Genomic DNA, 60,948 nt, shown 5'->3' with positions numbered 1-60,948 from the left:
GATACCCTAGGAAGGAGATGGACTGCTAGAAAAACAGACATTTCTCAGCCTTGACGTACAGGTCATGCTCCAACAGGTGACCAAGCACCCTGCGCACCAGGGACACATGCTCGGCGCGTGTAGCGGAGTATATCAGGCTATCATCATCAATATACACCACTACACCCTGCTCGTGCAGGTCCCTGAAAATCTTGTCTACAAAGGATTGGAAGACTGATGGAAAATGAAAAGTGGATCGGCGATGGCTAGAAGGTCGGTGACGTTGACCGCCGAACGTCGCCCGAACAAGGAGAGGGACCAACTTTGGCAGAAGTTGTGACATAAACATTAAGTGAGTAAGATACTGTAGAATAGTATAGAATACAGTATATACATATGAGATGAGTAATGCCAGATATGTAACATTATTAAAGTGACTAGTGTTCTATTCCTTAAAGTGGTCAGTGATTTCTAGTCTATGCCTATAGGCATCCGCCTCTAATGTGCTAGTGATGGCTGTTTAGGAGGCTGATGGCCTTGAGATAGAAGCTGTTTTTCAGGCTCTCGGTCCCAGCTTTGATGCACCTGTACTGACCTCACCTTCTGGATGATAGCGGGGTGAACAGGCAGTGGTTTGGGTGGTTGATGTCCTTGATGATCTTTTTGGCCTTCCTGTGACATTGGGTGCTGTAGATGTCCTGGAGGGTGGGTAGCTTGCCCCCGATAATGTGTTGGGCAGACCGCACCACCCTCTGCAGTTGCCGTACCAGGCGGGGATGCAGCCCGACAGGATGCTTTCAATTGTGCATCTGTAATAGTTTGTGAGGGTTTTAGGTGACAAGCCAAATCTCTTTAGCCTCCTGAGGTTGAAGAGGCTCTGTTGTACCTTCTTCTCCACACTGTCTGTGTGGGTGGTCCATTTCAGTTTGTCAGTGATGTGTACGCTGAGGAACTTAAAGCTTCCACCTTCTCCACTGCTGTCCCGTCGATGAGGATAGAGGGGTGCACCATCTGCTGTTTCCTGAAGTCCACGATCATCTCTTTTGTTTTGTGGACGTTGAGTGAGAGGTACCACACTCCCAGAGCCCTCACCTCCTCCCTGTAGGCTGTCTCGTCATCGTTAGTAATCAAGCCTACTACTGTTGTGTTGTCTGCAAACTTGATGATTCAGTTGGAGGCGTGCTTGGCCACGCAGTCATGGGTGAACAGTGAGTACAGGAAGGGACTGAGCACACACCCTTGTGTGTTGAGGATCAGCGGAGTGGAGGTGATGTTTCCTACCTTCACCACCTGGGGGCAGCCCGTCAGGAAGTCCAAGACCCAGTTGCACAGGGCGGTGTTCAGACCCAGGGCCTCGCGCTTAATGATGAGCTTGGAGGGTACTATGGTGTTGTCCAGATCATCATGGCCCTGGTGCGTGACGTGAAGCTTGTGACAGGCATTTGTAGTTCTGTATGATAGCCATATTAGCAGCTATTTAGCATTTCATTTTTGGGAAGTAAATACAGGCAAATACATCATGCCAGGGTAAGTCTACATGAAACACAGACCGTATTTTAAGTGTTGCTAAAATCCCCTATGGAAAGAAATTAATGCTAGAAAAATGATTGCAACCATTTCCGTGTTTGGCTAGGTTTTATGGGTATTATGACTCATACTGTGGTACCACAGCGTTTCTAACCCGTACTGTAATGCCTTTGGTGATACTCTATAATGATTCACAGACAGTGCTGACATGATCTTGCGTGGACTTACCGTTTGTTGTGATCTTGCTGCAAGTCTCTCTTTCAGGACATCCGCCTCTCTGCAAACTTTTCTTAAGGTCTTGGACCTCTGGTCAGATCATCCATTCTTTTGTTAGTTTAGTCCACCAGTATTTGAACAAAGCTCTTGAAGTTATTTTCCTGTTTCTGTAACAATTGCTTTTAGACATATTTTTGTTGATTTAAAAGATCATGCACCTGTGACAGCAACCACTGTCCTCTCCATTATTCCAACCCTCTTTAGCTTTAGTATAGTATCAAAGTAGGCTAACGCTGGTACTCCACAAAATTCCAGCCAGCACAACTCACAGGGCTGATGGAAACAACAAACAAACAATCCTGCAAGAGTTACATTTCAAAAAAGGAGAAATTGAATATTTAAAGAGGACTTGGGTTAGCGAGGCCTATGCTGGCACCTACTGTAGTAACAGCAGAGGTGTAGGCATCCTGATAAATAAGAATACACCCCTTTCCCTTATATCCCAGCACACTGTGTTACTCCCTGACCTTAGTTATCTTTGTTTTCTTTATTATTTTGGTTAGGTCAGGGTGTGACGAGGGTGATATATGTGTTTTTTACCTGTCTTGGGTTTTTGTATGTTTATGGGGTTGTTCCTAGTCTAGGTGTTTTTATGTCTATGGTTGCCTAGATTGGTTCTCAATCAGAGGCAGCTGTTTATCGTTGTCTCTGATTGGGGACCATATTTAGGTAGCTATATTCCTTGGGTATTTTGTGGGTTATTGTCTATGTATAGTTGCCTGTGTCTGCACTCGGTTTATTATACCTTCACGGTTGTTTTTGTAAGTTTGTTAAGTGTTCTTCACGCTGCGTTCTTCACTCTGCGCTTTGGTCTCCTTACGACGAACATGACACACTGACCAAGAAGGCAGTTTTCTAATGTTGAATTGTACCTTACATGGTGAACAATGTACATTGATTTCATTGTATATCCCACCAGGGGCACATCTGGTGTTTTTAGACAGAATTCAAGCTATATTAGATCAAATCCAGAAAGGTACAATTATTTTAGCAGGTGACCTAAATCATACATTCGATAAGATTGACAGATTCAAGGAACCTCCAAAGAAGCTGAAAAATGCCATGTCTACAAATAATTTACAGGACACCTGGAGACTACTACTCCCAACTACAAAAGACTACTCATTTTTTCTCAATTCAGAAAACCTATTCAAGAATTCACTACATTTTTAAAATTTTAAATGCCCAACAATTTACTGGGTTAAAAAATCCATGACATAGTGATCTCGGATCATTCTCCGGTATCATGCTTAATTACGCTAACAGAAAATACACTTAGCGACAGAATATGGAGAATGAACAGAGCGTATCTTCAAGACCCGACATGTATTAAATAAATGATAATATTAAAACCTTTACCATTACAAATGTAGACATAGAGAAAAGCCGACACCCAATATAATTTTGGATACATTTAAGTTATACATTAGGGGAATGATCATACTCAGCAAAGGTTAAATCTGATTTAGAAATTAAAATTAAAGAAAAATGAAATAATTCACTATTTTAGAAAAAAAGGCAATGAAAAATCTTTACCAAGTAAAGAATACCATTTAATTGCTGAATTTGAGCAGGAATATGATATTTTACTTTTGAAGAGAGCCAACAGGTTAAACTCAATTAAAGCATAGGCTACTATTAAGCATACTACTTATTGGCAAATAAACCTGGTAAACATCTTGCAGCCCTCACAAAACCAATACATCAAACTACATCAATTCATTTTAAAAGGAAAAGTTACAAATGTGTTAATTAGAATTAGACAACAGTGGGACTGATCCTACAGTCTTTTTAGACTCAACAAACAACAACACTTTCAGTAGACTGAGTATAGCAGCCTTGGAAAGTGCTCCAACTCACGACATTCACAACAGTGGAACAACAGCTGCATGAGGCGCGCGGTGTCTTTAAGGTAATCCGGGCATTTTCTTATGGTCTGTGCTGAATGACATCATTGATATTGTCAATGGTGTAACTGAGACGAGAGATAGAGGAATAGCTGGATTTCTGAGTTTACACCTAAATATCTGTCATTCGCAGTGCAGACTAGACCAGAGTATACCGCGGGACGCTTACATCAGGATCAGCAAGGCGGTGAGGAATGGTTCGTCAAGCGCATCGGCCGTATATCGCTGTCCATGGTGCTGTTTGAATGACAACGACCTGATCAGCACCTCGGTGGAAGGAAGGCAGCAGTCCCTGAAGAGCTTGATCAAAAACGGTGAGCAACGGAGGGGAGGAAAGGCACGGGTCCATTGGTAAATAAGGGGGAATTGTGTTTGTCTGTTTGGGGTTTGTACAGGGACCCAAGCAAAAGAGTTAGAATCCGAAGGTAGGGACGTAGGGTTTTTCTCGACCGAGAAGGTTTTCCCAAGCCAAGGGTGCGGCTTTGTGCAAATATTGACAATAAACACTGAACGTGAATTCGAATGTGTCTAATATAGGCCTAATTATATTGATTAGACTTTTGGATAGGTTTAATCTAGCTTCCCAGCTCTGTCGACTGGATGATTTACTATTTTAGATCTGCAGCAAATGACGTGGCCCCTGGCATCTTGCTATGGAGCAGCGCTTCAACCTTGCTACAAGAATAGGGCTCAATTTTGTAATAGGCTTATAGGGTAGGCTACTTACCTAACACAAACGTGAGCTGTTTCGTATATGCATTCATTAACAAGAGTTTGACCTTAACTGAGACGGGTTTACAGTGTAAAATGATCATGATAAGATTGCATGTAGTTCCTGTCATTTATCATTACGTTGTTTCAAAATGTTCTATCTCTGTTGGGATTTATCCCATCTCATCCACCATCATTATGTACGACTGTAGAATTTGTATTTTTTAATAGAATATAATTATATAATATGTTATAACTTTATTAGTTCATTTTTAATAATCTGTTTAGTGTTCGTCTGTTACACATTCTATTTTGCTCTGCTCCCAACCTTTACAGACAAGACACCAGCAGGGCATCCTGAGTGCACTGCCCTTACAGAGCATGAATATAAATGCAAATTAAAAATATTTACCATCTTTATAATCAGTCTCTCTTTTCTATGTATGTATTTCAACACAGCCATTTTCACATCACAGCCATTTTCCAAAGTAAACCTCTTCCTGTATTGTGATGGGAAAAAGCATGCACGCTGCATGCTGGAAGAAAATGTGTTTCGCTTAATTTAATTTGGGACTGATGAGGTTATTCTAAATATTTGTTTATGTGCTGGTTTCCTTTGAAGTGAGATGGAGTGTATGAGATGCCAGCTGGTTCAAAGTGCTGGATTTATTAAGTCAGATTCACACTGAGTTTTCCCCTGCACATGCCCTCTCAGAGGGGCATAGTACACAGCTTTTTCAAATCCATAGTTAAATCATCCAACTTTCTTATAAGAAGTTAAAAAAACATATTTTTTTAAATCAACATTTTAACCACACATTTTAACCACACTTCCATTCCAATTATTTTGGCTTAAATAATGTTTTCTTCTTTCTCCATCCCTGACTTGGTCTTCATTTAGTCTTCTCTTGTCCCGTTTCTTATTTTGTAACCAAATTTATCTTATTTGAGTTGGATCCCCATGAGATTGAGATAGAACTGGGTTGCGTCACAACGTCATTCAGCTATATCGATCTACAGTTTGATTGAGGACAGGGGGCAGCAGGTAGCCTAGCAGTTAAGAGCGTAAGGCCAGTAACCCGAAAGGTCGCTGGTTTGCATCCCTGAGCCAACTAGGTGATAAATTAGTTGATGTGCCCTTGAGCAAGGCACTTAACCCTAATTGCTCCTGTAAGTCACTCTGGATAAGAATGACTAAAATGTAAATGTATGTCCTCCCGTATGTTTGCTCCCTCAGTGAGTTGGGAAGGACAGCAGGAACCATGGAACTGAGAGTGGGGAACAAGTACCGCCTCGGCAGGAAGATAGGGAGCGGCTCTTTTGGAGACATTTACCTGGGTAAGACCTTTGTTTTAATGTAGTTATTCTCACAAACCTCAAAATAAACATATTCCAGAGTAGACTGCCTTGCATACTAACTTTAAAGGGATACTTCAGGATTTTGTCTGCTTTTATTTACTTCTTCACAGTCAGATGAACTTGTGGATACAATTTTTATGTATCTCCGAGCAGTTTGAAGGAAGTTGCTAACAAGTGTTAGAACAATGACTGGAAGTCTATGGTAACTGCTAGCATGTTAGTAGATACCATAGACATCCAGTCATTGCGCTAACGCTTGTTAGCATTCGGCTGCGAAACTACCTATAACTTCTTTCATACTAGAAGTTAGAGATAGATAAAGGGTTTCATTGCCAAAATCCCGAAATATCCTTTTAAATTCTGTCTGAACACATTTCATCATTGAACACATCAAAGCTGGCCATAAAAAGAAAAGACTGTGTCAGAGTAGACCATGGTGATTGCATCATCCAAAAGGTGGTCATGGTATGTGTCCCTTCCTGTGTCTCTGTCAGGCATTAACATCGCCACGGGTGAGGAGGTGGCCATTAAGCTGGAATGTGTGAAGACCAAACACCCACAACTCCACATCGAGAGCAAGTTCTACAAGATGATGCAAGGAGGAGGTGAGAGAGGAGTGGGACAAGAGGGTGTGGTCAGGGGTGGGAGTAGTGGGCGACTATGTTGGGAAACCCTAACCTGAAACCTGAAGTTTTGCATGTTTTCCAAGCTAATGCCTAGGCTTTAACTTAGAAGGCTTACTCTGGACCTGGGTTCGAACCACAGTAAGTGACACTAGCTTATAAATCACACTCTCCCTTCCCTATAGTGGGCATCCCATCCATAAAGTGGTGTGGAGCAGAGGGAGACTACAACGTGATGGTGATGGAGCTGCTAGGCCCCAGTCTGGAGGATCTGTTCAACTTCTGCTCCCGCAAGTTCAGCCTCAAGACTGTCCTGCTGCTGGCTGACCAGATGGTACAGCACGCCTCCTCCTCCTCCTCCAAAACCTCTGTTCATCTTTTTATCATATCATATGCTTCTCTATATGCTTTATTGTGCTGGCATTTTCAAAGAATACCCCTTGATTATATATAACGTTATTGGCTTTAACCAAGAACTGGAACTGATAATGATAGTCTACCATTCCCTCTCTCCTTTCCCCCTCTTCCTCCACTCACTTTCTCCTCTCCAGATCAGCCGTATTGAGTATATCCACTCTAAGAACTTCATCCACAGAGATGTGAAGCCTGACAACTTCCTGATGGGCCTGGGCAAGAAGGGCAACCTGGTGTACATCATTGACTTTGGCCTGGCCAAGAAGTACCGCGACGCCCGCACACACCAGCACATCCCCTACCGCGAGAACAAGAACCTGACCGGCACGGCACGCTACGCATCCATCAACACACATCTGGGGATAGGTACAGTACTAATTGTAATATTAACCGTGTGTGTTCACGTTTGTTTGACCCTTCATCGGCTGTGTGTGTAGTGAGAGTCGATAGATTTTACGTGATTGTGTCGGTATTGATCAGGGGTTGATTCACAGAACTACTGCAGTAGGAGTATTGACCCTTCTCCATCTCCTCTCTCTTCCTCCCTCCCTCACTCCCCTGTCTCTCCTTTCCCTTACTCTCTGCTCCTGTTCTCTCCTTTCCTTTACTCTATGCTCATGTTCTCTCCTTTCCTTTACTCTATGCTCCTTTTCTCTCATTTCCTTTACTCTATGCTCCTGTTCTCTACTTTAATTTACTCTATGCTCCTGTTCTCTCTTTTCCTTTACTCTATGCTCATCTTCTTTCATTTCCTTTACTCTATGCTCCTGTTCCCTCCTTTCCTTTACTCTATGCTCCTCTTCTCTCATTTCCTTTACTCTATACTCCTCTTCTCTCCTCTTTCTCCTCTAAAGGTATACACGTTATTGTTTTGTTTTATGTGTCTAAATAAGATCAGTATAGTGTCTCCTCTCTCCCCCCACAACCCCCCACTCTTCTCCCCCTCCCTCTCTCTACAGAGCAGTCTCGTCGTGATGACCTGGAGTCTCTTGGTTACGTCCTGATGTACTTCAACCTGGGCTCTCTGCCCTGGCAGGGCCTCAAGGCCGCCACCAAGAGGCAGAAGTACGAACGCATCAGTGAGAAGAAGATGTCCACCCCTATCGAGGTGCTCTGCAAGGGATACCCATGTAAGTAGCTAAAGTCTGTTTCTTTATCCTGGGTTTACAACACTAACCATGAGTGTGTTTGTGTTAGTGTTGTTAGAAACACACTTCAAGTAGTCTTTCAATACCAAGCTAAATGAATGTGCATTTGACCCAAGTCTTTGGTGACACTTTGGTTACCCTCTGTCACCCACTCTATCCACAGCTGAGTCTCTCTGTCACCCACTCTATCCACAGCTGAGTCTCTCTGTCACCCACTCTATCCACAGCTGAGTCTCTCTGTCACCCACTCTATCCACAGCTGAGTCTTTCTGTCACCCACTCTATCCACAGCTGAGTCTTTCTGTCATCCACTCTATCCACAGCTGAGTCTCTCTGTCACCCACTCTATCCACAGCTGAGTCTTTCTGTCACCCACTCTATCCATAGCTGAGTCTCTCTGTCACCCACTCTATCCACAGCTGAGTCTCTCTGTCACCCACTCTATCCACAGCTGAGTTCTCCACCTACCTGAACTTCTGTCGCTCTCTGCGGTTCGATGACAAGCCGGACTACTCGTACCTGAGACAGCTGTTCAGAAACCTGTTCCACAGACAGGGCTTCTCCTACGACTATGTCTTTGACTGGAACATGCTCAAGTTTGTGAGTACTGCATCCCTATTAACCATTATTATTACACTATTAATAATTTATTAACAATATATCTATTTGTTGACCTTATTTATCATTACATTTTCATTTTAAATGCAATTATACATTAGTGGATTACATGTGTATTATAAATGTATAATATATGACGTTTACATAGTTGATTATGGAAACGTGGTTCCCTATGAGTTTATTTTGAATCCCTGGCACCTTCCTAACCTGAACATACATCTTTCTGCTTCAGGGGGCCAGCAGGACAGCCGAGGATGGGGAGAGGGAGAGGGAGAGGGAGAGGAGAGAGGGAAAAGAGGGGGATGAGAGGATCGGCGGGGGACCTAGGGTACCTCGTGCCCTACCCCCAGGCGGCAACCCCCCAGGCGGTGTAGACAGGATCAGAAATGGCCCCAATGCAGCAGCCTCTAACCCTGCTTCCAGAGGAGTCGCACAGTCAGGTGAGTCATGAGGCATACAGTAACCCTGCTTCCAGAGGAGTCACACAGTCAGGTGAGTCAAGAGGCAGACAGTAACCCTGCTTCCAGAGGAGTCGCACCGTCAGGTGAGTCATGAGGCAGACAGTAACCCTGCTTCCAGAGGAGTCGCACAGTCAGGTGAGTCATGAGGCAGAGAGTAATCCTGCTTCCAGAGGAGTCGCACCGTCAGGTGAGTCATGAGGCAGACAGTAACCCTGCTTCCAGAAGAGTCGCACCGTCAGGTGAGTCATGAGGCAAACAGTAGTTGAAAAGGTCTGCATTCTTAGAATGAAAGTGAAATATCAAACAAAATGTTTATTCCATTTGGACTAAAACAAATCTAAGAGTCCAGACCTTCTCTTTTTCTACTACTGACTATTTCAGATCTATGCACCAACTATTTAGGTTTTTACTTACTTCACTACTTACTTACTTCATTAAGTCGACAAGATATTACTGCATAAACACGAGGGTGGGTGTGTAAACTAAACCACTTGCTCAATTCATGACTCCAGTTTGTAGCCCTCTAGTCTCTTAAAGAATCTGTTGTGTTTGGACTTGGCTGAGGAAACTTTGAGGAAAGTCCAACCAAGGTGTGTAGTCATTTGTTCCAGCCCAGCACTAGATTCCATTTGACCAATAATGTGTGTGTGTGTAGGGAACCGGTCCCCACAGGCCGTGTCCCGTGCGGAGCGAGAGAGAAAGGTGGCCATGAGGCTCCACCGTGGCGCCCCCGCCAACATCTCCTCCTCTGACCTCACTGCACAGATGGGCCAGTCACGCATCGCCACATCACAGGTCATTTACCTACCATTGTATCTCTCTCTATTTGGCTCTCTCTTTCTGCTATCGTGAACCCCACTGCTCCCCCACTCTTCCTCTTCTGAAAGGGATTGAAGTTTGTCTGCCTGTGTATGTGAATGTATAATATGTCTGTTGAATGCACAGCACCTTATACTAAGCCTATGCTTTCTGTTAACCCCCTCTCCTCTCCACCAGGTCAGTGTGCCATTTGAACACCTGGGGAAGTGAGCTGCTCCTCTCTGGCCCTCTGGACTGGCAGGTAAGGACACGTCAGAGGGACAACACTATGTGAACTATGGACCAACCCTAACCTGTAACATCATTGCATGATTTACTCATGCTAGTGAGTTGCATGCACAGATCTCAAGTTCGAATTTGGCCCTAAGTATGTTTATGCTTTCTTGAATGACATTTTTTGCAAATGTGTGTAAAAAGTGAAGTAAATATATTAATATTTTTTTGCAGCCATGGCATTGTATCAAATACCTACTCAAGTACTTTTGAAATTGTTGGATAAAAAAGAAAGGAGTGTGTCAACAACACTGAAGAGGGATGAAAGATGGAAGAAAAAAATGAAAGGAACGAAGGATTGAAAGAAAGTGTGAGAAGTGAACTCCTGTCCACTATGACTGTAGTTAACTAGAAGAAATTGTGAAAAGATGAAATATTGACAACTTAAAGACACTCTCATGGTCTAGGCTTGCTTCCCGGGCTTGTAAGACCTTTGCCTCGGCTGGTGAATGAGACTTCGTTACTACTGTCCTGGTTCACTCTCATTACTCCGGCTATATGATCAGTGGGACCATACACGTCTCTCAGAAGCTCAATGTGCATAAAAACATGCACATGTCAGTGCAAAATGGACAAGCTCTGATTGTTCTAGATGTTTTCACCGCTGAGGTGGTTGTGTGGGCTCATGTGTAGCTTAAAAAACACTGTCGAAACCATTTGTCTCACATTGAATGTCCAATTTATGACAGCTGCATTTACTGCTAATGGTGTATGTTTATAATCAACAACAACAAGAACAAAATCAGAGGTTTCCTGTGGTCAAGCAAAAAGGATTTATTCACTAGTAGGCAAGGTGATCTCAGTTGAGAGGAATTGGGTGCAAATGAAAGGAAGAGAGATAGGAAGAGATGTGGTAAAACGTTGTTCAGGAAAAGGGAAAAGATGAATGTGAATGAATGTGAAAGTGTTTGCGAGTTGCTTAGAGAAGTGGAAGTGTTTGCATCAGAATTGCTTCGAGAAGTGGGTTTGCATATAGTCAGTGTATGTCAATGTCTTATTGTCTTACTGTTTGTTTTTTGTACTTTTGGTTTTAGCAAGCCAAGGACCGACCAAGAGTCAAAGGAGGAAGGGGATGGTAGGAGACTTAGAGAGATGGACTGTCACCCATTTTCTCTTTACGTCTTCGCTGTTTAGGAATTCCAGGATAAGAATAATTATGTGTAGATTTTAACCTAGCGTTAAATGAGGAAATTTTGGTTCTGTAACACTTACTGTTAAGATTATTGACACATTTCCATTGAGGTTCCACTCCCCTCTGCGGTGTATGTGAACACAGTATTGTATTACATTTGTCAACAACAAAGAGCTAAAAATGCCCCTTCAAATGATGGTGGACCATATAATAAAGGACCGGTACTTCTTATCATTATGTGGAGGAAATTAGTTATTTAATCAATTGGTTGTTTTTGTTCTGGTGTTTTTGTTAACTGGTAAGTCAAGGCAAGACACTAACCTCTCATGCCAGGCTTCGCAAAAGGGAGAATAATGTTGAACAATACCTGCGTTCTTGGTTATTATGATAATAAGAAAACAAGCCGGATTATCCTGGCGATGCGAGGAGGAGCATGGGAGAAATGAAGAGGATGGATTTCAAAGTTATATGCTCAATAACTTTTTTTAAAATATTTTTTTATATCTTTAAATATGTTTTTGTGTAAAGCAAAAATGTGCTTGGTTGTTTGTTTGAAGACGTCAATGTAGTAACAGAGATTTATTGACCTGCAGGAGGGCTTGGTTCGGTGCAAAGGGAGTCAAATGTAAGGTAGGCCTACACCTGAGCAGGCAGATAACAATAAAGATGGAATATATGGTTGTGTGGGTGCACTGATATCTTGTACATTTCTTTACCATGCTTAGATTTTATTACAACAATATTGTGTATAATAATAATAATAATTGTATTGTGACCCTTTCCATAAAGTTGTCTTGTTGCATCTCAAACTCAACAGCACAGCATCACCACATATAGTGCATAAATACATAGATTACATACAACGATGTAAATTACGTGCAATAATGCAACAAAAAACGACAGATGTGGATAAAGTTTACGGAATAGGCCTGCGCTAGTTCATACCGTTTTGATTCATGGGAGGGGGGCTATATTTTATGAGTCAATAAAGATATGCACAACTTATTATATTGTCTGTTGTGTGTTGTGTGTGGATAATTTATTTTAGAAGTCATTTTGATAGTTCTTAGATACATTTTCAATTCTTACCTTCGCTGTTAGGATGGAAAATAATGTAAAACTAAACTGACCCAGGATCAGCCCGTAAATGCGATTTGACTCAAATTAGACATGCGCTTTGCCACAAATCACAACCAGAGAGAAAGAAACAAAACGAGAGATTTCGCTCGCCAAAATTGTCCAATATAAACCCAAAGCTTTTCTATGGGTTTATTCTGGACCTACAGTAAACGTGTCGCCTGCCTTCGAGCCTTTTGGACAACGACTCCCATTGTTAGGGTGGAGACATGAGCATCTCGTCATTATAAACTCATCTCTGTCACGACTCTGTCCACTTCCTGGTACTCGGTGTTCATTGGCTGTGATTGGTGGAAACAGCAGGCAACATATCATTCGAGGGAACCTACGGAGAGTACCGAACGGAGTTGATCGAATGTAGCTAATCCTAGAAGATAGGGTCTGTTACAAACGCCGAGGTAGGAAAAAGGAGAGAATTGAATGACGGAGTTTATAGAGCAGGACAAAACTGATATTTTACCTGTATTGTTCATAACGGAATGAAGAAAGGACCAAGGCACACTAAAATGAGATTAAAACCTTAAAAACTGAGATTTTTAAAAACGGATTTAACTCTTGGTTAGAATTGAAAGATTTCCAATCGAGCAGGACTGGAAAATAAACATGGATGTCGAAGTAACGATCGCAGTTTTGTGGAATTAAATACATTTTTCTCTCATTTCTTGCTTTAAAACTGCACTCGCTGACTAAAGTTTGTTCAGAAACCATCAATTGATGAAAGGTAAAATTATTTTACTTGCTCGTTTGAATGCAAATAAATCTGATTAAAGTTATGTCTAAAATAACAATCGTTTCTAGTTATCTACCCTTTGAAATATAATTAGAATAAACGTATGTTTCAGTTTTTTTTCTCCAAATCCATTCTTCAGACAGACGTCATCTTGATTCAAGTTTACATATCGACAATCAACTGCAAAGGTGAGAGTGACGGTCTATATACAGTATGCGCCTGTTTACCACCCTGTCATTCATACATTCAGTGTCGAGTTCTGCTTACATTTAGTGGCTACTATGTTTCTCTACTGCAAACAATGTTTTTCTGCAAGTTTGCTTGAATGTTTGCTGCTGTTTGCTGGTAATCACTCTATCTTCCTAATCTCATTTCATCGTTTTACCTTTAAAAAAATGTTTTTTAACTGACAAGTAATTGAAGTTAGTAGCATTTGGATTATGTATTGAAAGCGTTTAACCTTTTTTGATCGTTTTTAATATTATTACCTTCCTCACAAACCCCAACACACATATTCCAGTCATGTGTCTCTCTCCCTGTCTGTCCTACTGTCTGCCGTTGATGCTTTCAACCCAGCCCTATTCTACATGTTAATTTGCTGATTCTTTGCAAACCAATACACATGACCCCCATCACACACAGAGAGAAACATGCACATTCATAGACATTCATGTGACTCAAGCTCCAATGCCCACACAGTCAGAGACACAAGTCTCATAATCAATGTAATTGGATTCATTTCATTTCATTAGTGGAGTGAGACCCAGGATTACACCTGTGTTTGCACGCCTGTGTGTGTGGAAGCAACATAATACTGCCTCAGTCTGTCATGCTGCTGTTAATATGACTTGCTATGCGGTTTGGCAGCCAAGCCGTGATATGATAGGTCAGTTTAGACATGTCCTTTAACATGCTGTCCACTGTTGCTGTCTCTGATTTTGCTTGAGAAAGGCTTTGAGTCACAGCGGGCTATTTTTAGTCTCACTGTGTGTGTTATTGTGTGTGGCCTTTGAAGTGGACAGTATTATTTATTTTTTTCTATGATGATGTCAATGACAGCAGCAACTGGCATTGAGGTTATCGCGTGGCAGATACAAACATGCCAGCAGGATATCTGATACTAAATTCTGTTTAAAATAGGAATTCATAATGACTAAATAGAAATGTTTACAGATGCCATTTTTGGCTTTTCCTTGTGTTTGGTCCCTCTTCCATAGATAAATACTGTAGTTAACCAAACCGTACAACTCTATGCACAAGAACAACTTTAAAAAATATCAGATTTCTTTTTACAAAAACACATTTACTTCAAGGACAGTGCAGATGCAAAGTTTGGTAACAGCGTGACTGTTTGCGCAGTTTGTGCCGTCATTCTGTTACCACACTTTGGGTCTGCACTGTTCTTCAAGTAAGTGTTTTTGGAGAGAGAAATAAATCTGTGGAAATGATTCAAAGTAGGCCTTGTGTATAGAGTTGAATGGTTTGTTTACTTTGCAATCATTGACGTACAAAAAGCATGAGTCTCAGCAGCACTCTTTTATCGTGAAATTGCCCATATAATACATGCTTTCAGATCAACCTGTTTAACACAAAACTGTCAAAAGAAACTAAATTATTTTAGGCAGGAGGGAATGCCCTGTCTATCAGTAGCTGTGCGTGGGTAAAATCACCAGGGAAACCAATCACTATTCCAGCACAATTTCAACATAATCAAATCACCTCTGCTTAATCTAATATAGTGACAACTAAAAGATGCACAAAAATGATTTAGTCTAATCAACGTAAGCTAAATACAGTTGAAGTCGGAAGTTTACATACACCTTAACCAAGTACATTTAAACTCCGTTTATCACAATTCCTAATATTTAATCCAAGTAAAAATTCATTGTCTGAGGTCAGTTAGTATCACCACTTTATTTTAAGAATGTGAAATGTCTGAATAATAGTAGAGAGAATGATTGATTTATTTCTGATTTTATTTATTTATTCACATTCCCAGTGGGTCAGAAGTTTACATACACTCAATTAGTATTTGGTAGCATTGCCTTTAAATTGTTTAACTTGGGTCAAATGTTTCAGGTAGCCTTCCACAAGCTTCCCGCAATAAGTTGGGTGAATTTTGGCCCATTTCTCCTGACAGAGCTGTTGTAACTGACTCAGGTTTGTAGGCCTCCTTGCTCGCACACGCATTTTCAGTTCTGCCCACAAATTTTCTTTGTGATGGCCACTCCAATACCTTGACTTTATTATCTTTAAGCCATTTTGCAACAACTTTGGAAGTATGCTTGGGGTCATTGTCCATTTTGGAAGACCCATTTGCGACCAAGGTTTTACTTCCTGACTGATGTCTTGAGATGTTGCTTCAATATATCCACATACTTTTCTTTCCTCATGATGCCATCTATTTTGTGAAGTGCACCAGTCCCTCCTGCAGCAAAGCACCCCCACAACATGATGCTGCCATCCCTGTGCTTGATGATTGGGATGATGTTCTTCGGCTTGCAAGCCTCCCCTTCTTCCTCCAAACATAATAATGGTCATTATGGCCAAACAGTTCTATTTTTGTTTCATCAGACCAGAGGACATTTCTCCAAAAAGTATGATATTTGTCCCCATGTGCAGTTGCAAACTGTAGTCTTTTTTTTATGGTGGTTTTAGAGCAATGGCTTCTTCCTTGCTGAGTGGCCTTTCATGTTATGTCGATAGACTAATTTTACTGTGGGTATATATATATACTTTTGTACCTGTTTCCTCCAGCATTTTCACAAGGTCCTTTGCTGCTGTTCTGTGATTGATTTGCATTTTCGTACTGAAATACATGAATCTCTAGGAGACATAACGCGTCTCCTTCCTGAGCGGTAGAACGGCCGGGTGGTCCCATGGTGTTTATACTTGTGTATTATTGTTTGTACAGATGAACGTGGTACCTTCAGGCGTTTGGAAATTGCTCTCAAGGATGAACCAGACTTGTGGAGGTCTACAATTGTTTTTCTGAGGTCTTTGCTGATTTCTTTTGATTTTCCCATGATGTCAAATAAAGAGGCACTGAGTTTGAAGGTGGGCCTTGAAATACATCCACAGGTACACCTCCAATTGACTCAAATGATGTCAATTAGCCTATCAGAAGCTTCTAAAGCCATGACATTTTCTGGAATTTCTGGAAGCTGTTTAAAGGCACAGTCAACTTAGTGTATGTAAACTTCTGACCCACTGGAATTGTGATACTGTGAATTATAAGTGAAATAATCTGTCTGTAAACAATTGTTGGAAAAATGACTTGTGTCACGCACAAAGTAGATGTCCTAACCGACTTGCCAAAACTATAGTTTGTCAACAAAAAATGTGCGGAGTGGTTAAATTTTTTTTTTTTAATGACTCCAACCTAAGTGTATGTAAACTTCCCACTTCAATTTATGTGGTTGTCCATGGTTCTGATTTGGAGTGTGTGCGTTCTGTGTGTGTGTGCGTTCATGCAAGTAGAAAAACATGTTGACTCACCATACGTGTAGAGAAATGCCAATGCCATCCTCTGTTTCATGTTGACAAAATGGTTTATCACTGTCATATAGTACACACTGTATAACAGTGTTGTCCTAGGCTACCTGGCTAAAATGCTTGCAAGCTAGCTTAACTTGCATTCATGGGCAACGTTACCTAGTTAACATTAGCCTTCATTTATCTACATATTGAACTTCCATCCTCTCAGGCCAGGGGCACAACAATGTATGACATAGTTGGATCAGAATTGTTATTGGTCAGTACGGAGAATTAAGTAAAACCCCAAGTCCAAATTCCTATCTCCATTCATGGCTAATTTAGGAAAGGACCAATTTTAGCTAGCTGGCTAGCTTGCCGCCAGAGGACAACAACACAACGAGATGAAACAATTACATTTTTCTATCAATGACGTATGCTCCTAATGGGATTTGATAGGAGTGACGCCAAATCCAAGCTGGCCTCCCTTGAGACTTTTTTTTTTTTTTTTTGGTGCACCAGGACCATTCATAGTTGAGCTCACTCAGTTTAGCTCAACACCGATTGGCAAAAAATGTTCTACTTTTTTTGTCAAGGGAGGTCAGATGCTTGCTGGCTTCCCTTGCTTTTAATGGTACAGGCGGCAACAATGTCATACTCGTTAGGACCAGACCGCATCAGATAGATGGGCTACACGTAGAGAGACAGAGGGGCACTGTTTCACTTGCTTGGATGCTTTGTCCTGTGAGAAACATTCATTCTCTTGCAAATTGAAGGAAAATAATTAAACAGAGAGACAAAATAATGTATTCTTTATTTTTTGGGGAGTCAATATTTTTGTGAAGCCTGGCTTTCCTTGGCATCCATGAACACATGCCACTGCTGTCTATACAGTTAGTAGCCTAGGAGGGGGAAACATTGGTTTGACTATAAGAGATTATACAGTTATCTCCCCCTCCCACTCTGGAATCTATTGATTCCCTCACTCTATTCAGTAAACAGTACAACACACCTGACTCATTGTCTCTGCTCTTCCTTTATCAGATGCTCTCATCAACATAAATTACATTATCGATAGCTGTGGTTGATGGTTCCAGTATCTCCAATAATCTCTGGAAAGTATCAGACTGAATGTCTGCACTGTTTATGCACGGTATCATTAATGTGGACATAAAGGAAATGTTTTCTCTCTGTACCCTTTTCTCCAGATGAGTCGTCTGTGGAGGCGTGACGTGCCCCTGTCTGAACGACTAGGTGTTGGTGTTGGAGAGGAATACCCCCTGCGTGGGGCCCCTGGTCCCCCTCCCACCATGGACTTCCCGGGCCCCAACATCTCCTGGTTCCCAGAGACCCCCCTGCTGACCCTGGACCAGCCCACCTTCCTGATGACCCCCGCTGCACAGGCCGTGTCGGGCTTCTTCGTCTGGACTGCCCTGCTCTTCACCTGTCACCAGGTAATAAAATACACATTACACACACAGATGCACACTTCCCCACATCTCAAAACACACTCATTCCACTAAAACTGAACACCATTTAGAGTTTCTATTGAATCTCCAAATGGTATGCCCAGGCTCGGGGGTCTAGGTGTTGTCTTCCCCTGTCGGCCCTACAGTGTGAGGAGCTTGGGGTGATTCTGGAGGAATAGATGCATCTGCTCAGTGCTCAGTCAGAGAGCATAGGTTGCCTAGCAACAACACACAATCCCTGTTTGTTTAACTGAAAAACCCAACACACAACTTCACCCACCTTATGCAAGGTAATCCCTGTCCTACTGTCTGAAATGAGAATGTCTGGTGGCTTCTTTGTTTGGGTAGAGAAAAGGGGGCTAAACTGAAAAGATGCCAAGGATGGTGTGTCGACCATATAATTAGGAATTTGAATGCTAGAATGAACATGAACCTTTTTTTATGGCGGTCCAAAGATCAGCCATGTTGGTCAGGGAGTTGGCCAACCATGGTCTGCCAGTGTTGTGATAAGATATTGTGGAAAACAATGAATGCGAAGAATTTAGCTGCACTATATGTCTGTTAGCTAGCCAGACTGTTTTAGAGGAATGATTCCATATATTTTTTTAATGAACTGCCAATATGCCAACATTCCATTCAAACAATCCTGTCAATCCACAGCCATAGCCTGGCTCAAAAAAGTATTGACATTGTATCATACACTGCTCAAAAAAATAAAGGAAACACTAAAATAACGCATCCTAGATCTGAATGAATGAAATATTCTTATTAAATACTTTTTTCTTTACATAGTTGAATGTGCTGACAACAAAATCACATAAAAATGATCAATAGTCACACTCAAAATTGAAGTGGAAAACCACACTACAGACTGATCCAACTTTGATGTAATGTCCTTAAAACAAGTCAAAATGAGGCTCAGTAGTGTGTGTGGCCTCCACGTGCCTGTATGACCTCCCTATAACACTTGGGCATGCTCCTGATGAGGTGGCGGATGGTCTCCTAAAGGATCTCTTCCCAGACCTGGACTAAAGCACCCGCCAACTCCTGGACAGTCTGTGGTGCAACGTGGCGTTGCTGGATGGAGCGAGACATGATGTCCCATATGTGCTCAATTGGATTCAGGTCTGGAGACCGGGCGGGTCAGTCCATAGCATCAATGCCTTCCTCTTGCAGGAACTGCTGTCACACTCCAGCCACATGAGGTCTAGCATTGTCTTGCATTAGGAGGAACCCAGGGCCAACCGCACCAGCATATGGTCTCACAAGGGGTCTGAGAATCTCATCTCGGTACCTAATGGCAGTCAGGCTACCTCTGGCTGTGTGGCCCCCCAAAGAAATGCCACCCCACACCATGACTGACCCATCGCCAAACCGGTCATGCTGGAGGATGTTGCAGGCAGCAGAACGTTCTCCACTGCGTCTCCAGACTCTGTCACATCTGTCATGTGCTCAGTGTGAACCTGCTTTCATCTGTGAAGAGCACAGGGTGCCAGTGGCGAATTTGCCAATCTTGGTGATCTCTGTCAAATGGCAAACGTCCTGCACGGTGTTGGGCTGTAAGCACAACCCCCACCTGTGGACGTCGGGCCCTCATACCATCCTCATGGAGTCTGTTTCTGACCGTTTGAGCAGACACATGCACATTTGTGGCAACAACATTTGAGACATTTACGGTCTGTTTACATATATTTTAGAGGCTATTTATACAGAAAATATGTATAAAACCTGTATTTATAATTTTACACTTAGTGTACAAAACATTAGGGACACCTTCCTAATATTGAGTTGCACTCCCTTTTGCCCTCAGAACAGTCGGGGCATGGACTCAACAAGGTGTTGAAAGCGTTCCACAGGGATGCTGGCCCATGTTGACTCCAATGCTTCCCACAGTTGTCAAGTTGGCTGGATGTCCTTTGGGTGGTGGACCATTCTTGATACACACGGGAAACTGTTGAGCGTGAAAAACCCAGCAGCATTGCAGTTCTTGACACACTCAAACTTGTGCGCCTGGCAACTACTGCCATAATCCGTTCAGAGGCACTTAAATGTTGTCTTACCCATTCATCCTCTGACTGGCACACATACACAATGTGAACGCCTTCTTTAACCTGTCTTCTCCCCTTCATCTCGACTGTGGATTTAACAAGTGACATTCATAAGGGATCATAGCTTTCACCTGGATTCACTTGTGTCATGGAAAGAGCAGGAGTTTCTAGTGTTTTCTACACTCAGTGTATGATAATATTTTAGGTTGAATATAATTCCATTACACATTTTCAGATGCATCACATACTTTAGTTTTCCTGCATAAGTAAAAGCAGGAAAAGCATCACCTATGCCACTACTGTCATTCATTCCAATTAGACTCATTTTGAATTTCTCCCTGACCAAGATGGTTGCCATTTTGCCCCATTTTGGAACGTTGGAGGGTTTATGACCTAGTCCCTCTAATTGAATAGGATCTCTGTGGTGTAGGCATCACTGTGTTCTTCTATGAATTCCCACTGCTCTCACTCCCATTTCTGTCTCCCTCAGAGGCAGGATGTTAATTAGTAACAGGTTTAGAAAGTATGCAATGCTGCTTTTGTGTCTTGTAAAATGGGACAATAGAAATTTATGTAAACATTAAACTCTATCCCCCTCTATTTGTTTCTCTCTCTCATTTAAATATATAATCTCCTTTCCATCCATCTTTGCTTTTCTCTCGCCCTCTCAGATCTACATGCACCTGCGGTACTACAGTTCTCCTAATGAGCAGAGACACATCGTGCGGATTCTCTTCATCGTGCCCATCTATGCTTTTGACTCCTGGCTCAGCCTCCTCTTCTTCACTAACGAGGAGTACTACGTCTACTTTGACACTGTCCGGGACTGCTACGAGGGTAAGAGACTACACATGAGTTGAACAGAAATGAATGGCTTTACCATGCCGATCAGCTTTGTTGTGATACTTCCTCACCCAGTGAGCCATACTGGTTGAAAAGATGTCTTTTCAATCAGTTTTGCTCCCTGGGCAGGCTGTCTTTGGCCTCCAATGTCCACATGTGGCTGTTTATCTAATCCACAAGGGTGTGTGTGCGTGTGTGTGTGCGTGCATGTTGTTTACCAGTGTGTGGGAGTCATGGTGCGGCTCCATGGACAGATGGCTAACTGCTGATCTGCCTCTGTGCTGCCTCTTGTTGTTCTGGGGCCTGCCCAGATTTCTGGGTAGGAAGAACCTGTTGCATAGCAACCGTGTTCACTGCACAAGGCATCCCTAATGATGAGGTCTCACCCCAACATGCTGGTACACACACAGAGAACAGAAGACAGAGTCAGCTGTTTATCTGATATGGCTTATGCAACATTCATAGTCACAAGGGATACAATGATGAATATCACACATTTTATAAAGGCCTAATGTACTTGTAAAATACCTTTCAACTTCTAGATACTGGTACTCTGTTATCTATGAATTTGGTCTGGCGGTCTGTGGGCTAGTCTGGTCTAGTGTGTTTGATGTGGTGTCACCCCAGGTCGGTTCTGTTCCTTAATGTCTATGTTTCTGTCTGTCTGTGCATGTGTTAGTAGAGCTGTGCTGCAGAGACAAACAGAGAGTGAGGGTGATGATGAGAGTGAGACAGCAGGTGAGAGACAGGGTGCGAGGGATGGAGAGAGATGACAGAATAGCTGATGCCAGTGCTTCTGCTGCAGAGAAGAAGGTGTGTTTGGCAAATGGGATCTCACAGCAGCTCTGTTCCCCTGGGTGTACAGGCTAAATATAGAGCTGTACACTGTAACACACACTCCCACACATTCTCATGCAAGTACCATCACTCACTACACAGTCACACACACCCTCACTTAACGTTACAAGTCACCAACATCCACTCTGGCAAATACCCTCCCATATGTTATACACCAACACACTCGCTTACTGGTTCAATACACACACGACACACACTCTCACAGAACTGCTGAGCAGGGAATGAGAACTTTAGAATCCCCCTTCAGGGGTTAATAGAGAGTATAATTGTGTATTAGTCATACAGTGAGTGCCTCAGGGTTGGACCTTTCTTCATCTCAGTCATACTAGTCACATTGATGCAATACAGACAGACACATACAGTAGCAGTCAAACGTCTGGACACCTACTCATTCCAGGGTTTTTCTTTATTTTTACTATATTCTACATTGTAGAATAATAGTGAAGACAACAAAACTATGATATAACATGTATGAAATCAAAGTTTTAAACAAATCAAAATATATTTTATATTTGAGATTCCTCAAAGTAGCCACCCTTTGCCTTGATGACAGCTTTGCACTCTCTTGGCATTCTCTCAGCCAGCTTCATGAGGTAGTCAATTGGAATGCATTTCGATTAACAGGTGTGCCTTGTTAAAAGTTAATTTATGGAATTTCTTTCCACCTTAAATCATTTCAGCCAATCAGTTGTGTTGTGACAAGGTAGGGGGTATACAGAAGATAGCCCTATTTGGTAAAATACCAAGTCGATATTATGGCAAGAACAACTCAAATAAGCAAAGAGAAATGACGGGCCATCATTACTTTAAGACATGAAGGTCAGACAATACGGATCATTTCAAGAACTTTGAAAGTTTCTTCAAGTGCAGTCTCAAAAACCATCAAGCGCTATGATGAAACTGTCTCTCATGAAGACAGCCACAGGAAAGGAAGACTCAGAGTTACCTCTGCTGCAGAGGATAAGTTCATTTAGAGTTACCAGCCTCAGAAATTGTGGCCCAAATAAATGCTTCAGAGTTCAAGTAACAGACACATCTCAACATCAACTGTTCAGAGGAGACTGCTTGAATCAGGCCTTCATGGTCATATTGCTGCAAAGAAACCACTACTAAAGGACCGCAATAAGAAGAGACTTGCTTAGCAATGGACATTAGACTGGTAGAAATATGTCCTTTGGTCTGATTCCAAATGAGAGATGTTTCGTTTCCAACTGCCATGTCTTTGTGAGATGCAGAGTAGGTGAACGGATGATCTCTGCATTTGTGGTTCCCAGAGTGAAGCATGAAGGAGGTGGTGTGGGGGTGCTTTGCTGGTGACACTGTCTGTGATTTATTTAGAATTCAAGGCACACTTAACCAGCATGGCTACCACAGCATTCTGCAGCGATATGCCATCCCATCTGGTTTGGGACATCTAGTGGGACATCATTTTTTTTTTTTCAACAGGACAATGACCCAGCACACCTCCAGGCTGTGTAAGGGCTATTTGACCAAGAAGGAGAGTGATGGAGTGCTGGTCTCCACAATCACCCGACCTCAACCCAATTGAGGTGGTTTGGGATGAGTTGGACCGCAAAGTGAAGGAAAAGCAGCCAACAAGTGCTCAGCACATGTGGGAACTCCTTCAAGGCTGTTGGGAAAGCATTCCAGGTGACGCTGGTTGAGAGAATACCAAGAGTGTGCAAAGCTGTCATCAAGGCAAAGGGTGGCTACTTTTTGAAGAATCTCAAATATGAAATATATCTTGATTTGTTTAACATTTTTATTTTTTTTGGTTACTACATGATTCCATAGGTGTTATTTTATAGTTTTGATGTCATCACTATTATTCTACAATGTAGAAAAAAGTACAAATAAAGGAAAAACCCTGGAATAATGAGTTGGTGTGTCCAAACCTTTGCCTGGTACTGTAGGCCACAGACATGCTATTGGATGCATACTGTAGGATGTCTGTCAAAGGTGAGAATAAAGCACATCCATATGTGTTTACTTTTATTGTTGTTCCTTAAGAATAAAGCGAGTTGGTGAAGGGGGTGTGCGTGCATGCGAATACACTGTGTGACTTTACAGTTTCATAGAGCCCCTGGTGTAGTGAGAGTTGGTAATCCCTTCCTGCTTTATTGACCTGACACAGCCCATCAGTCACACTGCAGACACACACACACACTGCGTAGAACAGAACGTGCACATCCGGAACACAGACTGCAAAGTCACTGCCACCTGCTCCAGTATGACTGGTCTAAAGACATGACATTTATCACTCCCCAAGGAGGGCAGACACTGCTTCTCAGTCACTGGTTATATCATATGGATGGGTCAATGCCATTGCTAGTAGTGCTGGCAGGCCACTCAGAGGATTTATAGCTCAGTGGGTCTGTGCAGTATGCACAGAGATCCTATAAGCTTTAGTATCTTGATTATACTGAACAAAAATATAAACTTAACATGTAAAGTGTTGGTCCCATTTTTCATGAGCTGAAATAAAAGATCCCAGAAATTTCCCATATGCACAAAAAGCTTATTTCTCTCAAATTTTGAGGACCAATGTGTTTACATCCCTGTTAGTGAGCAACTTTCCTTTTCCATGACAATCCATCCACCTGACAGGTGTGGCATATCAAGAAGCTGAATAAACAGCATGTTTATTACACAGGTGCTGGGGACAATAAAAGGCCACTTTAAAAAATGTGCAGTTGTCACACAACACAATGCCACAGATGTCTCAAGTTTTGAGGGAGCGTGCAATTGGCGTGCTGACTGTAGGAATGTCCACCAGGGCTGTTGCCAGAAAATGTAATGTTCATTTCTCTACCATAAGCCACGTCCAACTGGCCTCACGCCCCTGCACAGTCATGTGAAATCCATAGATTCGGGCCTAATGAATTTATTTTAATTGACTGATTTCCTTATATGATCTGTAACTCAGTCAAATTGTTGAAATTGTTGCATGTTTTTATAATTTTTTGTTTAGTGTAATTCTATGAGTGTCTGGTCTGATCAACCAGTTAGAACAACACCTCCTGTGGGCAGGAAGTAGAGGCCTCCCTTGGGTCTGTGACAACTCAGCACAGGAAGTCAACGAGTGGCTGGGTGGTCTGGTGTTTGTTGCCTTTTTTTCCCATTGCCTTTGATATGACAGTCATTGGCTTATCTTGTCTCTTGGGGTAATGGAAGAGTGCTGGGTTTTAGATCTTTTTCCATGTCCATATTAGGTGGTTAATATACTGTACACAATATTTAGATGTAAAACATATGTCTGAAAAGTTGACTTCTTAAACGGTCCTTTATTGACTCTGTGTGTGTCTCTCCTGTGCAGCGTTTGTCATCTATAACTTCCTGAGCCTGTGTTATGAGTACCTGGGAGGAGAGAGCGCCATCATGGCTGAGATCAGAGGAAAACCTATCGAGTGAGTCTCTTCTTCCACTCTGTGTGTGTGTGTTCAACATGTATTTAACGAGCGTTTTCCTGCGTCCCCAGGTCCAGTTGTATGTATGGTACGTGCTGTCTCTGGGGGAGGAGTTACTCCATTGGGTTCCTGCGGTTCTGTAAGCAGGCCACACTACAGTTCTGTGTGATCAAACCCCTCATGGCCGTGGTCACAGTCATCCTGCAGGCCTTTGGAAAGTACCGTGATGGAGACTTCAAGTAAGCCACTGCTTCTTGTTATGCAATCGTTGAATATCTCATACAATTTTTATAAGATGTATACATCTATTTTTTTATTAAAAGACTTTGATTACCAAAAAGATGTGGTGCTTCTGTGTAGATGGTCGCAAATCCAGTGATACAGATTTGTCCTAATGTTGGTTTACTCTCAAATCTAATCAACAGTCTTGTCCCTGTCTGTCCTCCTAGTGTGAACAGTGGGTACTTGTATGTGTCCATCGTCTACAACATCTCAGTCAGCCTGTCTCTCTACGCCCTCTTCCTCTTCTATTTCTCCACCCGGGATCTGCTCAGCCCTTACAGACCCTTGCTCAAATTTTTCATGGTCAAATCTGTCATATTCCTCTCTTTCTGGCAGGGTGAGAAGCACAAATAAACACACACACACACACACTAAACATCTAAATACAGATATACATTTTTAGGTTATTGAAGCACTGTAGGCAATTTGAATATGAGTAATGTCATTCATATCATATTACATGCCAAGTCAATATCATTATACTATAGTACTGTAGTCATTCTCCACATATGTTTATTTACCATCAGGCATGTTGCTGGCCATCCTAGAGAAGTGTGGGGCCATCCCCAAAATCAACTCACCCGAGGTGTCTGTGGGAGAGGGAACGGTTGCCGCCGGTTACCAGAACTTCATCGTCTGCATCGAAATGTTCTTTGCCTCCCTGGCCCTGCGTCATGCCTTCACATACAAGGTCTACATGGACAAGAGGCTGGACTCTCTCTCTCAGGGTAAGGAGACTGAGTTTTAGCTGTATTATATACTGTGGTGACAAATTAATAAAAATATTTAATTGAACCTTTATTTAACTGGACCTACTCGACATTGGTCCAGCTCATGGTACTCATATGGTATACAATCTTTGTAGAACTTCTCTAGATAATATGATCACGTCTTCTCTTTTCACTGACTCACACTCCCTTTCTCTCTATTCCCTTGTCAACATACATTTCCCACTTTGTCCTCGTCCTCGCCGTACCCCTGTACTTCCTATGTTGTGGCACTTTTTCAAATCTTTATTTCCTTTATCTCCTCCCATTCATCTTTGGTTTTGGAATACCTCCTTTTCCTCGTTCTTTAAAAAAAACTCATTGGTCATCCCTCTTCGTATTCTCTGGGTCATTTTGTTTGTCTTATTCTTCCTTCCATATCCTTGTCCCTTTTGTCTTTCTCTTTCCCCATGCTGCGTTATCAAGGCCCAGTTCCTATATATGGAGAGTATGGTAGGTCTACCACTGATTTTGTTTCTTCACCATCTTTATGGTTCTTTCTACTTTTTACAATCTTATGTTCAATGCTGTGCTCCTTTTTTGTCTTACTTTGAATGAAATGTTGCTTTCTGTGAAATCAGTGGTTGTTATTGTTGCTGTTTTTACATCCACTATAGCAAGCTTACAAAAGTGATTTTCCACTGTTTAGGTTTCACATTATTCACAATTACTACACAACTCTTACTTTACCTTTTTAAAATATTTTATATATTGTCCTTTCCTCCATCCCCCTTCTCCCAGGTCGCTGTGCCCCCATGAAGAGCATCTCCAGCAGCCTGAAGGAGACAATGAACCCTGGAGACATGGTCCAGGATGCTATCCATAACTTCTCCCCAGCCTACCAGCAGTACACCCAGCAGTCCACCCTGGAACAGGGTCCCTCTGCCCCGCCTGTGTCCCGCACACACAGCACCATCAGCACCCGCGACAATGAGAAGACTCTGCTGCTCAGCTCGGACGATGAGTTCTAAGTTAACACACACCAGTCCCAGCCAATCACCTCTTTACTGACTGTTGCGGTAAGGTGCAACCCCCTGGTCTTCCTCATGTAGTACATGTCCTATGGAGGATTGGCAGGGGATGTAAGGTGTGTTAGGGGTTGGTAGGTCAATACAGGACCATGTGACTTAGCCTGGTCCATTTTAATATGCTCTACTACACACATACTATTTGCACAAAATCAGGACTATACAGGAACTATTGATAGAGCACACACTTAGTGGGAACATGCTGAGGTACATTTTGGTTGAAACCATTGTCTAGAAAAAAAATTTTTATGGGAATTTGAGGATTTTCTGAGACAGAATTGTACACTTATTAGAGATTTTATTTGGGGTTTGGATAAAATGGATTGTATGGTTAAAAAATGTGTGTGCTTATTAGCTAACATCCCCTGAAGAAGACAGCCCATACCAGATTGATATTAGAGTACTCTAGCTATGTGTGGCATTTGATTTGGCTTATTTGGTTTTTAGTTTTAAGACCAGGCCATTCTCAGATCTCTGTGGTGGCCATGTTTACAGTGGGTTTTAAATGGGCGGTGTGAGGGGGTGGTTTAGGGCAGAAGCAGCTCTGTGGACTGGAGAATGGTGGTGTTGTCATTGATTCACTAGGGACATGGGATGGCTGGGGGATGTGAGGGGAGGGCAGGGATAGTGGTTGGTTGGACAGCACTTGAACAGATTACAGATGAAGAGAGACCTGCTCCAGTGTGTAGCAGACAGGCAGGGTGAGGGCAATCGAGCAGTGTGATAGTCTGGATTATACTGTTGTAATTGGGGCATTATTCGTATGGTGAGGATTAGGCCATGCTCTAATCCAGCAAGGCTCATTCTGCCAACCGACCTCTCCTGGCCTCTAATGTATGTTAGGAAAAACGCCTTTGGTGATATCTGTGCGATCAGAGTACGTAGACACTGCAGGAATATAGGTAAATGCTATTTTTAAATACTTACAATTCCAGTTACACTTTTTTTTTGCCTGAGATTGTCTAACTGGATGCAAAAAAAACAACAAAGATTCAGCTTTGTAATGAAGTGTGGGTCAATTTTAGACTCACTTTTAGTGTCGTATAGACGTTTCCATTACACAGAAGTGGACGTTAAGTGCTTACAGAGAGAAGGTATTGCGTTATACATAGTTTAGCTTTGAGGTTATTGTAGTGAGTCATACGGACAGGCTGCCATTATACAGTAAAGTCATAGTGAGTCACTGCTGCTCCATGCTCAATCCTGCCACCAGAGAGCAGCAAGGAGTCTATTATATTTGGTCAATTTATAGACGCACACACCCTTATCTATCAAACACAGACCGATCATGGTCACACATTATGTTTGTAGCCTACACATTCTGTCTGCTAGAGAAAGGAATGCTTTATCTTAGTAGAGTCCCAGCCTCAGTCTATGCTGACCCCTCCCTCAACTTATACTGTGTGTGAGAGAGCTCGGCCCTATTCATGTAGGCAAGACATTATCCAGAGAGGCGAGTAACTATTCGGGATGTCAATATTTCCCATTAAAGTATAGTCAGAATGTCTGCTTTATTTATATTTTTGAGGCCAGTATGTACCGTGTTATGGAACTACACTTATTATGGTTTGTCTACTGTAGCATTCTGTTGAATCCTTTGCCATGTTGAATAAATTATGAGGGTTTGGCCTCATCCCCAAACATTTCCAGTTTCTGGTACAAAGAGAAAGTCCCCACAAGACCATTTCATTCTCCAGTTCTTCTTTTTCTGATATCTTCTCTCTGCGCTCTCTTTATCTAGGCCTAGGGTGTATCTTGAGATGTATAAGACTATTATTGCTAGACATAAGATGATGTGCATACAGTTTGAAATAATATACTGGAGAAATATTTAGTGATGTTGATGTAATAATGACAGTGATGTAAAACTCTGATTAAAAAGGCTTAGTTTTGTTACTGTCATTCCAGTCATTCCATAAACCATTTAGAAAATGTTTTTGATGACTGCTTTATTTTGTCTAGTTCTTTTGTATTTTGTCAAAGCTGCTGATATGCTCCTATTTTTAGTCTAAATGAAATTCAGACAAAATAAAGATATTTCGTCTTGTCATATTATTCTATTTCATATTAAATGTTGACTTTTAGATGTCATGATTATCTTAAATATAGTTCCAAATCACACGTGTGAAAGGGTAGGATACCTCTCATTGGGAAGATTTACTCATGTCTGCAAAGTTTTGCATGTTTGCTATTCTTCTCTTTTTTGCAAGTACATTTTACATAAGTTTACTGTACAGTACATATTGCTTATTTTAACCTCTCTACTCATCAGTATTTCTAGTTCCCTAAAGAAAAAACCTATCCCTGCTAATGTACACACACACTTCTCCTTTCTGCTTCCCTCTCATACATTGTAGCCTGACAGTTCGGAAGAACTGGCCAAAACAACATAATCAAAAACTACAGTGCATTCGGAAAGTATTCAGACCCCTTGACCTTTTCCACATTTTGTTACGTTACGACCTTAATCTAAAAGGAATCAAATTGATGTCCTCATCAATCGGCACACAATACCCCATAATGACAAAGCAAAAACAGGTTTTTCAGGAATGTTTGTTAATTTATTTCAAATATTACATTTACATAAGTATTCAGACCCTTTAATCAGTACTTGAAGTAATGAAGCACCTTTGGCAGCGATTACAGCCTCTAGTCTTCTTGGGTATGACGCTACAAGCTTGGCACCTGTATTTGGGGAGTTGCTCCCATTCTTCTCTGCAGATCGTCTGAGGCTCTGTCAGGCTGGATAGGGAGCATCGCTGCACAGCTATTTTGAGGTCTCTCCAGAGATGTTCTATCGGGCTCTGGCTGGGCCAATCAAAGACATTCAGAGACTTGTCCTGAAGCCACTTCTGCGTTGTCTTGGTTGTGTGCTTAGGGTCGTTGTTCTGTTGGAAGGTGAACCTTCGCCCCAGTCTGAGGTCCTGAGCACTCTGGAGCAGGTTTTTATCAAGGATCTCTCTGTACTTAGCTCCGCTCATCTTTCCCTCAATCCTGGATAGTCTCCCAGTCCCTGATGCTGAAAAACAGCCCAATAGCATGATGCTACCACCACCATGCTTCACCTAAAATGGCGTAGCAGTGCAGATGTTGTTTGTCGTTCTCCCGTGTACATTTTTTTCCCCCGTCTTTCTTTGTGAAATATATCATCTCTTTTTCCATGTTTTAAATTAAATATACCTTCCGGCAACCTGCCTCACCCAATGTGATACACCATTTGCACACACTGTATATAGACTTTTTCTATTGTGTTATTGACTGTAAATTTGCTTATTCCATGTGTAACTCTGTGTTGTTTGTGTAGCACTGCTTTGCTTGATCTTGGCAAGGTCGCAGTTGTAAATGAGAACTTGTTCTCAACTGGCCTACCTGGTTAAATAAAGGCGTATTTAAAAAAAATAGTGATGGTGCCAGGTTTCCTCCAGACATGACGCTTGGAATTCAGGCCAGTTAAATCTTGGTTTCATCAGACCAGATAATCCTGTTTCTCATGGTCAGAGTCCTTTTTAGATGCTTTTTGTCAAACCCCAAGCGGGCTGTCATGTGCTTTTCACTATGTGGCTTCTGTCAGGCAACTCTACCATATAGGACTGATTGGTGGTGTTGCGGAGATGGTTGTCTTTCTGGAAGGTTCTCCCATCTCCACAGAGGAGCCTTGGAGCCCCAGAGTAGGCACTTATGAAACTCCGTGACCCCCAGCCCCAGAGTGACTACCAGGCCCTTCTCTCAGGCCTGTCTCCCCCATTTGCTCAGTTTGGCTGGGCGGCCAGCTCTAGGAAGAGTTGGTGGTTCCAAACTTCCATTTAAGAAGGATCGAGGTCACTGTGTTCTTGGGGACCTTCAATGCTGCAGAAATGTTTTGGTATCTTTCCCCAGATCTGTGCCTCGACACAATCCTATCTCAGAGCTCTACGGACAATTCCTTCAACCTCATGGCTTGGTTTTTGCTGACATGCACTGTCAACTGTGTGACCTTATATACAGGTGTGTGCCTTTCCAAATGTCCAGTCAATTGAATTTACAACAGGTGGACTCCAATCAAGTTGCAGAAACATCAAGGATGATCAATGGAAACGGGATGCACCTGAGCTCTTTTTGCACTTTGATTATTGGGTATTGTGTGTAGATTAAGGAGGACAAAAAATATTTAATCCATTTTAGAAGGCTGTAACATAAGTAGGAAAAATCAAGGGGTCTGAATAATTTCCAAATGCACTGTATACAGTATAAATGATAAATCACACCATTTTATGTACAATATATACAACATTTATTTCAATTATTAATATATAAAATAGACAATGTACTTAATTTTCACCATAGAAAAAATACATGTAATAAATACAAAGACCATTTTTGTTTTGCAGTATAACAAAACATCCAGCACAATTTGACAATAATTTTAGATGAGACATTAGATATTACTGAGGATAAATGCTATGCGACATTGATATTGAGCAGATAGCTAAATATATCTTACAGAAGTAATCAACACAATGTCACTATTGACAATTTAAATCATATTTCTATTACTTTCCGAACATTAAGTCAACCCCAGTCTAATAAGAGTCAGCAGGGGTTTATTGATAAATCATGGATGTTACAAGGTTTTCAATTGAATTAAGCACCACCTCATATCGGTCCTCTTCTCCTTCCTCATTCACCTCCCAAATCCTCTTCTACCACCACATCTTTCCTTCATATCTTGTTATCCCTTTCTTTTTCCATCTCTGCCTCATTCTTTTATTCCTTTATCATTCTTTTCCTTCATTCTTTCTCCTTACAGTGTTACTCTCCCTCTCGAGCCATTTCAGAAAACAAACGTGAAATAAAATGTATCATAAATAACAATACGTATCATCACCTTGGTACTTGATAGAAAAATAATATCCCTACAACAAGCCACTCGACTCACTATGAAATTAGTACAAATATGGTGTACACGCATACTAAAATCATCTTACAGCAACACGACCATCGGCTTTTAGCATATCTAAACAGCTCATTACGACAGTTAAACATTACACAAATAATCGTCACACACTCAGTACAACAATTAGACGTGAGAATTTCCCCAAACTAGTCATACGCAGGTATTTGAAACATACATTACACCACAGCACTCATTAGCTTTTGTAATATCTATTCTTTAAATACAAATAAAATAGAATACCTCTGAATAAATGTTCGCTCAAACATTTGTCTCTTGTATAAACATTACAAAATAATATAAAGGAATGTATCAATAGATTTTTGCATTGACATAGTATTCTACGAGATGTGGATTTTTCAACTGTTTCCAGCAATGACCAACTACAACCAAAGCCGTTTATAACAAACCAAAATGTGCACTGTGCAGTTGAAATACACCCATGTAGCCACTACAAACGGCAACACAGTGAAGCACAATAGTATCGACACACAAGAGTACAGATGAACAACACTCCAAGACATGTACAGATGTCAATTGTGATGCCGTTTAAAACGTAAAGCTTGCATTGGAAGAAGCTGCGGAAGAGTCTGATTAACCCAGACATTGTGTAGCGGGGCTAGATGCCATGCTAGAAGGCAGAGCGCTAGCCGGCTCAGCCTGTTGAGTAGCAGTATCAGAGAGCACCAGCAGCAAGACTGGCTTTGTCGAGGGGTGTTGTCTTATGTCCCTGTTTTGCACGCCTGTCGTGCCTCAGCCGGACTCGTCAGCAGTCATGTTTCCTCAACTGCACATCTGTTTGAGTCTGTATGTGTGATGACTGGGTTTAGAGTGAGTATTTGTCACTGACTGAACACCTTACTTGTGTGTGTGTGTGTGTTTGTGACAGGGTTTCCGTTAGCCGGTAATAGCCGGCTTTTGGCCGATAACTAAAATTGCCACCGGTCTATTGTCCTGGAGAAGGAAAATCGCATTGTGAAAATGCATTTTAGCCTATTTATTGATTGAAATACCAGTCGATGTAGCGCTTGTTTGTTGCTGCTGGAGTGAAACGTGCTACTATAAGCCCAATCACTGCACAACAATTCTATATGCAATCTTGCGTTACAAACAGTTTTGATGGTCATGATTAAAAAGAGCTACTATTTTTATTTATCAACTGTTAATTGAAGCGCACTTCCCATTCGCCATTCAAGTGCATAGGCAGGCTTCAGCTAGTCAACACACCAATTTGCAATGAGCAGGAGGCAGTATGTATTTTGAAAACATATACTTAATTGTTTGAAACCAGAACATTTAACTACAAATTATGAGGCATGTCTTACCTTGCTTCAAAGTAGCCTAGCCAAAATCCAACCAAACGTGCAGGCAATTATTTTCTAAAGACTTCCATATTCTATTGAAACCAGTAGCCTATTTCTCATGTTCTACTGGTTTTCAGATCAACCTTCTTTCATTGTCCAGTAGCCGAAAGGCACAATCCTAGTCATATAAGCAGCCCATGCTAGTTGTTGCACCTTTAGAGGTCCACTCTTTCTAAATTTCTAACAGATATTTTCAACTCTGTCTCATGAAACCGCTCGCATGTGTAGTGTGCTTTTGACAACTATTTTTTCCTAACAATTGTATTATGGAACGAACATTCGCACATAGCCTACTGCCTTGTGTGGAATTTCTGTGCTTATGTGAAGAAATTTGTTTATGAACATTTTAAGCTAAACTTTCAGATCTGTTGCATGAGCCTCATTGCTTTAAAAATTGGGATGTAAACTAGGCCTACTGGTTATATGAATTTGGCATCTATCGTCCCACAACTGTCCCAGTCTGTTTGGAATAGGCTATGCTGGAATAGGCTAGATTGACATAGGCTATGTTCATTACTCATCTTGTTGGCTGAGTAAAAGTAAATGTGGACGGTTATTCTAACATCTTCAAATTGCGCATCGGAATTCGATAACAAGTATTCACATCGTTGCACCCTCGAGTTCAATCTTCCCGTTAAGAAGAATAACCATAATCAAAATGTGATTTGTCATTCTGAGCACCGTGGGTGGACGCCCTAATCAGGTTACACACCCAATACATATGAGTCCGGTAAACATCTTAAATGTCCGGTAAATTAAAACACTGCCGTTCAAAGGTCTGGCGTCACATTTTCCTAACGGAAACCCTGGTGTGCGAGTGTATGTGTATCATCCTAAGCGTGTGAGTTTCATAAGTGCCTATTTGTCTGTGTTCCTCCAATCCTCCCGCGCTCTCCATGTGTCTGCCTGTGTGTCTATGTGAGAGTATGTGCGTGCATGAGTCCCTCCCCAGCCCGATCGGTTCCTCCTAGGAGCCCCCCTGCTCTCTTTGGACGTGGGCCTGTGGCGGGGTCTTCACTATGGTAATGACCGAGGCTGTGTTCAGGCGTGGGGCCGTAGCCAGGATGTTACCTCCTCCAGACTCTAACCCACGGGCGAACCTCTGCAGGGCAGCCAGCCTGGCCCCCAGGCCCTCCAGCTCTCTCCTCATCCCAGCGTTCTCCACACCCAGCCTCTCCACCTCCCTCTGGAGCTCCTTTTTCTGCTGCTCCAGGGCCTCACGCTGGGACACGCGCTTCACCCGGCAGCTGGCCGCGTAGCCACGGTTCTTCAGGGTGCGCCGGCGCTGCTTGAGCTTCTGGACCTCCTCGCGGGATAGACCCCGTAGGTGGAGGTTGAGCTCCCGTACAGACAAGGACATGAGCTCGCTGTCCGACAACACCGGAACATTCTCACCACACTCCCGCTTCACCTGGAGAGGGATGGAGAGTTTGACCATTTTCTTTGCAAAGTATGTGTAAAATTTAAAATTGAATAAACTCCCAACTTAAATGTTTTGTAATTCTACCTTCAGGGCTTTGCTGCTTCTTTCTGACGTCATGGTCTGGCTTTATCCTCTGTCTCCGACACCAGTAAACACTGATTTTACAGACGATCTACAAGAAAGGGAGTGAGAGAAAGGCCATTCAATTAAGTTGAAGCACTTGAGAAATATTATTTCCCCTATATACTGCTTGGTATAGTAGGATATAAAGATATTCAATCTTGGACTGAAGATTTTCTTTTGGAAAAAAATAAATTACAAAAAAAAACATGCCACACTTTTTGAAAGTTGAAGATTTCTCCCAGCTGGAATCGTGAAGGGAAGTTAGGCCTATCATGTGCCCATCCCACATTGCTCAAAGCAGGCGTTCCCCTCAAACACTAATAACCACTTCTTCCTAACACTCATAGCAGAACTGGCCTCGCCAAAACATTGGTAATAATACAGTAATAACCTAATGGATTGGACATAGTGCTTTTCCAAATGCTCAAAGCAAGGTTCATTTGAGGCTGGCTTGGTTGTACTCTTGCATGTGAAACTCGGATTTCTGAGGATATTTTTTAAACATTCTAATATCTTATCTATTCATGACAAATGGCATCCGTGTTTTGAGTGTTACTTTATCAGTTATTCTTGTCTTTGATGTAAGCTATCCTCACCATGTTGTCATAATCACTCACAACCTTACATTGTCTAGTCTAAACCTGATAATAATGATTGTTCTAAACCTAAAGAAAGACTGAGTTTGCTTTCGGTGGATCCTTGACCTTACCGTTTTCTGAAATGCGTGGGAAGTGACTGTATACTCAACGACTGTCCTACCACGAGGCGCCGTTGTAAACCGATATGACCATTTCATAAAGTCATAGTGATTCAGCAATAAGCTGCGCACCGCTAGTGTCTTACGCGCGACTACAATCACTCTCTTACATGCCGTTTGTAAAAATAAAAAAAACTCCATTAAATATTTAACATACATGTTTCCTCAAATTCTCAATTTAAAGCAGTATTTTGTGCCTAATAATAGTGTTGTAACACAATACAGTGCTGACGTTAGATGTCGACCAAATGACGTTTCAATACATAATTAAAAACTAGCTGAGAAGCAGAAACACAAAGCTATATTTACCGTTCAAAATATATTGTTGTTTCATAAACCGACTTTCGTTATTACCGGAATTAAAGATGCCTGCCTACCTAAACATTTAATTCTCAATAACAATCCACCCATTTCCTTATACGGAAGGGAGCTGGCGAGCTAGGTGCGCCATGCTACGCTAACTCGATGCGATAGTAAACACACGGCCATTGCAAGTGCGCAGGTGGCCACCCATTTCTTTTAGCAACGTTGAAAACGTTAATTTTATGAGAACCTACACAATTTTAAACAGAACACCAAATATCTAGTATAATACTTGACACACATCTAAGATATGTAAATAGTGAATGTGGTCGTTTCTTTGTTGCCAAATTGTAACAATTTCGCAAGGCTAACTAAACAACATGCTAACGTTAGCTAGCACATTAGCCAGCAACATGGATTAGCCAATGCTAGTTGGCTAACCAGAAAAGCAAACAGCTGCCTACTTACTTGTCCTTGGCTATGTCGTTGGAGAGTACCAGCTGCCAGTCCTTCAGTTGTCAACACAATTGTATAAACAAATGTTTTTAAAACACGGAGAAACGTCAAATACTGTGTTCAAGTCGAAGCGAGTCAAGCGACAAAATGTCAGTTCGCCTTTTCCCGGAATTACTCTGTTCTGTGGGGTTGGATTCTTTCATTCACAAAAAACACCGTTACAATGACGTGAACTCTAAAGAATGAGGGTGGATCCGCCCGCCCCCAGCGTACGAGATGGAAGGATGTAAACAATAAGGATTCCCTGCGTCCCAAACTTTTCCATGATGAAGACCTGCCTCTCCTTTCCTATCCTTATTGATTTTGAAAGGCACTGCATGGAAAAGGAAAATAGATTAGGGAAGAATGACATTCCAAAGGAATAGTCAGCTGCATTTGCTTCTTGCTCACTCAGTGAATGTTAGTGAAAATGACTTTCATGTTTATAAAAGTGAAATAAAAAGCAACAACCTGAAATTCCAATAATGCTTATAGAAAGGGAAGATGCTGACTCCTTACGAATAGATTGCATTTGGAAATCAAAAATGTTGAGGCTGTTCTTATAGTGGATTACTAGCCCAACGACCACAATTTCTAATACAGAAATACTATAAACTATCTTCATAACATATATATATATATTTTTTTTAATCGTTTTTTGTTCAATCCCAAAACACACTGGTTAGACCTCTCGTACAACAGAGGGCGCAATTTATTTTAGCGAGCCAGGCAAGTTAACATTTTTGCCGTCATCCAACGCACATGTAGCTTTTAACCGAGTGACCTCAAGATTGTCGCAGGACCCATGCTCACCTTTTGGGTCCAATACTTATGCAAGCTGGGGCCAATGCAATAATTCCACGATAAAACATTAAAATACTGATTTGCCCTTCCACCAATTGAGGTACATTTTAAATTAGCTTAACCCACCGGCTGGTAAGCGGCGCGAGGACAGTTTTCCATGGCTGGAATCGAAGAGCTATCACCGGCTGCAGGCCCAGTCGAGAACCGTCCCCCAGAAGGCGAGATTGACGAAGATGAAGATGAAGAGGTAAAGATGAATGGAAACTTGACACATGTCACCCCATAACAGTCATGCACGATCATACGTACAGTTTCACTTGAGTGGTATGCCTATTTGTCTAGATAGCTAGCTGTAACTACTCAGGGTCATTCGTTATGCGAGTAATTGCTAGCTTGTTTGCTAACGTTAGCGTGGTAGCTAGCTAGCTAACTTTCACATGTACAGCTACAATATATGTTTTACATGTATCTGTACTGTAATTGACTGTACTGTAAATGTAATAAAATAGAAGAATGTCTCATTGTGTGGGTACCTTGTAGGAATTGTCTAAACGGTCATGTGTCATTCAGTAATCAGTAGTTTACAGTACTAACTAGTACCCCAACAGAACTGGTTACTTTTGAGACATTAAAATACTTAATTCATGTAGTTACTATACACTATATATACAAAAGTATGTGGATACCCCTTCAAATGAGTTGATTCGGATATTTCAGCCACATCCAGCTCACCGCCATTGGACTCTGGAACAGTGGAAAAACATTCTCTGGAGAAATGGATCACGTTATATTATCTGGCAGTCCGACGGACAAATCTGGGTTTGGCCCGAATGCATAGTGCCAACTGTTAAGTTTGGTGGTTGGAGGAATACTGGTCTGGGGCCGTTTTCCATGGTTTGGGCTGGGCCCCTTAGTCCAGTAAAGGGACATGTTAATGCTACAGCCTATAATGACATTCTAGACGATTCTGTGCATTCAACTTTGTGGCAACAGTTTGGGAAGGCCCTTTCCCGTTTCAGCATGACAATGCCCAGGTGCGCAAAGCAAGGTCCATACAGAAATGGTTTGTCGAGATCGTTGTGGAAGACCTTGACTAGCCTGCACAAAGCCCTTACCTCAACCCCATCGAACACCTTTGGGATGAATTGGAACGGCGACTGCGAGCTAGGCCTAATCGCCCAACATCATTGCCCGACCTCACTAATGCTCTTGTGGCTGTCTACCTAGTTTGGTGGCAGAATTTGGGATGAGCTGTTGTAACAAATTTTCCATAACACTAGTGTACCTAGTGGAAAGCCTTCCCGGAAGAGTGGAGGTTGTTATAGCAGCAAAGGAGCGGACCAACTCCATATTAATGCCCATGATTTTGGATTGAGATGTTCGACGAGCAGGTATCCTCATACTTTTGGTCATTTAGTGTACCTCCATTCTTTTATTGGGTCTAAAATAACCATGTTATCTGTGTTGTAGTAACTTCCTTGTGTCTCCCTTGCCTCAGCTGGATGAGACTATTATGGAGAGGCTGTGGGGTTTGACTGAGATGTTCCCTGATACACTGCGCTCTGCAGCTGAGGTGACCGCATCGGGCTCAGTCACTGTGGCCAAGAAGCTGTACAGGTAAATGTTCTCCTAAAAACTGCTGTTGCTGCTCTGGGTGTATCAGCAGCCTTAGAGTAGACCTCTCGTTTTAGATCTTCATCTACCCCATTCATAGACGCTAACTACCTTTAGTGCCTATTGACGATAGTGTCTTGGGTAGTTTTGTAAAGTGTGCCGACGCTTGCCCTAAATGTTAACACGCATCGCTTGCGGTATGGTTGAGAAACATAAGAAAAGTATTTTTCATATCAGCAAGAAATAATAATAGGAATAAAAGGTGAAATTACTACACCTTTATGGGGTTAGTGGTCCAACATGGCCAAATTTCCATGTTACAGCACTTGTTTACGGAAAACAGACGGAAGACAGTCCAAATACCTGTGCTAATGAGCTATTTGCATATCCAAACACCTGTGTGTAAACAGAAGACGGACGCCACAAACGTGCAAAATACTGTCAGCTCCAACTGTGTTATAACAGTAAGTGTATATTTTGCATTTGTGAAATTATTTTGATGTGATATGATAGCAATTGAAAATCGATTCACGTTTAGGGGGATTAGATAATTTGCCTCTAAACAGAAAATGTAAGGTCCTTGGACTATAACGAGTAACGTTAGCCTCCTTTAGTCCATTATTGGGCTAATCTTCACAATACACACAGACAATGAGGACGGAGCTGTGTGTGGATGGAGCACTATATTGCATTCCCAGTTCTGAACAGCTCCTCTGTATTCCAAGGACTGTTTTCCCTGCCTGCCCCTGATCTTGCCAAGGACAATCAGTTAGGCCATCTCTGTGTTTATTATCTACTCCAGTTCTCTCTCCACGTCTGTTTTGTTATTTTACACCCACCTTTCCATCTCCCCTCCTGCCTCTGTGTTTCTTAGTTTCTCCCGCGCTGCCCTGTGGGTGGGCACGACCTCGTTCATGATCCTGGTCCTTCCGGTGGTGTTTGAGACTGAGAGACTACAGCTGGAGCAGCAGCAGCTACAGCAGCAGAGACAGGTACTGTACTATCCCACTGACAGATGCTGTTCAGTTCCAAATACACAACCTAGGCCCTACTATTATGGTCTTGGCTCTTGTTTATGTCTGAAGAAAAAAATGCAATATGGCCAAAAGTACACACATTGTCTAGCATATCAGACAGCAAGGTGGAGATATAATCATATAGCTACAGTGAACTCCAAAAGTAATGGGACCGTGACACAGCACCATGATTATGGATAGTGAGTGAATCGAAGAATAATAATGAGTGAGAAAGTTAGACACACAAGTATCATACCCCCAAAACATGCTAACCTCTCACCATTACAATAATGGGTGGTTAGCATGTTTGGGCTGGTTATGGTATTTATGCCTCTAACGTTCTCACTCATCATTATTCACAATTCATTCAAGATTATTCGTAATACTGGTAGCATCTACATGAATGTAGTTTTGTTTAGAAACATATTCTATTCTTATTTACAATAAAAGTGACTCATGACACTACTTTATTTACCATGCATTTCTAATGGGCACAAAATAATCTTAAACAAAACCAAAACAAACAGCAAAAACATCCAACAAGTTTGTAGGGTCACAAGCTTGGGTCACATTGCAGGCTAGGAATATGGGACCAAATACTAAACTTTTGACTACTTTAATGCACCTAAGTGAATTTGTCCCAATACATTTGGTCCCCTAAAATGGGGGGGGGGGGGGCTATGTACAAAAAGTGCAGTAATTTGTCAAACGTTCACCCAATGTGGATGTAAATACCCTCAAATTAAAGGTGACAGTATGCACTTCAACCTCATAGTCATTGTATAATTTCAAATCCAAAGTGCGGAGGTACAGAGCCAAAACATCAACAAAATTGTCACTGTCCCAATATTATTGGGCAAATCACTCTTTCATTGGGAGTCATTAGGATCTGCAATGTTGTCAATGAACAAATGTTTTTGTAATGCCCCTTCCTTGTGTAGATCTTGTTGGGCCCCAATGCAGGGATGTCAGGTGGGATGCCAGGGCTGATGCCTCCCGCTCCAGTGAAAATGTGACCAATGTCCCTCCGACAGCCTTAGCGCTTCAACCAATGAGGGAGAGTGGAGACTTGGAAGGAGAGAGAGAGAGAGACACAGAGACAAAGAAGAGGATACAAAGCTGCATCTGGTCAGCACATGTGCTCCTTCCAACATCCAGGATTGTCCATTTAAGGAGATTAGAGGAGGGTGATGTCACTTCATGGGTGTTGCAATAACGAATGTCCCTTTCGCTGTCTCTCTTACTCAACATCCTGCAGAGACTTCTGCACACTGTCTTCTGAGCACTGTTTTTACTTAATTTCTTTTTTTTATACATAGCGATATAAATATGTATGTGTTCCAGGGGATTTGGATCAGGTGGATAATTGAAGAAATTGGGATATTATTGTGGTTATAAGAGGTTACCAATAGTGGTGTGTGGTCTGAATAATTTTTTTTTTCATGTGGGTCTGTAGCTACATATGGCCTTGAAACTGTTGTAACCTGTGTTTGGTTTGGGAATGTGTTCATTCCACTTGTATGTGGGAAAATCATGGTAGAGCTATGATGTCTGTCATATTCACAATCACAGCTAGTCCTTGAGATCTATAGTGTGCTGGTTTTGCAAAAGCATTGGTGATAAGAGTATGTATGTCACGTGTCGCTTGAGACATTGTTTCATTTGCGGGCATTAAAGCCATAAAAAAAGCATCACAAAAAGTATATTTTGATAAGATTCAAACAGCACTTTCCCTGCATACGGTATAACTCTAAAGATATTATGTCAATGTACACATAGTCCTGTCAAGCCTGAGAGAATGTCAGTAACTTTTTTCTATTGTCACTTTGGAATGTATGTTCTTTTAACTTTGCAACGAGCAAATTCTGTCTTGTGTGTTCAACCTGAATGCAGGAATAAAAACACCAATGAAATGGACATTACAAAAAAAGTTGTATTATCATATATGCTAGATGGGTGCAGGGAAATAACGTGACGTGCTGCTTTGCCCTCTTTACGGTTAACTTGTTTGATTATTTACATGTAGGTTACTTTCCTTCTCTATCAGATACATTCCATTTGTATACTGTAGTAAAGTACAGTTATCTTACAGATAAATGCTACAAATTGACTGTGGCTTTTGTGCATCAATATCAGTCACTACCAAAGATTGTTGCTGAGGAGAGCGTGAGAGCATCTCGCGTGTACAGTTTGACATTTCACTTGATTGTTGCTGAGGAGAGCCTCTCCTGAGTAACTTTTATGATTGACAGCTCTCAACTTTCAGCACGAGCGTCAAACATTCCCGCCACCTCAAGAAGAAATCAGGTGGCAAGTAATTTTTCATCTTGATAAGGTCATCATTAGCTTTGCAACATTTTACAGGGTTGTGAAGTTGGTGAAAGAAGCAACCTCATTCTGTAGATGTTGATAACATATTTCAGGAGCTATAGCTGACGTTGGGTAGCTAACAGATTGATTGCTGACATCGCAAGAAATGTTATTTCCTCTGTCCCATTTATTAACTGGTAGCTTATAACTTTAGTTAGCAGCTAGCTCGCTGAAACAAAACAAAAAACATCTAGTTCAAGAGCTAACGTTACTAGTAGCTAACTACATTGCGCTAATCAAGATGAAAGCCGCCGAGGATCAAGTTGTGGAGGATGAGGCCGGATATCAAGATGATGAGGTAACCTGTCTAAACTAGCTAATGTTATCTTGCTTGCTAGCCTGGCTGTGGTTGTCAGTTTGGTTTGCCACTAGCATTCTCGTAGCTACTACTAGCTAGATACAGTACATGTTATTTTATCCCCAGGTAGAATGGATTGTTGTAGCTAGTAAGTTAGCTGTCACTCATTGTTAATCATTCATAACATAGCTAGCTAATATATTGTTTGGTTGTGGTAACTCAATTTCTACACTACTTTCATCTTGCCCAAGTCAGTGGCAGAATATTTTACTTCTCAACATAGTTTCAAACACGTTTTGTCATGTTCTTTACCAACAGGAGTCATTTTTCCAAGACATAGACACCCTACAGAAGCATGGAATTGTGAGTATATCTGAAACCAAGGTCTAGGAAAGTAGTCTGCCCTGACCCTTGAGTTTTTAAAGAAACTTCGTCATGGGTCAGTTGATAGATAAACTCAAGTTTACACCTCAAAGCTAATAAGTAATAAAAAATAATAATAATAAAAAAAACACTTTCTCTATTCTCTCCCACCAACACCCCTTTCTTTCCCCCCTTCCATCCCACCCTCCATCCATTCAGAACATGGCAGATTTAAAGAAGCTGAAGTCTGTGGGTATCTGCACAGTAAAGGGGATCCAGATGACCACACGCAGAGCCCTGTGTAACATCAAGGGCCTTTCAGAAGCAAAGGTGGACAAGATCAAAGAGGCTGCTGGGAAGATTCTGGTGAGAGACTCAGCTGAGACACCTTCAGCATAGAGGACTTTGGTGTCTCATGATTAGTTTAATTATCAAGTCCCTAAAGATTCGGTTTGGGCATGAGGTATGGAAGACATGAATCAAGTTAACTTCAGTTGACATGTTTTCATTTGCTCTTGTGTTCATTGTAGACCAATGGTTTCCTGACAGCATTTGAATATAGTGCGAAGAGGAAACAAGTGTTCCACGTCATGACTGGAAGCCTGGAGTTTGAGTTAAGATTCGCCCCAACATGCTCAACCTTTCATATTAATACATTTTCCTGAGTCATGTTACGGTATAATAGAGCACTCCTATTTTTCCTCTTCATCCGTCGGTCTGCTCTACAGTAAACTACTTGGGGGAGGTATGGAGAGCATGGCAATCACTGAGGCATTTGGAGGTGAGCTCTGTTTCTGACTGTGTTCCTCAGTCAAATATATGATTAATCTCATGCTCATGATGTATAAGACCTGACCTGGGTCAAGTATAAAACATGTTTTTATCACACTTTAACAGTACAGTTTTTATCCCTCAGAGTTTCGGACAGGCAAGACTCAGCTCTCTCATACACTATGTGGTAAGTGAATGGCTGAGGGTCTTTTCGGTAGTCCCAGATTTTCCAGTCCTGGAAGTCAGTTTTCAGAAACTTACAGATATTCTTCCATGGTTGGTTCTTGTCATTTAGTCCTTGTCTCTTGTTCTCCAGTCACAGCCCAACTTCCTGGAGAGGATGGCTACACAGGAGGAAAAGTCATCTTCATCGACACAGAGAACACCTTGTATCCAAATTTATCTGAGCTCTAATCTATAAAGCCAGATTTGCATCAATATTAACCCAGCTAATAATTCAGGGAGAGAGAATGTTTTTGTAATGTTACCCGTATATATTCTGTGTTAGGTGAACATTCAGTTAAAGTTGAGCAGAATTTATCTAGAACGTGGTTACAATGTTCTCAGAATATTAATATTGTAGACTCGTTTTATGGGAAGGTTCAAGAACATTCATGGGCCTATAATATATGATTTCGAACAGATGAATAACTAGGTAGCCAGATGAAGAATATATTGTACCCTTTAGTTAACAGTTGAGCTATTATTAGCAAGTATTATTTTAGTCATGTCCCCAAAAAGTTTCCACCGACACTTGCGAATAAGGCCATACAAAGTTGCAAAACTTTTTGGGAGCGATTTATATGATTAATTGAAACAATTATTTTTGTGACGAAACGAACAACTCACTTAACCATTGTATAAATTGGGATTGGGTTCAACCACGGTGAATCAAATAATTTGAATCAAAATAATAATTTGTGAAATGTGAACATTAACTTGAGGAAAAAATAATAGGCTTCAAAACTTGTTTTGTAGATTCTTCCAGTTGATTTTGGCATCTGAGCTATTGCAACTCAATAGGTGCTAGTCAACGTGCAAAGTTAACACTAAGGTAGCTAAGATACAGTGCATTCGGAAGGTATTCAAAAACAATCTACACAATACCCTATAGTGACAAAGCAAATTTATTACAAAAAAAAACCTTTAAATATCACATTTACATAAGTATTCAGACCCATTACTCAGTTGTTGAAGCACCTTTGGCAGCGTTTACAGCCTTGAGTCTTCTTGGGTATGACACTACAAGCTCGGCACACCTGTATTTGAGGAGTTTCTTACATTCTTGTCTGAAGATCATTTCAAACTGTCGGGCTGAATGGGGAGCGTCAATGCAAAGCTATTTTCAGGTCTCTAGAGATGTTCGGGTTCAAGTCCGGGCTCTGGCTGGGCCACTCAAGGACATTCAGAGACTTGTCCTGAAGCCACTCCTGCGTTGTCTTGGCTGTGTGCTTATGGTCGTTGTCCTGTTGGAAGGTGAATCTTTGCCCCAATCTGAGGTCCTGAGCACTCTGGAGCAGGTTTTCATCAAGGATCTCTCTGTACTTTGCTCCGTTCATCTTTCCCTCGAATCTGACTAGTCTCCTCGTCTCTGCCGCTGAAAAACATCCCCACAGCATGATGCTGTCACCACCATGCTTCACCGTAGGGATGGTGCCAGGTTTCCTCCACATGTGACACTTGGCATTCAGGACAAATAGTTCAATATTGGTTTCATTAGACCAGAGAATCTTGTTTTCTCATGGTCTCATTGAAAACTCCAAGCTGGCTGTCGTGCTTTTTACTGAGAGAGTCGCTTCCATCTCCCCACTCTCCCTAAAGGACATATTGGTGGAGTGCTGTAGAGATGGGTGTCCTTTTGGAAGGTTCACCCATCTCCACAGAGGAACTCTGGAGTGACCATCGGATTCTTGGTCACCTCCCTGACCAAAGCCCTTCTCCGATTTCTCAGTTTGGCCGGGTGGCCAGCTCTAGAGTCTTGGTGGTTCCAAACTTATTTTATTTATGAATGATGGAGGCCACTGTTTTCTTGGGGACCTTCAATGCTGCAGACATTTTTTGTACCCTTCCCCAGATCTGTGCCTCAACACAATCCTGTCTCTTGAGTTCTACGGACAATTCCTCCGACCTTGTGTCTTGGTTTTTGCTCTGACATGCACTGACAACTAAGAGACGTTTTATCGACAGGTGTGTGCCTTTCCAAATCATGTCCAATCAATTGAATTTACCACAGGTGGACTCCAATCCATTTTTTAAATTTGCCATAAAATTCTCAAAACCTGTTTACGCTTTGTCATTATTGGTTATTGTGTGCAAAGCAGTTATCAAGGCAAAGGGTGGCTACTTTGAAGAATCTCAAATATAAAATATATTTAGATTTGTTTAACACTTTTTTGGTTACTACATCATTCCATGTGTGTTATTTCATAGTTTTGATGTCCACTATTATTCTACAATGTAGAGAATAGTCCAAATATTTTTTTTGTAGGTGTGTCAACTTTTTACTGGTACTGTATATTCTGAGAACATGGCAACCTTGTTCTGTGTATGTTTGGTGGGACGTTGATGGAATTTTATTTTAACCTACAGAAACTGGACACATGAATGTTCTTGCAACGTTCCCATGAATTGTGTCTAGAACATTAGTATCTTAAGTTCTGAGAACATGGTAACCACGTTCTGGGTAAGTTCTATTCAACATTAAGGGAATGGTTTCTTGGAAACATTCCCTGCACGTCACAGAAACATTCCCATGAAAACGTTAGTTAATGAGCCTCTTAAGGGAACATTCTCTAAAGTTGTGGGAACGTTTGTTGTTAACTGGGAAATCAACGGTACCTTTGCAAGTAGGATATAGGGTTATGAGGATCAGTGTTTTTATTCACGACTCAGCCATTAGTCTCTTACGAAATCCTATGTTTTCCTTAACCTAATGTGACCCTCTAGTCGTCCAGACAGACTGAAGGACATAGCAGACAGGTTCAATGTTGACCATGATGCTGTGCTGGACAATGTGTTATACGCCCGAGCCTACACCAGTAAGACGTCTAACTAAGTCATTAAACAGTACCTCTCTCATCATTACTGCCTAAACCTGAGAACATATTGTCTGAGGACAGCGGTTTCACAATCTTAGATATACATTTTATTTTTTTAATTTCACCTTTATTTAACCAGGCAGGCCAGTTGAGAACAAGTTCTAATTTAAAACTGCGACCTAGCCAAGATAAAGCAAAGCAGTGCGACACAATCAGAGTTACACATGAAATAGACAGACGTGTATAAAACACAATATAAAAATCTATATACAGTGTGCGCAAATGTAGTAAGATTAGGGAGGTAAGGCAATAAATAGGCCATAGTGGCGAAATAATTCAAATTTAGCAATTAAACACTGGAGTGATAGATGTGCAGAAGATGAATGTGCAAGTAGAGATACTGGGGTGCAAAGGAGCAAAAAAAATAATATGTTGATGAGGTAGTTGGGTGGGCTATTTACAGATGGGCTGTATACAGGTGCAATGATCGGTAAGCTGCTCTGACAGCTGATGCTTAAAGTTAATGAGGGAAATATAAGACTCCAGCTTCAGTGATTCTTGCAATTCGTTCCAGTCATTGGCAACAGAGAATTGGAAGGAAAGGCAGCCAAAGGAGGAGTTGGCTTTGGGGATGAACAGTGAAATATACCTGCTGGAGTGCGTCCCACTGGTGGGTGCTGCTATGGTGACCAGTGAACTGAGACAAGGCGAGGCTTTACCTAGCAAAGACTTAGATGACCTGGAGCCAGTGGGTTTGGCGATGAATATGAGGCGAGGGCCAGCCAACGAGAGCATACAGGTCGCAGTGGTGGGTAGTATATGGGGCTTTGGTGACGGAACGAATGGCACTGTGATAGACTACATCCAAATGAATAGAGTGTTGGAGGCTATCTTGTAAATTACATCACCAAAGTCAAGCATCGGTAGGATAGTCAGTTTTACGAGGGTATGTTTAGCAGCATGAGTGAAGGATGCTTTGTTGCGAAATAGGAAGCCGTTTCAAGATTTAATTTTGGATTGGAGATGCTTAATGTGAGTCTGGAAGGAGAGTTTACAGTCTAACCAGACACCTAGGTACATTTGAAGTACACCTTAGCAAAATACCTTTAGACTCAGTTTTTCACAATTTCTGACATTTAATCCAAGTAAAAATTCACTGTCTTAGGTCAGTTAGGATCACCACTTTATTTTAAGAATGTGAAATGTCAGAATAATAGTAGAGAGATTTGATTTATTTAATCTTTTATTTCTTTCATCTTATTCCCAGTGGTTCAGAAGTTCACATACACTCAATTAGTATTTGGTAGCATTGCCTTTAAATTGTTTAACTTGGGTCAAATGTTTTGGGTAGCCTTCAACAAGCTTCCCACAATAGGTTGGGTGGTTTTTAGCCCATTCTCCCTGACAGAGCTGGTGTAACTGAGTCAGGTTTCTAGACCTCCTTGCTCGCACACGCTTTTTCAGTTCTGCCCACAAAGTTTCTATAGGATTGAGGTCAGGGCTTTGTGATGGCCTCTCCAATACCTTGATTTTGTTGTCCTTAAGCCATTTTGCCACAACTTTGGAAGTATGCTTGGGTCATTGTCCATTTGGAAGACCCATTTGCCGACCAAGCTTTAACTTCCTGACTGATGCCTTGAGATGTTTCTTCAATATATCCAAATACTTTTCCTCCTTCATGATGCCATCTATTTTGTGAAGTACACCAGTCACTCCTGCAGCATAGCACCCCCACGACATGATGCTGCCACTCCCGTGCTTCACGGTTGGGATGGTGTTCTTCGGCTTGCAAGAATCCCCCTTTTTCTTCCAAACATAACGATGGTCATTATGGCCAAACGGTTCTATTTTTGTTTTGTCAGACCAGAGGACATTTCTCGAAAAACTACTATCTTTGTCCCCATGGGCAGTTGCAAACCGTAGTCTGACTTTTTTATGGGGTTTTGGAGCAGTGGCTTCTTCCTTGCTGAGTGGCCTTTCAGAGTATGTCAATGTAGGACTTGTTTTACTGTGGATACAGATACTTTTGTACCTATTTCCTCCAGCATCTTCAGAAGGTCCTTTGCTGTTCTGGGATTGATTTGCACTTTTCGCACCAAAGTACGTTCAACTCTAGGAGACAGAATGCATCTCCTTTTTGAGTGGTATGATGGCTGCGTGGTCCCATGGCGTTTATACTTGCGTACTATTGTTTGTACAGATGAACGTGGTACTTTCAGGTGTTTGGAAATTGCTTCCAAGGATGAACCAGACTTGTGGAGATCTTGGCTGATTTTCTTTTGATTTTCCCATTATGTCAAGCACAGGGGCACTGAGTTTGAAGGTAGGCCTTGAAATACATCCACAGGTACACCTCCAATTGAGTCAAATGATGTCAATTAGCCTATCCGAAGCTTCTAAAGCCATGACATAATTTTCTGGAATTTCTGGAAGCTGTTTAAAGGCACAGTCAATTTAGTGTATGTAAACTTCTGACCCACTGGAATTGTGATACAGTGAATTATAAGTTAAATAATCTGTCTGTAAACAATAGTTGGAAAAATGACTTGTGTCATGCACAAAGTAGATGTCCAAACCGACTTCCCAAAACTATAGTTTGTTAACAAGAAATTTTTTGAGTGGTGGAAAAATGAGTTTTAATGACTCTAACCTAAGTGTATGTAAACTTCCGACTCCAACTGTATTTGTAGTTGTCCACATTTTCTAAGTCAGAACCATCCAGAGTAGTGATGCTAGACGGGCGGGCTGGTGCGGCCAGCGATTGGTTGAAGAGGTTGTTTAGTTTTACTTGCATTTTGGGGCAGTTGGAGTCCACGGAAGGAGTGTGGTATGGCATTGAATCTCGTCTAGAGGTTTGTTAACACAGTGTCCAAAGAAGGGCCAGAAGTATACAGAATGGTGTTGTCTGCGTATAGGTGGATCAGAGAATCACCAGCAGCAAAAGCGACATCATTAATGTAAACAGAGAAAAGAGTCGGCCTGAGATTTGAACCTTGTGGCACCCCCATAGAGACTTCCAGAGGTCCGGACAACAGGCCCTCTGATTTGACACACTGAACTCCATCTGATAAGTAGTTGGTGAACCAGGCGAGGCAGTCATTTGAGAAACCAAGGCTGTTGTCTGCCGATAAGAATGCGATGATTGACAGAGTCAATAGCCTTGGCCAGGTCGATGAATACCGCTGCACAGTATTGTTTTTTTTATCGATGGCGGTTATGATATCGTTTAGGACCTTGAGCATGGCTGAGGTGCACCCATGACCAGCTCGGAAAACAGATTGCATAGCCGAGAACGTACGGTGGGATTCGAAATGGTCGGTGATCTGTTTAACTTGGCTTTCGAAGACTTTAGAAAGGCAGGATAGGATAGATATAGGTCTGTAACAGTTTGGGTCAAGAGTGTCTCCCCCTTTGAAGAGGGGGATGATCGCGGTAGCTTTCCAATCTTTAGGCATCTCATACGATACGAAAGCGAGGTTGAACAGGTTAGTAATAGGGGTTGCAACAATTGCGGAGGATAATTTTAGAAAGAGAGGGTCCAGATTGTCTAGCCCAGCTGATTTGTAGGGTTCCAGATTTTGCTTCTCTTTCAGAACATCAGCTATCTGGATTTGGGTGAAGGAGAAATAGGGGAGGCTTGGGCAAGTTGCTGTGGGGGGTGCAGAGCTGTTGACCTGGGTAGGGGTAGCCAGGTGGAAAGCATGGCCAGCCGTAGAAAAATGCTTGTTAAAATTCTCGATTATCGTAGATTTATCTTGGTGACAGTGTTTTCTAGCCTCAGTGCAGTGGGCAGCTGGGAGGAGGTGCTCTTATTCTCCATGGACTTTATAGTGTCCCAGAACTTTTTTGAGTTTGTGCTACAGGATGCAAATTTCTGCTTGAAAAAGCTAGTCTTTGCTTTCCTAACTGACTGTGTATATTGGTTCCTAACTTCCCTGAAAAGTTGCATATCGCGGGGGCTATTCGATGCTAATGTAGTACGCCACAGGATGTTTTTGTGCAGGTCAGGGGCAGTCGAGTCTGGAGTGAACCAAGGGTTATATCTGTTCTTAGTTCTACATTTTTTGAATGGGGCATGCTTATTTGAGATGGTGAGGTAAGCACTTTAAAAGAATAACCAGGCATCCTCTACTGACGGAATGTGGTCAATATTCTTCCAGGATAGCCGGGCCAGGTCGATTAGAAAGGCCTGCTCGCTGAAGTGTTTTAGGGAGCGTTTGACAGTGATGAAGGGTGGTCGTTTGACCGCGGACCCATTACGGACGCAGGCAATGAGGCAGTGATCACTGAGATCCTGGTTGAAGACAGCAGAGGTGTATTTAGAGGGTAGGGTAGTCAGGATGATATCTATGAGGGTGCCAGTGTTTACGGATTTAGGGTTGTACCTGGTAAATTCCTTGATAATTTGTGTGAGATTGAGGGCATCTAGTTTAGATTGTAGGACGGCTGGGGTGTTAAACTGTGATATGCTTAAGTCACCTAACAGTACAAACTCTGAAGATAAATGGGGGGCAATTCATTCACATATGGTGTCCAGGGCACAGATGGGGGTTGAGGGTGGTCTATAACAAGCGGTAACCGTGAGAGACTTATTTCTGGAAAGGTGGATTTTTAAAAGTAGAAGCTCGAACTGTTTGGGCACAGACCTGGATAGCATGATAGAACTCTGCAGGCTATCTCTGCATTAGATTGCAACTCCACACCGTTTGGCAGTTCTGTCTTGGCGGAAAATGTTTTGGAAATGGAAATTTCAGAATTTTTGGTGGCCTTCCTAAGCCAGGATTCAGACACTGCTAGGACATCTGGGTTGACGGAATGTGCTAAAGCAGTGAATAAAACAAACTTAGGGAGGAGGCTTCTGATGTTAACATGCATGAAACCAAGGCTTTTACGGTTACAGAAGTCAACAAATGATAGCGCCTGGGGAATAGGAGTGGAACTGGGGGCTACAGGGCCTGGGTTAACCTGTTCATCACCAGAGGAACAGAGGAGGTGATTTATAAGGGTACGGCTAAAGGCTAAAAGAACTGGGCGTCTAGTGCGTTGGGGACAGAATAAAAGGATCAGATTTCTGGGTGTGGTAGAATAGATTCAGGGCATAATGTTCAGACAATGGTATGGTAGGATGTGAGTACAGTGGAGGTAAACCTAGGCGTTGAGTGACGATGAGAGAGGTTTCGTCTCCGGAGGCACCAGTTAAGCCAGGTGAGGTCTCCGCATGTGTGTGGGGTGGGACAAAAGAGCTATCTAAGGCATTTAGAGTGGGACTGAGGGCTCTACAGTAAGTATACCTTTGGTTAAATATACATTTTGAGTCTGTTTGTATAAAACAAATACTGTACATTTGAAGCTGACTGCTGTATTTCCTAACTGGTATTATGACGATTAGGCGTTTGTACTGTATACATAATTGGATTTCAACTTTAGGTGAACACCAGATGGAGCTGTTGGATTTTGTGGCAGCCAAATTCCACGAGGAGGGTGGCGTCTTCAAACTTCTGGTATTAATGCAAAGAAAAGATAATCAATGTCACTTTGTTTTATGGTAGTTATATTTTCATATTGTCAACTTCCATCACTACCTATCTTTCGTTAACACTTTAATTAATGCCGACAGGTATCATGCATTATGTTTTATACACACTTATAATGTCTTGTGTCTCTACGTCTTTTCCCTTTCTCCCCTCAGATCATAGACTCCATCATGGCTCTGTTCCGGGTAGATTTCTCTGGCCGAGGGGAGCTGGCAGAGAGACAGCAGAAGCTGGCCCAGATGCTCTCCCGTCTGCAGAAGATCTCTGAAGGTCTGGCGACTTCTCTTGCAGACATATATGCAAACTGCATTTAAGTCTGCAGCAGAAGAACTGGCAAAAAAACTCTTGACTTTTGAGTAAACCTTTCATTGATGTAGACATATTGATATTCATGTATTCTACTCTCTCCCTAGAGTACAACGTTGCAGTGTTTGTCACCAACCAGATGACTGCAGACCCTGGAGCTGGGATGACGTAAGTGACTGTAACTTGATGTAGGAAATAGGGATTGGTTTGAAATTAGACTGAAAGTCAGCAACTCACTCGGCCAAAGTTCTAACAGGTTTTGGCCTGGAGTTCTGATCAGAGGGTTTCTCTTGTTTCTGTCAGGTTCCAAGCTGATCCCAAGAAGCCGATTGGAGGGCACATCCTGGCGCATGCGTCCACCACACGAATCAGCTTGAGGAAAGGACGCGGAGAGTTGAGAATTGCCAAGATATTTGACAGGTAATTAGTCTGAAAGTTCACTCACTCAATATATGTTGTTCTCATTATTCCTTAGTAATAACAACCCCCCTTCAAAAGAAGTCGTCAAATGTGATTTTTCTTGCTTATGGAGAAAGATCTACCACCTCATAGCTTCATTTTTTTCTATGACCTCCTACAGTCCTGATATGCCTGAGAACGAGGCCACTTTCGCCATCACTCCAGGGGGAATTGCTGATGCCAAAGAGTGAAAGATCCTCATGGATTTACCAGTAGAGGAGAGGAAGCACATACAGTTCTAGGCAGTTTTTAGAAAATCATAATTTTTTGAAGACTATTTGTACAATTTGGTGTTTATATGTACAGTGCCTTCAGAAAGTATTTATACCCCTAGACTTTTCCCACATTTTGTTGTTACAAATTGTGATTAAAATAGATTTAATTGACATTTGTTTTTGTTAGCGATCTACACAAAATACACTAATGTCAAAGTGGAAGAAAAATTGTAACATTAGTAAAATAAATAAATAAATATTTATTTATTTATTTATTTTACTAATGTTACAATTTTTCTTCCATATATATATATATATGAAAAAAAAGGCTAATATACAGTATCTTGATTTGATAAATATTTAACCCCTGAGTCAATACATGTTGGAATCACCTTTGGCAGCGATTACAACTTGTGAGTCTTTCTGGGTAAGTCTCTAAAAGCTTTGCACACCTGAATTGTACAATATTTGCCCATTATTGCCAAAATTCTTCAAGCTCTGTCAAATTGGTTGTTGATCATTGCTAGACAAAAGTCTTGCCATAGATTTTCAAGGAGATTTAAATCAAAACTGCCACTCAGAAACGGCACTGTCTTCTTGGTAAGCAACTCCAGTGTAGATTTGGCCTTGTGTTTTAGGTCCTGCTGATCGGTGAATTTTAAACAAAAAAGTGTTAAACAAATCAGAATATTTTCTATTTGAGATTCTTCAAAATAGCCACCATTTGCCTTGATGACAGCTTGGCACACTCTCGGCATTCTTTCAACCAGTTTCACCTGGAATGCTTTTCCAACAGTCTTGAAGGAGTTTACACATATGCTGAGCACTTTTTGGCTGCTTTTCTGTCACTCTGCGGTCCAACTCATCCCAAACCATCTCAATTGGGTTGAGTTCGGTGATTGTGGAGGCCAGGTCATCAGATGCAGCACTCCATCACTCTCCTTGGTCACTCTCCCCCACAACCACACATGCTGAGATCATCTGTTCGCCTCCTCTTCATCTTACAAAGACACAGCGGTCATTAGGACAGATTTCCATCGCTCTAATGTCCATTGCCTGTGTTTCTTGGCCCAAGCAACTCTCTTATTATTGGTGTCCTTTAGTAGTGGTTTCTTTGCAGCAGTGATAGACACAGTCTCCTTTGAACAGTTGATGTTTAATGTGTCTGTTACTTGAACTCTGAAGCATTTATTTGTGCTGCTATTTTTGAGGCTGGTAACTCATCATCTGCAGCAGAGGTAACTGTTTTTCTTTCCTGTTGTGGTTCTCATGAGAGCCAGTTTCATCATAGCGCTTGATGGTTTTTGCGACTGCACTTGAATAAATTGATGGGGTCATGATAGGGGCTGCACCAAATGATTGATGTAGTTTAATAATTGATTATGCATATGTTGTATTAATATAAGGGGCAAGGGCTATAATACCTCTCCCCCACTACATTTATAGGGTCCTGGACTACAGATTAGCAATATATATATATAAGGATTATAAGGTTTAATATTGTTCCACAGTTCTTTTCTAGTCTCTGCCTCTTATAAGAAACAGTCAGAGATGTGTGAGTTAATACAGCCAAAACAGGGTGTCTGTGAGAAAGCACCTCAAGGCAAAAATGAGATTCATAGACACAGAACCCTGCAGGGGAGTAAAGGAGATAAGAGACAAGTCAGACACACTGTAAGCCTACACAGGAGTGGAAAATTACTGCTGAGCCCTTAGAAAATACTGGAACTATTGTTCTCTCCTGCAGGTTTGTATAATTGTATATGCATGGGCTTGGTCTCATGAGTAGAAGGTGTTGACGTAGACAGTTTCATCACTAGGGGTTGACTGCAGGCATATTAAAGCAACTTGGACCTTTTCCTATTTTGCAGAACTTACTCTGAAACATGCGTGCTATGTTCCCGTTGTCAACTTCTGTCTGCAATTGCATTAATAAAAGGTTTGATTGATTTACTTAAAGATATTGTCTGATTGCTGATTTCACCAATAAGCAAATGACTGACGAGGAACAAGGAACCTACCCCAACAAAATTGTCTAAGTTCTTGAAATTTTCTGAATTGACTGACTTTCATGTCTTAAAGTAATGATTGACTGTTATTACTCTGCTTATTTGAGCTTTTCTTGCCATAATGGACTTAGCCCTATTTGCTAAGAGACCATCTTCAAATAGGGCTATCTTCTGTATACCACCCCTACCTTGTCACAACACAACTAATTGGCTCAAACGCATTAAGATGGAAAGAAATACTGTAAATGAACTTTTAACAAGGCACACCTGTTAATTGAAATGCATTCTAGATGACGACCTCATGAAGCTGGTTGAGAGAATGCCAAGTGAGTGCAAAGCTGTCATCAAGGCAAAGGGTGGCTACTTTGAAGGATCTCAAATCGCAAATATATTTTGATTTGTTTAACACTTTTTTGGTTACTACATGATTCCATATGTATTATTTCATAGTTTTGATGTCTTCACTATTATTCTACAATGTAAAGAAAAATCCTTGAAACAGTACTGTAGGTGTGTCCAAACTTTTGACTGGTATGGTATACATATCTTTTTAAAGTGTATTTTCCTTTATTATTTTCCATTTACCCTACCACCCTTCCCAGAATTGGAGTAAACTAATGAACATCAAAACATAGTCTTCTACTTCTCGATTATACATACTATATACATTTTACGGACAATCTATTTTACAATAATATTTCTCAACCCTCAACCTCTATTTCTGATGTCCATCCAGTTAGATTTCTATTTGCCATATATTTTTTTTACTGGACTGTTTCACAAAAGTTCTGAACCTATACACATATTACAGACACAGTATATTTTACATGAGTTATCTTGTTGTTTTTAGTCCCACCATTCGCTCCATTCAACCCCTTCCACTATCTCTTAACAACATCCTTTTTGGATTTCCATTTGCCATATTTTTTTCAACTGTGCTGTGATGCTTCACAAAAGTTCTGAAGCTTTGTATTCTCATAGTTTCTACAGATTGTACAATTAAAAATGTAAATGTTTGCTAAAATTATTATATTTTTGATCGATTGACTATGACTTTTCAAATCACCCAGTATTGCTATCTGCAGAGTTAGCGCCAGGTAAATGTTGCAATTCTTCAGCCATTCCTGGACCTTTGACCAAAAACAAGCTACATATGGACAGTACCAAAATAAATGATATAATGACACCGTCTCTTCTGTTGAATAATTATTGACTCAAGACATTTAAACTTTTATTCATTTATTTTAAAAAAATCGAAAAACATAAAACACCTTTGACATTATGGGCTATTTTGTGTAGGCCAGCGGATAAAAAAATTCTCAATTTGATCCATTTTAAATACAGGCAGGAACACAACAAAATGTGAGAAAATTCAAGGGGTGTGAATACTTTCTGAAGGCATGGTATATACCTTGTTTAAATTATTTGTTTAATAAAGTAAAGGATGTGTATACATGCTCTGATTATTATACTGTTATTAATTTTCATATTTACTGGTATACTGAGTCTGAAGAGAAAACGATGAAAAGCTTTATATTCAACCCCACGTTCCAGAATGCATTGTTCTGTAGTTCCAGGGGTCGCCCTCTCGAGCGGTCCTCCTAGCGGTTAGTTCTGGAACTGTAGTTTCACGTCTCTCCCTCTCTCGTCGGGCTTGCCTCCGTGCGTGACACCGGCGCACCATATGCCTCCCAAAACAAGACACAGTGAAGCAACGCAAAGTATTGAATAAGTAGCAAGATAACATAGCTAACGGACATCAAGCCAGCTGCATTATTCACAGTCAAGCTAGCTAGCTATCTTAGCTAACTGTGCCATGGACCCGCGAGACACAGCACCGGATTCGTGGGAGCAGGAGGAGGATGTTAAGGCCCGAGCTGCCGCGGGGCTCCAGTCCGCTCTCGCCGCTCTCAGCGTCAATGCCAAGCCATTTATCCCGAATGTCGACGCGGCGGTGTTTGTGCCGACTTTCCTTCAAAGTAGCCCTACGGAAATCTCCAATTCCGATGGTCACGGTAGGTCAGTGCGTGCTTGTGGTGGAGTGTTGGATTAACGAGATGTTGACAGCTGCTGTTATTGCCAGGGGTTAACCAAGTTAGCCAAATAGATAGCTAGCTTGAGTTTGTAGCTAGCAAGCTCACTGGGCTAGTGTTGTAGCTATGATATTGCTCAACACTAATGTGACAGCTTTGACATGATGGTGCACATTTTACAACTAGGCCTACTGCTCATAATGCTATAATTATTGTTAAACCCTCACCCGTACTTAATCTGATATGGTGATTCCTAAAAGCTCCAATGTCCATATAATGCCAATGATGAATGCAACAACTTGTCTCTTCACAGGTGCTGAGCCAGTTGCCAGCATGGAGGTTTTAGAAACAGTTGGTATGTTGTGTGTCTATTACTATGTTATTATGTAATTAACTGTTCTTTCTTCCTTTTACTTCATTTTTTCACACTCTGCCTTGTACTTCACACAATGTTATTGTTTGGACAATCACAGACAGTATCAGATTTGTTTGTTGAAGGTGTGTGTCACAGGTGTTTTTATTTAAAGGCCTTAGGTATTTTTAGCTGTAGAAGGTTGCCTTGCCAACTCCCACCCAACTCATTCCAGAAGCAATTACAAATGTCCTTCAGTCAGTATTGTTTACCTTGCATTCATTCGGGCCTACTGTTCACTAGGAGGTAGCCTATGCCTGAAGGCCAGCTCTGGGAGACATGACAAGGTCCAACTGGGAAGGTTGTGCATGTAGGGAGTGGGAGCTACTCCCTACATGCACAACTATAGCATGATGCAACATCACAGGCCTATGCTTAAAATAGACTAGTACACTGGATCATGTGGAAACATATAGAAAATATGTTGTTAGACTGGTATAACCAAATGGGGCACAGTCCAGTTCTTGTATTTTCAGGGAACGTTTCTGTATAAATGTACTATGTTGACCAGCCGTATATGTGCTGAGGTCAGGTGTTTAAATTTGTCAAGAGAGCACTGCCACTGTGCACATCTACTCAGGTTACATTGGCCTGATTTATCTGTTAGTGTGACACCTGGCTGCAACTGCAGCCTGCAAGAGAGAGAGAAGACATGATGGGAAGGAAGTTCTGAGTGATTGGTGAAGTTACCTTATGGGTTTATATTTCAGAACAAAGATGCCGACGTTTTCTGTGGTATTGCATGCATGCTTCTCCGAGCAGTTGTCATCATCATGACTATTCTCCAATGCTGATTGTGAATGACAAGCGTTGATAAGAGAACAGGCATTGTACATGATCGGTCAGATGTTTAATTTCATGGATAAGGAGGTGCAGGCCTTGTTTTTATGCTGCTATGGGAAGAGTTTTTGTACACGCTAATCTACTGATTTGATTAGCAGGTTTCTACATTTACATCAGTGCTAGATGCACTTTAATTTCTTTAAAGAATGCATTTAATTTGTTCAATATAAGGTTAGCTAGCTATCATTATTATCACTGCAACGCTATATCACTATTAAATAATTATATTGAACATCCATGGCATAGGTGACAACTATGCAATAAATGTGTAATAAGCCAATTTCATTGTTATATTGTGTGAGGTCAAAGAGCATTGTTTGAAAAGAACAGCCAATCACTGTACTCTCCAGCACACAGTTTAGATGCTCCCAGATTCTTCATCAAAACCCTGAGGAAAAAAAAACCCTCATCTGAACAGTGTGCCGGTACTCTCTGTTCACAAGCGATCTTATATACCCATAATGCACCTGTGAAATCTGCTGGCTGTGCGGACTACCTTAAACAAAAGAGCATTGTTTCATGGTTTACATCAGTGGTAACCGAGTGCCGTTTGTGTCGTTTAGCTCCGGTGGAGAACGGAGGAGGGACAGAAGCAGACATGGCGGTGGAGGTGGAGACATGGGAGCAGAAAGAGGAGCCCGGGGAAGGAGAACCAGGAGGAGGAGGAGCACGGGGAGGAGAGGGAGGTTCCAGTGAAGAGGCACAGGGAAGGGAGGAAGTAGAGATGATGGAGGAGGAAGAAGAGGAGGAGTTGCCCGTGCTAAAAGTAATCCCGCTCCCACCAAATGCCCCGAAGAAGGAGCATGTCAATGTGGTGTTCATCGGTCATGTGGGTCCGTCCCTATTGTATACTATTACCTCATGGTTTTCTTTCGTACATTGTTTGTTCTCCCTTGGCACAGGGAAATGGCTCTTAGAAATTGCCTGTGTGTTCATTTGGATTGAGGATTCTTTTTTATTTTTTTCAGATGCTGGTAAATCAACAATTGGGGGACAGATCATGTGAGTAATAACATGATTATCAACAACTATGCCTACATTCAGGTTACTGAAGATGGCTTATCATTTTCTTCTACAGTATGATAACCATTGCTATTAATGCCATGGCTACCTAAAAAATAAAATGTTTGCCTATATTTATCAGATCAGACAATGTCTGTTTTTCTTTCTTATCATAGGTATTTAACAGGTATGGTGGAGAAAAGAACCCTGGAGAAATATGAAAGAGAAGCAAAAGAAAAAAACAGAGAAACATGGTGAGCTTACCTTCTGTTGTGACGAGATTCAGTTATGTGTATGATTGAAAATAATCTAAAATAATTCTGAAAAAGTTTGCATATTACTTTTTCATCTTGGGTACGACATTAGAAAATATGGTAGCCTGTTTTAAATCATACATTTTAGGCACTCAGATTTGTTTTTCTGCTCCCCAGGTACCTGTCCTGGGCCCTGGACACTAACCAGGAGGAGAGAGACAAGGGAAAGACGGTGGAGGTGGGGAGAGCCTACTTTGAGACAGAGAAAAAACACTTTACTATCCTGGATGCCCCCGGCCACAAAAGCTTTGTCCCCAACATGATTGGTGGTGCATCACAGGCTGACTTGGCAGTGCTGGTGAGTTTTCCCAAGCAATGCTTAGCAGAAGGCATTGTATTGTTCACTTTTCATATCTGCTGGGTCAAGGCAAAACAGACCCATGTGTCCCTGTTAGTTAGGTAGTTGGAAAGTTGCCATTATCAAATCATAGTTTATTGGTCACGTACAAGTTGACTGGGACTGCATTTTTTTTATAAATAGATTTTTTTAGGAGAAGAAGAGGACCTACTTACTGTATAATAAGAGGGTAGATTCTAACATGTATTTTAGTTTTGAAAACGACACTGTAGATAATGACAGACAGTATGTACAGTACATTATGGTGTACCCTAGTTGTTTATCAGTATCTTCTGCACCCTATGCTAGTCTAACGGAACCCTATGTTGTGGTCAGGTGATCTCGGCCAGAAAAGGAGAGTTTGAGACAGGCTTTGAGAAGGGAGGCCAGACGCGGGAGCACGCCATGCTAGCCAAGACGGCTGGAGTCAAGCACCTCATCATCCTCGTCAACAAGATGGATGACCCCACCGTCAACTGGAGCTTGGAAAGGTGACTCAGTACAATGTACCGACATGCATCTTGG

General features: G+C 41.6%; 6 protein-coding genes across 10 annotated transcripts in view; 5 read left to right on the top strand and 1 right to left on the bottom strand.

Moving 5' to 3' along the window:
* The first annotated feature begins 3,714 nt into the window (after positions 1-3,714).
* LOC135523700 (casein kinase I-like) lies at positions 3,715-12,252 on the top strand. Its single transcript, XM_064950535.1, has 11 exons — positions 3,715-4,003; positions 5,638-5,738; positions 6,254-6,364; positions 6,568-6,716; positions 6,934-7,162; positions 7,756-7,926; positions 8,396-8,544; positions 8,795-9,002; positions 9,679-9,818; positions 10,020-10,083; positions 10,290-12,252. Exons 2-10 carry the CDS (start codon positions 5,663-5,665, stop codon positions 10,050-10,052), a joined length of 1,266 nt encoding a protein of 421 aa, XP_064806607.1. The 5' UTR covers positions 3,715-4,003; positions 5,638-5,662; the 3' UTR covers positions 10,053-10,083; positions 10,290-12,252.
* Positions 12,253-12,712: 460 nt separating this feature from the next.
* Positions 12,713-29,340, top strand: LOC135523698 (transmembrane protein 184B-like). 3 transcript variants are annotated; one of them, XM_064950532.1, is made up of 11 exons: positions 12,713-12,782; positions 13,077-13,105; positions 13,254-13,302; positions 17,797-18,042; positions 20,777-20,942; positions 25,123-25,213; positions 25,285-25,452; positions 25,663-25,832; positions 26,023-26,223; positions 26,689-26,715; positions 27,004-29,340. In XM_064950532.1, exons 4-11 carry the CDS (start codon positions 17,797-17,799, stop codon positions 27,231-27,233), a joined length of 1,299 nt encoding a protein of 432 aa, XP_064806604.1. In that variant the 5' UTR covers positions 12,713-12,782; positions 13,077-13,105; positions 13,254-13,302; the 3' UTR covers positions 27,234-29,340. The 3 variants fall into 3 exon arrangements, with proteins under 3 accessions (XP_064806604.1, XP_064806602.1, XP_064806605.1); XM_064950530.1 differs by having other exon boundaries at positions 13,227-13,302; XM_064950533.1 differs by lacking the exon at positions 26,689-26,715 and having other exon boundaries at positions 12,718-13,105; positions 13,227-13,302.
* A 2,196-nt stretch (positions 29,341-31,536) lies between these two features.
* Positions 31,537-36,919, bottom strand: LOC135523699 (transcription factor MafF-like). The gene is made up of 3 exons (XM_064950534.1): positions 36,659-36,919; positions 35,092-35,179; positions 31,537-34,995 (listed from the first exon to the last, which is right to left on the bottom strand). Exons 2-3 carry the CDS (start codon positions 35,122-35,124, stop codon positions 34,552-34,554), a joined length of 477 nt encoding a protein of 158 aa, XP_064806606.1. The 5' UTR covers positions 35,125-35,179; positions 36,659-36,919; the 3' UTR covers positions 31,537-34,551.
* Positions 36,920-37,434: 515 nt separating this feature from the next.
* Positions 37,435-42,049, top strand: tomm22 (translocase of outer mitochondrial membrane 22 homolog (yeast)). The gene is made up of 4 exons (XM_064950529.1): positions 37,435-37,736; positions 38,988-39,106; positions 39,978-40,095; positions 41,061-42,049. The coding sequence occupies exons 1-4, from the start codon at positions 37,647-37,649 to the stop codon at positions 41,133-41,135; spliced, it is 402 nt and encodes a 133-aa protein (XP_064806601.1). The 5' UTR covers positions 37,435-37,646; the 3' UTR covers positions 41,136-42,049.
* A 313-nt stretch (positions 42,050-42,362) lies between these two features.
* On the top strand, positions 42,363-53,732 carry dmc1 (DNA meiotic recombinase 1). 2 transcript variants are annotated; one of them, XM_064950527.1, is made up of 13 exons: positions 42,363-42,787; positions 43,106-43,150; positions 43,370-43,516; positions 43,681-43,763; positions 43,879-43,931; positions 44,067-44,108; positions 44,238-44,310; positions 46,868-46,959; positions 52,387-52,460; positions 52,649-52,763; positions 52,907-52,967; positions 53,103-53,219; positions 53,380-53,732. In XM_064950527.1, exons 1-13 carry the CDS (start codon positions 42,731-42,733, stop codon positions 53,447-53,449), a joined length of 1,029 nt encoding a protein of 342 aa, XP_064806599.1. In that variant the 5' UTR covers positions 42,363-42,730; the 3' UTR covers positions 53,450-53,732. The 2 variants fall into 2 exon arrangements, with proteins under 2 accessions (XP_064806599.1, XP_064806600.1); XM_064950528.1 differs by lacking the exon at positions 42,363-42,787 and adding an exon at positions 42,854-42,935.
* A 3,360-nt stretch (positions 53,733-57,092) lies between these two features.
* Positions 57,093-60,948, top strand: part of gspt1 (G1 to S phase transition 1) — an 11,348-nt gene continuing 7,492 nt past the window's right edge. Inside the window, exons 1-7 of one of the 2 annotated variants that reach the window (XM_064950525.1) lie at positions 57,093-57,497; positions 57,829-57,870; positions 59,334-59,603; positions 59,739-59,772; positions 59,949-60,026; positions 60,204-60,384; positions 60,760-60,914. In XM_064950525.1, coding sequence (XP_064806597.1) covers positions 57,299-57,497; positions 57,829-57,870; positions 59,334-59,603; positions 59,739-59,772; positions 59,949-60,026; positions 60,204-60,384; positions 60,760-60,914 — 959 coding nt within the window. In that variant the 5' untranslated portion in view covers positions 57,093-57,298. The remainder of the gene's footprint in view (positions 57,498-57,828; positions 57,871-59,333; positions 59,604-59,738; positions 59,773-59,948; positions 60,027-60,203; positions 60,385-60,759; positions 60,915-60,948) is intronic. The other variant, XM_064950526.1, reaches the window with a different exon arrangement.

Source organism: Oncorhynchus masou, chromosome 31, assembly GCF_036934945.1.
Source record: "Oncorhynchus masou masou isolate Uvic2021 chromosome 31, UVic_Omas_1.1, whole genome shotgun sequence".
Lineage (NCBI taxonomy): Eukaryota > Metazoa > Chordata > Actinopteri > Salmoniformes > Salmonidae > Oncorhynchus > Oncorhynchus masou.
Note: the sequence above shows the minus strand (reverse complement) of the source record. Positions and strands in the feature narration are given on the sequence as shown.

Coding starts and splice junctions, on each gene's coding strand:
- tomm22 (XM_064950529.1), top strand. CDS start 37,647: ATGGCTGGAATCGAAGAGCTATCACCGGCTGCAGGCCCAGTCGAGAAC. Junction 39,107..39,977: donor GTGGCCAAGAAGCTGTACAG/GTAAATGTTCTC, acceptor TGTGTTTCTTAG/TTTCTCCCGCGCTGCCCTGT. Junction 40,096..41,060: donor AGCTACAGCAGCAGAGACAG/GTACTGTACTAT, acceptor TTCCTTGTGTAG/ATCTTGTTGGGCCCCAATGC.
- dmc1 (XM_064950527.1), top strand. CDS start 42,731: ATGAAAGCCGCCGAGGATCAAGTTGTGGAGGATGAGGCCGGATATCAA. Junction 46,960..52,386: donor ATACGCCCGAGCCTACACCA/GTAAGACGTCTA, acceptor TTTCAACTTTAG/GTGAACACCAGATGGAGCTG. Junction 52,968..53,102: donor GACCCTGGAGCTGGGATGAC/GTAAGTGACTGT, acceptor TGTTTCTGTCAG/GTTCCAAGCTGATCCCAAGA.
- LOC135523698 (XM_064950532.1), top strand. CDS start 17,797: ATGAGTCGTCTGTGGAGGCGTGACGTGCCCCTGTCTGAACGACTAGGT. Junction 18,043..20,776: donor TGCTCTTCACCTGTCACCAG/GTAATAAAATAC, acceptor TCGCCCTCTCAG/ATCTACATGCACCTGCGGTA. Junction 20,943..25,122: donor TGTCCGGGACTGCTACGAGG/GTAAGAGACTAC, acceptor TCTCCTGTGCAG/CGTTTGTCATCTATAACTTC.
- LOC135523699 (XM_064950534.1), bottom strand. CDS start 35,124: ATGACGTCAGAAAGAAGCAGCAAAGCCCTGAAG. Junction 34,996..35,091: donor GAAGCAGCAAAGCCCTGAAG/GTAGAATTACAA, acceptor ATCCCTCTCCAG/GTGAAGCGGGAGTGTGGTGA.
- LOC135523700 (XM_064950535.1), top strand. CDS start 5,663: ATGGAACTGAGAGTGGGGAACAAGTACCGCCTCGGCAGGAAGATAGGG. Junction 5,739..6,253: donor TTTTGGAGACATTTACCTGG/GTAAGACCTTTG, acceptor TGTCTCTGTCAG/GCATTAACATCGCCACGGGT. Junction 7,927..8,395: donor GCTCTGCAAGGGATACCCAT/GTAAGTAGCTAA, acceptor CTCTATCCACAG/CTGAGTTCTCCACCTACCTG.